This window comes from Dryas octopetala, chromosome 9 (genome assembly GCF_963921425.1).
Source record: "Dryas octopetala chromosome 9, drDryOcto1.1, whole genome shotgun sequence".
Taxonomy (NCBI): Eukaryota; Viridiplantae; Streptophyta; class Magnoliopsida; order Rosales; family Rosaceae; genus Dryas; species Dryas octopetala.
Window position 1 is genome coordinate 1891374 of NC_141374.1, and position 72089 is coordinate 1963462.

The 72089-nt window shown below is 38.1% G+C and overlaps 2 protein-coding genes and 1 pseudogene across 2 annotated transcripts in view; 1 reads left to right on the plus strand and 2 right to left on the minus strand.

Annotated features, from left to right (window-relative positions):
* The window catches only part of LOC147273127 (protein NLP4-like), a 5510-nt gene extending 2775 nt beyond the window's left edge, over positions 1–2735 (minus strand). Inside the window, 2 exon segments of the mRNA XM_086256722.1 lie at positions 1526–1772; positions 1774–2735. Of these exon segments, the coding sequence (XP_086112848.1) occupies positions 1526–1772; positions 1774–2390 (864 nt within the window). The 5' untranslated portion in view covers positions 2391–2735.
* Positions 2736–20745: 18010 nt separating this feature from the next.
* Positions 20746–22230, minus strand: LOC147273128 (uncharacterized; annotated as a pseudogene).
* Positions 22231–26242: 4012 nt separating this feature from the next.
* On the plus strand, positions 26243–27693 carry LOC147273129 (putative F-box protein At4g22030). The gene is made up of 2 exons (XM_086227824.1): positions 26243–27164; positions 27231–27693. Exons 1-2 carry the CDS (start codon positions 26243–26245, stop codon positions 27575–27577), a joined length of 1269 nt encoding a protein of 422 aa, XP_086083950.1. The 3' UTR covers positions 27578–27693.
* Positions 27694–72089: the final 44396 nt, after the last annotated feature.

The window sequence follows — 72089 nt, forward strand, 5'->3', positions numbered from 1 at the left end:
TATCTAAGGAGCATGGATCAAAGAAGAATTTCATATCACAAGTCTATAATGACTTGTAATTGACACTAAATTTGGAATTTTTGTATCTCTGAAGCTATAATCACAGATATTACAGATATTCAGTGTAGGGTGGTTGGGGGAGGACAGGAAAGACATACAGACCAGACCGCAAGTTCAAAAACAGTAAAGGGAAGTTTGTCTGCATAAAACAATAAAAGCCAATAAAGCAAGAAGTTTTACATTGTTAAGATTGGATGGCCACGTATACACTTTAATTGTGCATGAGGATTCTCTTGAAAATAAACAAAAATTGTCGGTTACCACAAATTAAATACAGATAATATGTTTACATCTTGATTATCAGTTATATTTAGGGCAGCCCATCAGTCGGTTCGGATCGGTATTGGGGCTTACCAAACCAAAACCAAAAAATTTAGTATTTTTCAATTTCGGTATTTTTCGATTTGCTAATTTTTGGTAAACTTCAGTTTTCTGTTCGATTTCGGTAACTTTAGTATTAGATCATTTCGGTTCATTTTCGATTTACTTCAATATATCTTCAGTTCATTTTCGGTTTACTTTAGTATATCTTCGGTTCATTTTCGGTTTAATTATAATAATACTAATTATTATATACCAATATAAATTAAAATTTAATCAAATATGATGCATAAAATATAATATTTGATGAATATATATTTGCACGAGTAGTATTGGTAGTTTAGTATAGTACTAATATTAATTGTAATAATATTAATATTAGTAATAATATATACTAGTATAATTACTTTAATAATATGTATTAGTACATATCCTATTAATTTTGTATGTATATATGCCGATAAATACGAATAGATATATATATGCATTATTTACCTAAATATGAGATTCTTATTTTCTTAAAAATAATAACATTTACTTTATTAGAGAATGACTCTATATCTTAAGTCACATTTTTGATAATATTAATATGATAACATTATACAATTATATTTTCTTATAGTTGTTTAAGATATTAGTAGTTTAATATTTATTGTACCACTAATATAATAGTATTATATAACCATATATAACAAAATTTCAGTAATTGTTTTAGTCTTTTTGGGTATATATTTCGATTTTTTTAGTAATAATCGATTCGGTTTCTTTCAGTAATAATTTTCGGTAATTTATCGATTTATTAATTTTTTTTCGGTTTTTACCAAAACCAAACCAACTTTTTTCGATTTCGGATTTTCGATTTTCAAATTGTAAAAATCGGTATACCAAATCAAAAAAATTCGGTCGATTCGATAAAAACCAAATCAAAGGGCAGCCCTAGAACTTATATTACATTCATAGGGACTAATGGGACTTTGATTGATGTCAACTCCTGTAATATAATTTGTCAATGGTCATTAAAAAAAAAAAAGAACAATAAACTCCCCGGGCCTCTTGCAGTCTTTTTACACAACACTCACTGTCCTAATTGATAGGAAGAAAACAAATTGAAGAATGAAATGCTAATTCAGGAAAGAGCACAGACCTCAAGTGCCTTGCAGACACTTTGAAGCTCAGTTTGATACTTTATCTTCTGGGTGGTTGTAACAACCTCAAGGACGCCCAAGCAAGTCCTACTACCTTGTTCAAAGATGGGAAGTGCTAGAGTTCCACGTATATCATACAGTTGAGCATGGTCAACCCGAGGGTACTCATCACTTCTAAAGAATCGAACATCAGGAGTCCACTCAGGAACCTTACCAGAGAAAACCCGGCCAGGCAACCCCTCAACCATCCTCTCCAGTCGAGAACTGATAATTCACAGAGATGCCTCGATATTTGGCAAGCCTGGGACAGCCAGAATCAAGTGAGAAAGGTAGATCATTATTTGTTAAAACACGTCTACCCCCTCTATCTACTGGCAACCATATTTGTACAAGGACATCTTTGTTTCTCATGACATCACCAATGTACACAAGTACCCTCATTAATCTCTCCATCACTGGATTTTCTGTGGGTCTAATCCACCACCTTCTGCTCAATTCATGACCTTCAATTGTAGGATCTGCTAGTTGACCAGAGCAACCTTCAGCATCTATCATATTCTGGCCAGGAGACTGAACATTGACAGCATCTATCATATTCAACAATGGTCTTTGCATCTCTTGTTGATTGCTGTTTTGAGATGGGTTCATGCTCAAATTGCCATTGGTCTCCAACGCAGGCCAAACAATTGAGGGGTCCAAGAGGGCATCTGAACCGGAGGAGATCTGATTAGGAAATTCGGGTCCATCTGTGGTTTCCAAGCAGCATCCCTCTAAGAAGATTTCATCCATGAAGTCTAAATCGATATCGAAATCAGGTTGAGCTCCCAGCATCGTAGCTGATGATAAAAGATCACCATCTTCCATGATGACCCCTTTGCAGAAACCCCACTTTCTAGATTCTATTCCACTGAATTTATTCCAGAACCTTTAGGTCCCTAAACTGATCGAATGCGAGCTAAAATATCAAAATAGAAGATGTCTTAAGACCAAGTCCAGTCTCCACTGTCCTTCCTTGAAATTCTAGTCTGTCCAAATTCCCCAAAATCATAAAAAAGATTCTATGAGTATACAAAATAAAAGAAGAAATTGCAAACTACTTTTCGAGAAGTAGGAAAAGTGTGTTGATTTCTTACTCTGTAATTTTAAGGGAATTGAAAATGAAAGGAAAATGGGATGAACAGAGAAAACAGAAATGTCGTGGGACACCAGTAGTGCCTCTCACGCAGTGTATTTCTTCTGTATATTCAGTTATGACAAAGCTTTTGTAGCTGATACCACCAAAAAGATGTGAGGCTATGACCTCACTACATCCACTCACTTAATACCCTATTAGATATTGACATCTGTCAACTCATTACATTTATAAAACTAACGAACTTAACTCCCTAGCAGCTCATTAACATTTCTAATTATCAGACAAAAGACTTAATTAATCTCAACACTCCCTTCTAAGGCTTTGGCTGATTGAACTCCAAGCATGTTTCTCAAGTAGTTGAACCTGTCCTTTGCCAAGGCCTTGGTGAAGATATCTGCAATCTGATCCTCACCCTTACAGTACAACAAGTCAATCACACCATCTTGTATAGCATTTCGAATAAAATGGAACTTCCTCTTTATGTGCTTGGATCTTTGATGAAAAACAGGGTTCTTGGACATAGCAATGGCTGATGTGTTGTCACACAATAAAGTCGTTGGTTCCACCTGCTCCTCCCCAAAATCTTGTAACACAAATCTAAGCCAAATTGCTTGAGTTGTGGCTTCAGATGCACTCATGTATTCTGCCTCAGCTGTGGAAAGTGCTACACTCTGTTGTTTTACAGAAGCCCAAGAGAATGCTCCACTTCCAAAAGAAAAAGCATACCCTGAAGTAGATTTCATATCATCTTCATCTCCACTCCAGTCGCTATCACAGTAACCAATTAGAATAGCTGAGTCTCCTTTCTTGTATTGAATTCCATAATCAATGGTTCCCTGGATATATCTCAGCACCCTCTTGGCTGTACCAAGGTGTTTGACAGATGGACAATGCATAAACCTTGCAAGAAGGCTTGCAGCAAACATTATATCTGGCCTTGTTGCAGTTAAGTATAGGAGGCTACCAACAATTTTTCTGAATTGTTCCTCATCTGCTGCACTACTTCCATCATCTTTCCTCAGCTTGTCAGTTGTTGCAAGTGGTGTAGACACAGGTTTACAGTCCTTCAGTCCAAATTTCTCAAGTAGACTCAGGGCATATTTCCTTTGATGTATGAAGATACTCCCTTCTTGCTGGATTACCCCCATTCCAAGGAAGTGATGCAATAGACCAAGGTCTGTCATCTCATACTTCTTCATCATCTCACATTTGAAATCTTCAATCATTCTATCACAACTTCCTGTGTATACTATGTCATCCACATAGATAGACACAATGAGTGTCCTTTGGCCTTCCTTGTTCTTCACATATAGAGTGGCTTCACTAGGACTCTTCTCAAAGCCACACTGCAGCAGATATGCATCAATATTCCCATACCAAGCCCTTGGGGCTTGCTTCAGGCCATAGAGAGCCTTTTTCAGTTTATATACTTTGTGCTCTTGGTTTTCAATTACAAATCCATCAGGTTGGTCAACATACACTTCTTCTTCAAGAACTCCATTTAGAAATGCTGACTTAACATCAAGTTGATACATCTTCCAACCTCTTTTAGCTGCCAATGCAATCAGTGTCCTTATTGTATCCAATCTGGCCACAGGAGCAAATGTCTCATTAAAATCTATGCCTGGCTTTTGAGTGTAGCCTTTAGCTACCAGCCTTGCTTTGTGCTTTTGAACCGTGCCATCTAAATTTAGCTTGGTCTTGAAAATCCACTTCACACCCACAATTGGCTTCCCACTTGGTCTATCAACCAATTCCCAGGTTTGATTTTTCTCTATCATGGTGATTTCATCAACCATAGCTTTCTGCCAAGCTTGATCTCTAGCTGCCTCATTGTAATTTTCAGGTTCAACAACACTGAGTTTGCACTGAGCAAATACTTCATTCAGATTTTTCCATTTAGTTGGAGTATGATCATATGTTTCTGACATCTTGATCTTATTTCCAGTTTCAGTGGTTGGAGGAACACCACTTTGAAAACTTGCATCACCATTGAAGATTGCATTTTGTGAACTGGAACCAACTTCTTGAGTATTTGACACTACTCGGGGAGTGTGAACTGACTGCATAGGAGTCTCAGGCTCATTTTCAATCTCAGTAATGCTGACTTCTTCTTCATTGTTCCATGGCACAGAAACATACATTGTTTCTTTGGTTTCCCAATTCCACAGACCAGATTCTTCAAATATAACACTTCTTGAAACAATGACTTTGTTGCTTTTCAAATCAAAAACTCTGTACCCCTTCTCTCTTGTTCCATAACCCACAAATACTCCTTTCTGGCCTGTTTCATCCAGCTTGTGTCTTTGTTGAGATGAGATATGTGTATAACACACAGACCCAAAAATCCTCAAATGCTTCACACCTGGTTTTCTCCCACTGAATTCCTCAAATGGAGTCTTGTTCTTCAAAGCACGAGTAGGACATCTGTTCAATAAATATACTGCAGTATTAACTGCCTCACCCCAAAACTGCAGTGGCATCTTCTTTTCATGTAGCATTGTTCTTGCCATTTCCACAATAGTCCTATTCTTCCTTTCTGCAGTACCATTTTGCTGTGGTGAGTATGCAACAGTGAGTTGCTTCTCAATTCCAACATCTTCACAGAATTTTTCAAACTCAAGTGAAGTGTATTCACCCCCTCTGTCACTCCTAAGCTTCTTCAATTTGAAACCACATTGCAATTCCACCATAGCTTTAAATTTCTTAAACACAGTGAACACATCTGACTTGTACTTCAGAAAATACACCCAACACATCCTGGTTTTATCATCAATGAAGATAAGGAAATATCTGTTACCTCCAAGAGTTTCAGTCATTGGTCCACAAACATCTGTGTGAACTAATTCCAAAGGATCTGTAGCTCTGCTGACTTTGCCTTTGTCGAATGCTTCCCTGTGAGCTTTTCCAGTAGCACACCCTTCACACACATGTTCACCTCCAGTAAGTTTTGGCAGCCCAAGCACCATCTCTTTGTCCTGTAACATCTGCAGGCTTTCAAAATTTAGATGCCCAAACCTTTTGTGCCATTTCCAGGAGGATCCAACAATTGTGACTTTGTTGGCCATCACTGGATTTACACTTTCAAATGAAAATGGAAAACATCTATTTCCTCTCATTTGTACTGTAACAATATGTTCCTGCATGCTCCTATCTCCATATATGCAGGCCATGAAGTCTCCAAACACAAGCCAATATCCATGCTCAATCATTTGGCCTACACTGAGTAAATTTTCATCCAACCCAGGTACTATCATAACTTCTGAGATGTACCTAATGCCTCTTCTTGTCTTAACAGGTAAAGTTCCCTTCCCTGTTGATTCCACAAGATCACCAGTTCCCATTTTCACCTTGCACTTCACACTTCGATCAATATTGATAAGAAGGGATTCATAACTGGTCATGTGGTTGCTGCAGCCACTGTCCAGATACCATACGTCTTGATCCTTTTCAACTGATGCCTTGTGACAGGCATAAAACATGGTGGCAGTCTCTTGAACTTGATTGGCATAGTTCACAACCTGTCCTTTCCTGTTAGATTGATGACAATCCTTCATCATATGCCCAAACTTATCACAGTTATGGCATTTAACTTTCCCTTTGAACCAGCATTCACCATAGTGAGTTTTATCACACACTTTACACTTTGGTTTTCCAACATCATTTCCATTTCCCTGTTTCATATTTGTCTGAGGCTTGTTTTCCCACTTCTTGGGTTTATTTTTCCAATTCTTCTGATTTCGTTTTCCTCCATCATAACCCCAGTTCCTTGTTTGACTGTTTTGAGACTTTGGTGTAACACTCATGCTTGCAAAAGCCTTCTCAGAGTGCTCTACCTCTTCTTCATGTCTATTCACCCTCAGCTCATAGCTCTTCAGAGAACCAACAATCTCATGTACAGACACAGTATTTAAATCTGAAGTTCTCTCAAGAACCACACAAATAGGATCATAGACCTTAGTTAAGCTAATTAGCACTTTCTGTACCATTCTCTGATGACCCAAAATTTCACCATACTTCTCCATCTGATTAGTTAAATCAAAAAATCTAGAGAAGTAATCAGCTAGAGACTCATTCTCTCTCATTCTCATGTACTCAAATTCACGACGCAAGCTTTGTAGCTTTACTGACCTTGCCTGCTCGTCTCCATGATATTCCTCTTGAAGCAGATCCCAGGCACCTTTGGCTGTGTCCTGGTTTACAATTCTAGAGAAGATCTCCTTCGAAACAGCTCCTTGGATAATACCAAGAGCTTTGGCATCTTTCATCAACTGTTCTTCGAGGTAAGCATCTATTTCTTCATCAACATCAGTACTAGCTGATTCACCATCTGTCTTCAATTTCTCCTTCTTCTTCTTTGATTCTGGAATTGAGATCCCTTTGTCAACCAACTTCCAAATTCCATAGGACTTAAAGATGGTGACCATTCGCACCTTCCAGAACTCAAATTCTGTTCCATCGAAGATGGGAGCCCGTAGCTCTCCACTTCCAGATCCTGCCATGGCTGGATTGAGAGCTTTCTCGTTGGATTTCTCTCACACCTCACACTGTAACCAACTCCCAGTTCACGATTCGAGCCTAAAGCTCTGATACCATGTTGATTTCTTACTCTGTAATTTTAAGGGAATTGAAAATGAAAGGAAAATGGGATGAACAGAGAAAACAGAAATGTCGTGGGACACCAGTAGTGCCTCTCACGCAGTGTATTTCTTCTGTATATTCAGTTATGACAAAGCTTTTGTAGCTGATACCACCAAAAAGATGTGAGGCTATGACCTCACTACATCCACTCACTTAATACCCTATTAGATATTGACATCTGTCAACTCATTACATTTATAAAACTAACGAACTTAACTCCCTAGCAGCTCATTAACATTTCTAATTATCAGACAAAAGACTTAATTAATCTCAACAAAGTGAACCAATCAAAATCTTAACCATAAAAGAATATGAAGATTATATTCTTTTTTTACCATACAAATCCTATACGAGTCAAAAGTATCAAAAACTAATCAAATTACCAAGAACTAATAACAGTAATAGTCTAATAGAATAGAATTTCATCAGAGAACTTGGGCCTCCCACTCCCACACCACTTCCATCAAAGTTGCAAATATCTACGATGCAAATCAAAAGGGATGATAGAAAGAAAAAAATAAAAATAAAAAACCCACTTTCCAACTTACCAACTTACATTCAAGAATCTAATTTTAGCCATAGAAAGAGACAGAAACAGTTTCATCAATGAAATAAAAAAGAAATCAACAAGTTTCATCAACTCCAGTTTCTGACCCAAGACAAAAGAAACCAGAAAAAGTAAATAAGAGAGAAAAGAATAACTTACTGTGTGAAAGATTCTTGTAGATACCCAGGATGATGTGGGTATTTTTGTTGTATTTATTTATTCATACACTTCTCCTGAAATACCAATAAAAGTGTCTGCAAGAGGAGGAACATGGAGCAACAAACAATCTCATAAAGGGGGCAATTCCTAGTCCACCTAGTTCCTTGTGTTCCTTGTGATGTCCCCTCCACAAACACAATTCCAAAGTTCCAATCTGGGACTCTCTCTCTCTCTCTCTCTCTCTCTCTCTAATACTGTTTATGATTCCATGCTAATTGGCAATTGTATTTGTGTGAGAAAGATTCTCCCTTTCTGCTTGTACATATGGACCCCACACACACGAACGCAAAAAATCCATCAATTGGCCTTGTACTTCTCGCTGTAAAGGTCAACCAACAGCGTGGTGCAAGAGTAGAGAGAGAAAGACTGAGAGAATCAGAGCGCTGATTCAGTTTGGGTGATGATACAATATATATAATTTGAAGCGGTGGGTGGGAATCCTTTGGGAATCAGAATTTGTTCAACACTGAATGAACAAATGGAGGGGTAGTGCTTTGGGCTTTGCCACTCACTCGCTCACTCTCCCACCTTAGATGCTCTGCCACGCCTCTTTGAGTCACTCTCTTTATTTTATTTAGGCCAAACGATATTTTTAAATCTATATTTTTATAAATTTTTTACTTTGATCATGATCTTTTGATTTTGTCAATTTCAATCATATATTTGTAATACGATAGCAATTTCGGTCGGTTTAAATTGTTAATCTCATTTAAATTGTTAAAGAAAAATCTGATATTATGAGTAGTATTTTGGATATCTTATTCACCTAGATACTTATGTAAACTCATAAGCATAAACTCTATAACCCTAAATCCTAAACTCATACCTATCATTAAATACAATCAATCTGAAAAGATAAGAAGTTTTATCTGTAAATTGAATATGTTCTATAACGGGTAAAGATTTAAATAGACATTTAGGTAAATTAAAATATTTGAAATGCCACTTATGTGTAAAGTAATTGTTTCCATATAAAATGTTTTATAAAAAATTTAAATAAAATTAACTATTTAAACTTAATTGTTATTATATTAGTATCGAATTTGTATATTATATAGTTATATTGGAGTCTGAGTTCTGATCCCTCTGTTTTCAAGTACTCAATAATGTTATATAAAGAAGACGAAAAGGACACTAGACTAATTGTAACAGAGTCAGAGTGCCACCTACAACAATTCTTGTAGATGATAGAAAGGGAAGTGGGCGAATTGTCTCTGTGCTTGAGTTAAACTGTCAATTTTCAGAAGCTTCAGTCTCTCTCTCTCTCTTTCAGCTGTGCCATTGTTGGAAAGTATAAAACCCTTTAATGTTTAATATTTTATGTTTTATTTACCAAAAGCAAGGAGAGAAAATGTACTGAATGGAAAAGAGAAAAAAGAAGTATACAATTTTAAATGAGTAAATTATATTTTAGTATCTTAAATATACATTATTTTTTAATTTAATACCTCAACTTTTAAAAATTACATTATAATTCCTCAATTTTCACTTCGTGTCAATTTCATACCTCCATTATCTTTTCCGTCAAAATGATCGTTAGTTGCTGAGGTGGCACTTATGTGGCATCACTGTTGGCATTAACATGGCCTAAAATTTGTGTTATGTGAATAAAAATAATTAGAGCAAATTATACGTAGGTACCTCAAGTTTATCCTATACTTCAACTTAGTACCTTAAGTTTAAAAAGTTGCAAGTTTGGTACCTCAACTTTCATTTCGTGACAACCACATACCTCCGTTAACTTTTCCGTCTGAGACCCCGTTAACCGCCTACGTGACACGCTGACGTGGCTTTAAAAAATGTCACGTAAATAAAAAAAAATAAATAAATAAACTTTTAAAAATAAAATAAATAATTATGAAAAACAAAAAAATTAAAAACCCTAATAATTAAATTATAAGAAACAAAAAAACATTTATTTCATTTCTCTCCACCTCTCAGCCGTCGCCCCCCCTCCCGGCGAGACCACCCCAACTTCTTCTTCTTCCCCAACAAATCAACCCAAAACCATCAAAAAAATCAACAACAATCATCAAAATAAATCAACACAAATCAACCCAAAATCCATTTGCAGTACACCCAAACCCACAACCCCTCCTTCTTCCCCACCCAGTAACCCCTTCTCCTATCCCAACCAACAGCAAACTCCCCAAAACTTGAGCAACCCTCCTCCCTCTCAGCCACACACCCCCCCGCCAAACCACAACCCAAAACCACCATCTAAGACCCACACAAATCAACCCTCCTCCCTCCATTGTGCTTCTGCAACTCAAAACCAGAGACCCACAACGCACCACCCGAGACCCACTCGAGCAACCCTCCTCCCTCCCAGCCACACACCCTGCCGCCGAACCATAACCCAAAACCACCACCCGAGACCTACACGAATCCACAACCACCACCCGAGCAACCCTCCTCCTCCCAGCCACACAAATCAACCCACCACCCGAAACCCCAAAACCCGAGCAACCCTCCCTCCCAGCCACACAAATCAACCCACCACTCGAAACCCCAAAACCCGAGCAACCCAAGACCCATCAGTCACCGGAGAAAGAGAAAGGAAGAAGATGATGGTGGTCTCGCTGGAGAAAAAGATCGGGAAGAGAGAGAAGTGAGGAGAGAGAAGAGACAGAATCGCGGAGGGGGGGAACCCGAGACCCACCAATCACAGGAGAAAGTCACCGGAGAAAGAGAGAGGAAGAAGATGGGGGGTGGTCTCGCCGGAGATGGGCGCTGGAGAAAGAGTGACAGAAGCGGGGGGGGGGGGGGCGGATGAGAGAAATGAAATAAATGTTTTTTTGTTTTTTATAATTTAATTATTAGGGTTTTTAATTTTTTAATTTTTCATAATTATTTATTTTTTAAAAAAAGTTTATTACTTTTTTTATTATTTTTTTTATTTACGTGACATTTTTTAAAGTCATGTCAGTGTGCCATGTAAGCGGTTAACGGGCTCTCAGACGGAAAAGCTAACTGAGGTATGTGGTTGTCATGAAATAAAAGTTGAGGTACCAACTTCTAACTTTTTAAATTTGAGGTATTAAGTTGAAATATATAATAAATTTGAGATACCTACATGTAATTTGTTAAAATAATTAAATAAGACCAAAAATTTTAAAAATAAATATTACAACATTTATAAATAAAATAAAATAATTGAAAAAAAAAAAAAAAAAGCACAACAACCCCCACAGCTAGCACAAGCGGCGCACTCACCCCTAGGCCATTCCCTTCCAACCCTTCTCTCTCTCTCTCTCTCTCTCTCTCTCTCTCTCTCTCTCTCCCTCCTTCCCTCCCTCCCTTTCCTGCAATCTCTGATCTTCATCAAGGAATCAAGGATCTGATCATCTGAATCGGGTCGCGGGTCTTGATGGCTTCAAGCCAATCGAGGCGGTCCCAGATTTTGCAGAAGGTGAAAGGGAGAGAGGTTTAGCACTCTTTCTGGGCCGCGATCTACAGTGACGGTGGTGGGGAGTTGGAAGAGCTGAGACCTTTCTTTGTTATTGTTTTGTTAAATTATTTTATGTTGTAAGTGGGTTGGGTGAAGAATGGGGAGTTGCAGAACAAGAATAAGAAGAAAGAAGGAAGGAACAATAAGAAGAAAGAAAAAAGGTAGGGTCCGTGGGTGGGTGGGGCTGTTGTATTTTTTGTTTGGTTTCTTTTTTCAATTATTTTATTTTATTTTATTTATCCAGATGGCACAAATTTTAAGTCATGTCAATTCCAATAATAACACCACATCAGTGTTATCTCAGTCATTTTGATAAAAAAAAGCAACGAAAATATGAAATTAATACGAAATGAAAGTTTAAGTATTATATTATAATTTTTAAAAATTGAGATATCAAATTGAAACACGAAGTATAATTAAGGTATAAAAATATAATTTGCTCATTTTTAATCTTTATCTTTGGTTTTGGATGGATTAAAAAAAGAAAATGGTAAGATAGTAAATTAAATATTGATGGTCAACCATTAAATTAGTGATGAGCATTTGAGCGAAAAAAAAAAAAAAAAGTGATGGGGATTGATGTATCGATCTTGTTAAAGTTATTTGTGAACAGACGAAAAACAAGACAAAAAAAAAAAACAAAAACAAAGGAGAGAGATCACCAAAGTTAGAGAAACACTAATTGTGCATTTGTGCTGACGTCCAAATAAGCTCCCATGCAAAACTCAGTCAAGGCAGACAAAAGTTTATGGTAGTTTTTAGCTTAGTAAAAAAGTCTAAAAATAGATTCCTTCGCTTGTAAGCAAGAAAAAATAAAAAAATAAAAAAATAATTCTCCATCACCAATTGTATACACTTCATAAGTTTTGTTTCTTTCGTCTGTGACGTAGCTGAGAGAGACTAATACAATTTTATACACGTGTATTATAGAAATTGAACTTGTAGTATGCCTGGAAGAGACGTTGAACTAAGTAGGTTAATGCAATTTTACATTTGATATATTGGTCAATGCAAAATTGTCCAAATGAGAAATAAATATCTACAAATCGTAAAGTACAATATAATCACTATTATATTAAATAAATTTTGATGGATCCAGCAGATTTAGGAAATTAGTCTAGGACAGCTTCTAAATATATATTTTTTAAAAGATAAAAATAACAAAGATAATAAAAACTAACTATAGGGTTTTTTTTTCTTTTAAAAATTGATTGTTCATTCGGCCCATTCGCTATAGTGAAATACTGTAGCGGCTCACTTTTTAAAAATAGGTGCTACAGTAACGTCGATACAGTGACGCCGTTACTGTAGGGTTGTAGCGCGCTACAGTTCTTTAAAAAATGTTTTTTTTTTTTTTTTTCATTATAGTGCCAATTGGTACATAAACTACCAAAAAATCATAATTTAGGTATTTTTCATTCCATAAACATGTTAAATAATAACCAACATAAAACACAAAAAATCAAGATGAGCCTTCCATAATCTTTTTTATTTTAATAATAAATATAATTGTTACTGTTCGATAGTAACATTTATTGTTATTATCGAATAGCAACAATCACCTATTGCTACTGTCAGGCAGTAACAACACTTAGGCCCCGTTTGGGATTGCGGTGGAGGACCCAAAAGCTGCTGTAGATGACAATTCTCAATCACCTACAGCAGTTTTGGTGTTTGGTAAAAAAATAAAAAACTATTTTTCCCCACAATTCTCAACTCCCCACAACAAAAACAGAAAGCAGGTTTCTAGGTGTTTTTGAAAGCTGCAGTGACTCACAACAACAATGAATATTTTATTTTACTCATAATACCCTCATTGATTTCTATGATTTTTATTTGTTTCTTTAAATTAAAAAATATGTCTATTGTTAGTTATATTTTATATTGTGATAATTCATTATGATATTTTATTTATAGGATTAAAATTATAATATACCTAAAAAAATAATAGGCATATTTATTTAATAATGTTGTTCTTAGAAAAATTCATGCTAATAAAAATTTGTAGTCAAAAATTTCAAAAACAGGTAAAAAAACATATTATTTTTACCAAACAAATAAGTGAAATGCACTTTCAGCATCATGTCCATTTTAGTAATTATACACAGTCACAACATTTTTATATTAACATTTACCAAATACTTTGATATTGTTTTTTGCACTCACAACACTTTTGAAAACATAGTTTACCAAACACTCAACTGCTTTACTTTACAGCTGACTTTACTTCACAGCTGTTTTTTCTCACAGCAATACCAAACTGGCCCTTAATGCTACTGCCCGACAATGACAATCAAGTATTGTTATTGTTTGATAGTAACAATAACAATAAATTAGATAATATAATTTAAACCTAATATAATCCTTGTGAAAGCATAAATAACCAAATGAAATTATAAATCTATGACACAATTAAAACAAACTAAAACAGAATCACAATTCCGTTGAAAAAAGAAAATAACTTGAAACTTCCGGATATAACTTAATGTTGTTGTAGCCCCTTACATCAAACAAAGTCGAGAGATTTCCAATAGATTTCACAAAAACCTACTCTCCTCCTATTTACACAATCAAAACCTATTGCTACTGTCTGACAGTGACAATCACCTATTGAACATTAACAATATGTTATTGTTAATCAAAAAGAAAATGAAACTTCTTAACAACCGTGTGTCAAATTCTTAATCAAGAAGATCGATTAGCGCAACATCAAAGATGTACCAAAAGAACTAACACAAAATCAATGAATAAATGAAAATTATGATAACCATCTACAAATAATAGTATGCAGCAACCATCGCCCCCGTGACACCATAACTTGATTGCCCCCCTAATAAGATGAATATGGACCAGAAAGATACTGCAGAATGATATTGGTAATAAAATGTCAAATTATGTTAGTGTAACATGTAAATCGGGATCAAATAAGCATACAGTACTTGTATTCAAACAAGACCAAAAATCATAAGCAATAAAAGAATAAAAAAGAGTAATTAGATCAGTTTTAGACTTTTAGTCATTTATAACGCATTAAAACAAGGTAAACAGAAAGCAAAGTAGAGATTTAAGTAAAAAATCATATCTAACCACTAAATAGGAACGCTCATCTGAAAGTGGCTCACACCTACATAGATAACAATTGATGAAATATTAATTTAGAAATGAAAAATTAAAAGAAAATAGGCAACATTTGTAGTGGAGGTTACAAATAACATTTTACATATTAGAAAAACTATCGAGGAAAGAAGAAGGATGAAAGACCTACTCAGTAATTTCCACTTCACAAACAAAATCAGCTATGGAACCTGTTGTAGAATCAATGACAGCCTACAAAATTAAAAACAAGCCAAATTAGAAACAGTTGGACTTTTTGTTGACCTTGGTATACCTTAAGAAAGTGAAAAGGGAAAGAAAAGGACCAGTGACAATAATCTACCATTCCCATCCGATGGTTGCCTTCCAATATTCTCCTCACCTATTGTTTAAGTAGCAAATTAATAAAAAAATCTATAAATATTCTATAGAAACTAAAAACACATGGATTTCATATGTCATATAAATGTTCCGAGTACGTATACAAAAGGCTGCCAAATAAGTTTTTCAACGTGGTTCTTTTGCAGCAAATGCATCGCATCTATGGGGAAAGAAAGCCCATGATTAGAGGAGTAGGAAAATACCATAATCGAGTTAAGTCACCGTCGAGTTTGCCGAAAAATTGGCCAGAAAGCCGCTGCTTCTCGGTGTCGATCTATCGTCGTCGCTGGGTGGTTGGACCATCGAAGGCCATGAGAAGGAAGAGGAGAGAGAGACGAGCATGGAGAGGTGGGTCTCGCCGCCATCCATGGTCGGACGGCGATGCATCAAGGAGAAAGAGAGAGGTGAAGAGAGAGAAGAGAAAGAATGGTGCTGAGTTTGAAATAAGAGAAATGAGAGAGGGAGTGGGAGAGAGACGGAGAACGGAAAAAAAGACCGGTTTGGTATAAACTGGTTCTCCTTCAAACACAAAAAAAGTACTTGGGTCTTAAAAGTAGTGAGAGCCCAAAACTGGACTTTATAATCATTTACTTAAAACTATATAGCATTACAATTACCACAAAAATTCAAATATTTTATTTATAATGTTAGAAATCAACCCTACATTCAATCCTTAACTCTGGGAAGACTTTAGATTGAAGCTTACGATTTGCTATTGCCTTATTTAGCTGATTACTTGGGCAAGTGTAACTTTCCTTCTTTATGTAATTACCTTAGACATAGGATCCGATTTTTCTTTCCTTATTGTAATTAGCTAGGCCTTCCCTATTTGTTATATACCTCTGTAAATCATAGTGAAAGAATACACATAGAAATTCATTCCAACATATTTTCTCATATGGTATTAGAGCCAAAATATTGATCCCAATTTTCATGATTTTACATCTTTTTGATTTCAATCCTTTTCACGCCTCTTCATCTCCAATATGAGCATTGACGCAATTCTCGAGCCACCAATGACAGGACAAACTTCTGGTTTGATATCCAACCCATTGCAAAAGAATTTTGGTCTGTTGTCCAACTCGGCACCTGACTATGAAGTCTCTTCACCTTTCTATCTTCACCATTCAGACAACCCTAGCACCATAATTGTCTCCAAGCCTCTCATTGGAGAAAATTATCCAACATGGAGTCGTGTTGTTCGCAGGGCTCTAGAACCAAAAATAAACTGGGTTTTATTGATGGAACCTTTGTCAAACCTGCAGAGACTTCTCCAAACTATGCTCAATGGGTTCGTTGCAATAGTATGGTGAATTTCTGGATTGTCAATTCACTTTCCTCAGAAATCTCCAATATCGTCATTTACACCTAGGGTGCACTCGAAGTTTGGACTGACCTTAAAGAACGTTTTTCTGAAAAAAAATGCTCCACGCATATTTGAGATACATCGAAGTATATCTAATCATCATCAAGGGACGTCATATGTATCAGCCTATTACACCATTCTCAAAGGCTATTGGGATGAACTTTTATCCTATACGACTGTTGCAGCTTGTTCTTGCGGTGCCACTCAATCCCGAAACATATATTAAAAGAACAGAGACTCATGCAATTCCTCACAGGACTCAATGAAGTTTATTCTACTGTTCGAAGCAATATCTTGCTCATTGATCCATTGCCCACCGTTACTAAGGCTCATGCTCTTATCTTACAAGATGAACGTCAACGTTCACTAAGCAACACAGTCATACAGTCTGCGAATCATCCTATGCTAGCTGCTGTTTCTCGTCCTTCTAATAAACCAAAATACCATTGTGATTTTTGTGATAGAGATGGTCACACTGAGTCTCATTGCAGGACCAAGAATCCATCAAAGTATCACTGTGATTTTTGTGATAAAGATGGACACTCGGATTCTCATTGCTGTTACAAGAAGAAGCAAGGCAACAGTCCATCAAATGCCACAGGAAGGAATATTCATAATAACATACTTCCTTGATTGCTGCTGTCCATGCCAATTCGTCAACAAATACAGGCATGACCCTTACTCCACATGAGTATCAAAAATTCCTCTCTATGGCTTTCAATGGTAAAACTAGCCCTTTGGCTAATAGTTTTGCAGGTATTTAAGGTGACCTTAATTCTTCTACTTGGATTATAGATTCGGAAGCGTCTGATCATTTGGTATCAAATTCCAAATTGCTTCACACTAAAACACCTTTCACATGCGCACCAGTTAAATTGCCTACTGGACAAACCGCACCAATCACACATATAGGCAAATCAAATCCATCTACATCATTACCTCTTCAAAATGTTCTTTTTGCACCTTCTTTCCAGTTTAATTTGATGTTCGTTCATAAAATCACCAGTTCATTAAATTGTTCTGTTACTTTCTATCCTGATGGTTGTATTTTTCAGGACCTAATTACGAAGAAGAGGATTGGCAAGAGTAGTGTGCATGGTGGTCTTTACCATTTGGATCCAGACGATGCTTCCATTGTTTCCACCGTGTCATCTCCAGCTTCTAATCTTTGGCATTGGCGACTAGGCCATCCCTCACCTACAGTTCAGTCTCATATTTCCCATATTTCAGATTCCGTTTCTTGTTCAAATAAGGATAATTGCTTTGTTTTTCCATTAGCAAAACATGCTAGAACTCCTTTTCCTTTAAGTACTATTTCAAGTTTAAAATGTTTTGACTTAATACATTGTGACATTTGGGGTCCTTTCACTATCCCTTCTCTTAGTGGTGCTAAATATTTTTTAACAATCGTGGATGATTATTCACGTTGCACATAGACCTATCTTATGCATTTCAAATCTGAAACTTCAAATCTTATACAGCAATTCTTTGCCATGATAAATTGCAATTTGGTTCATCTATTTGTCAAGTTCGCACAGATAATGGCTTAGAATTTCTCACTTCAAATCTTTAACAATTTTTTTCATCTATGGGGGTACAATATCAACGTATCTGCATTAACACACCACAACAGAATGGTGTAGCCGAACGAAAGCATTGGCATCTTCTAAATGTGGCACGTTTAATCTGTTTTCAATCTCATCTTCCCCTTCATTTTTGGGGAGAATGCATCTTAACAGCCACCTATCTCATCAATCGGTTACCTAGTAAAGTTTTAAAGGGAAAACACCATACGCAATTTTATTTGGTACAAAACCCACATACACACGTTTAAAGGTTTTTGGTTGTCTTTGTTTTGCTAACAATGTTTTAAACAAAGTACACAAATTTGACAAACGGGCAACTCCCGGTATTTTTGTTGGTTATCCTCACAACGAAAAAGGTTACAAAATTTATGACTATGCTACTAATAAGATTCTCATTAGTCGAGATGTTCAGTTTTTTGAAAATCATTTTCCTTATGCTTCCACGCCTTCCACCATTGATCAATCAATTCCTTCTCATACACATATATCTACTCTACCAACCGATATCTATGACACAGATGCCACTCCACCCTTTCCTTCCGCTACCCCAAGAGCATCTCCTTCAACAACATAGTTGGATACCACTCCTTCTCTTGCAGAACCTCGTTCTCCCACTTCACCATTACCCACACCTTTTTTCTCCCCAAATATCATCATTCCATCTAATACACAATCGCCCTCCAACCCCTTCTCTTCTGTGGACCAGTCTGCTGTCCAGTCACCTTCTGTGGACCGATCTGCTCCACCACCAGGTTCTGTGGACCAGTCTGCTGCCCCACCAGTCGAGCTTGGCCCCCGAATCCGAGACCCACAAGTTAAACTACTCAACTACCACTGTTACAATACCTAAGTCAGTTCATCTCCTTCTACTACTATGGTTTCTAAAGGTACTCGCTATCTTCTCTCCGATTATCTCACTTATTCTCACATTTCTACTCCTCACAATGCGTTTTTAGCTTCCATATTTTGTGTAGAGGAACCCACTTCTTATTCGCAGGCTTCTCTCATTCCTCATTGGTGTGATGCTATGCGCGAAGAACTTCATGCCCTCGAATCTAATTCCACATGGTCCCTAGTTCCTTTTCCTGCTCACAAGCATCCCATTGGTCGTAAATAGGTGTACGAAGTGAAGAGACATTCCGATGGTACTATTGAGCGCTTCAAAGCGCGTCTAGTTGCTAAAGGTTACACCCAACTTAAAGGAATTGATTACAAAGAAACCTTTTCTCCCATTGCCAAATTAGTCACAGTTCGTGTTCTTCTCACCATTGCATCTTCTAAAGCTTGGCCTCTCCATCAATTAGACGTCAACAATGCATTTTACATGGTGACTTACATGAAGAGGTCTATATGCAACCTCCACCTGGTTATGTCCATAAGGGGAAGAATCTGGTTTGCAAATTACACAAATCACTCTCCGGACTCAAGTAGGCTTCTCGACAATGGTTTGCCAAATTTTCACAAGCCATTCTTACAGCTAGTTACACACAATCTAAAGTCGACTATTCTCTTTTTTATAAACACAAATGTATCTCTTATGTGTTTATATTAGTGTATGTTGATGACGTTATTATTACAGGTTCCAACCCACACGAGATCACCAAGCTTAAGGACTTCTTGCATCAAAATTTCAAGCTAAAAAGACTTAGGCTCTCTTAAATATTTTCTTGGGATTGAGGTACCAAGATCTCGCAAGGGTATTTGTTTGAATCAACGAAAGTATGCGTTGGATATTATAAAATATACTGGTTTAATGGGAGCTAAACTGGAATCTGTTCCCATGGAAAAGAATATGAAACTCAACAACAATAATGACAATTTACTCAATAACCCGGCCTCATATCGCCGTTTGATTGGCAGATTAATCTATCTAACAGTTACAAGGCCAAATATTCCTTTTTCTATTTATATACTCAGCCAATTCATGTACCAGCCACGCCAACCACATATGAAGGCTGCTACACGGTTGGTCCATTACTTAAAGGGATCTCCCAGTCAAGGTATTTTGTTGCCATCTCACAATGAATTGAAATTAAAGACTTATTGCGATTCAGATTTGGCAAGTTGTCCTATGACTAGAAGGTCAATGACAGGTTCTTGTGTTTTCCTCGGAGCAAGTCCTACATCATGGAAGAAAAAAAAAACAGCCTATTGTTTCTTGATCCTCATCAGAAGCCGAGTATAGGGCTATGGCTGTCGCCACTTGCGAGCTCCAGTGGTTACGATATCTTTTACATGATTTTCGAATATCACATTCATTTCCCAGTTTACTCTATTGTGACAACAAAGCTGCCTTATACATTGCAGCCAATCCAGTTTATCACGAACGTACAAAACACATTGAGATTGATTGTCATGTTGTTAGTGAAAAAATTCGAGATGGATCATTACAAACAGTGTTTGTTCCTTCCAAAGAACAGACAGAAGACATTTTTACAAAAGCTTTGGGCAAAGACGCTTTCCTACGATTAGAAGGCAAGTTGAATCTACTCGATATACACGCTCCAACTTGAGGGGGAGTGTTAGAAATCAAACCTTCATTCAAGCCTTAACTCTGGGAAGACTTTAGATTGAAGCTTACAATTTGCTATTGCCTTATTTAGCTGATTACTTGGGCAAGTGTAACTTTCCTTCTTTATGTAATTACCTTAGACATATGATTTGATTTTTCTTTCCTTATTGTAATTAGCTAGGCCTTCCCTGTTTGTTATATAGCTCTGTAAATCATAGTGAAAGAATACACATATAAATTCATTCCAACATATTTCTCATAAATAAAGTTCATACTTCATACGTACATTTATAATTGGCCTCTACGAATTTTCATCTTTTGAAATGTTTTCATGATTGTATCATTATCAATCTCCTCCAAGATATCGTTCTCTATGTATACAACCATGCTATTGCTCAACCACTCATCACCCATCCGATTGAGCAATCGATTCTTAATAATATTCATAACTGAAAATGCTCTCTCAACTGTAGCAGTTGCAACTAGTATGCCAAAGTTAGAAGCAAATAAACTAATGGATATATTTTGTCTCTTATAGTCTCCACCATTTTTTTAGCAAGGTCACCAATTTCATCCAACTTTGAGAATTCACTATTAAAGCACATGTCAGCAATATACGTATCAAGTTGATCACTAAGCAACATGAGCTGAAATTAATGTAGAGAATTCATTCAGATAAAATTCAACAAGGTGAATCAATTTCTTCTTGTCAAAATGAAAGAATGAGTTAAATAGACCCAAACATGCCACACAAAGAAGCAACTCAGTGTTCGACTCAATGAAACGAGCATTCAATTCTTGAAGTTGCATATCTATAATAGAACAAAATATCTCAACTCAATAATGATGCAAGTTTGTTGTTTTCTGTGAGTTACGTTTTTTTCTCCCTCGAACTACAAAGTTATCATCCATATTGGCATGGGAACATCAATTCTATGTTTTTCACAAAAAAGAGAAACTTCATCAAGTAAAGAGGTCCATCCACTCTCCCTCATTTCCTGGAGCCGTACTTTGGACAGTTGAACTAAATTCAAGGCATTCACAATATCTTGATCTTTCCTTTGTAGTGCTTGTGACAACTCATTTGTGATTGCCAATAACACTCTCATCAAATGAAGACTAAATACAAATTCAAAAGATTGTATTGAGTCTAATAAGCTTTGTGCTTCAATTCGTTGATTTGAATTTGAAGAATCCATTCCAATAATTTCAAGCACATCAATCACGTATTGCTTTAAACATACAAGTCAAACTCACCAAAGTATTATAATGTGAGCCCCAACGAGTATCATCAGGACGTTTGAGATTAGTTTCTTGATTTAAGCCTTATCCACTTGAAAACTCTCCAATATCAAATGCCTCCAAAATTTTTGCAGCTTGTTTCTCCCTAAGCATATCTCGACGTTTACATGATCCTCCAACAACATTCAAAATTTTAGCAATATTTAAACTGAAAAGTGAGGCAATCTGATCATGATTCATTGCCACATATACTAGAGCTAATTGCAACTGATGAGCAAAACAATGAACATAATATGGACATGGATTCTCCTTAAGTAGAAGTGTTTTAAGACCATTATACTCACTTTCCATATTACTAGTTCCATCATAACCTTGCCCATACAATCTAGAAAGACTTAACCCATATCTACAAAATAAATCATCCACTGTTGTCTTAAGAGTGAGAGCACTAGTATTAGTGACATGCTCAACACCCAAAAACTGCTTAATTACCTGCCCTTTTATGTTCACATATAGTATTACAATAGCCATTTGTTCCTTGATTGATATGTCATGTGCTTCATCAATCAAAACAGAAAAAAGTGCATCACCAATATCACCAATAATCACCTTGATAATTTCAAATGCAGCTACACTTACAATATCCTTCTGAATATCAGGAGCTATTAACTTTAGGTTTTGAGGGGCATTCTTTAATGCAACTGCTCCGACATCTGGATTATTTGTAGTAAGAAACCTGAGAAGTTTAAGAAAATTTACTGGGTTCTTTGAATCTTCAGATTCATCATGACCAAAAAATGCTAGTCTTGCCTCCAAAAGAAATTGAACACACTCAATTTTTGCATTTAAGCAGGTTCGGTATTCATTTCGAGCTTGATCTGATTGTTTAAACAAAACCGTCTCAATATGCTACTTTTGGGTCATCAAGGTTTGACATTTTCTCCAATTTGAGAATCCTTCACCAACAAAGAAATCACCACCTGCCTGATCTCCAATATTTGGTTTGAAAAGATAGCAACACAGACAATATGCAGTATCTTTGTCTGCATTATACTCTAACCAATTGGGAAAATCATTAAACCAAGCTTGATTAAACCGTCGGTGTTGTTGTCCAAAATTTCTTAGTGGAAAATGATGGTCAAAAGGCTGACAAGGTCCCTTTGTAGATATGCTCTATGAATTTGGTCTTGGTCATTAGGATGTTAATCCATAATCGGAGGACGTAACCCTGGATTTGCAAGAAGATTTGCCAAATTGATTTCTACTCGACTTTGTTTAAAGGAAGAAGAATTATCATCTCTCTTGGAGGAGGTGATTTTCTTTGGAAGAATTTATCCATGATTGTTTAAACAACAAAGGAAAATTGAATAATAATTATTAGTTTGTTTAATTGTATTGTGTATTGTTAAATATAACCAAAGTGCTAAAGCCTAAATGCAATTGTAGTGCAAACAGTGCACATGCCTAAACTTTAATTAGGTAAAGGATAAAGGATCTTGTATCAAATTATGATTGGGCCAATTGGCAATTCATGCTTCTAACTTACTTGAACATCAACTTACAAACTGAAATGGGTATACTCTGAATATTTTTTAGATTTGGAAGTAGAAATACTAACCTTTCAAGTTGCTTCAAAGCCTTCAAGCCTTCTCTGTGGCCAAGCCCTCACTAGTTGCTGCTACCGAAGGTAGTCCTCTGACTCTCTCTCTCTCTCTCTCTCTCTCTCTCTCTCTCTCTCTCTCTCTCTCTTCTTTGTTCTTTCAAATGAACGATCAGTAATGCATGGCGCTTTTGGTCATTAATATATTTATCATAGGGGGCTTTGTTGTCATTTAATAAATATATACAAAAACAAAAAATTGAAAGTGAGTGGGGGCTTGAGCCCCCTAGTCTTGAATTGGATCCGCCCTTGGATGGGTCATTGTGATTAAATTAAATTAGTTATTGGGCCGGACCCGGTTTTTGTCTTGGGTTAGCAAGATTGAGGGGCCTTGAGCCCATAATGTTAACTAATTTGGTAATTAAATGATCAAATTAATATTTAAATCTCAAATAATGCTTAACCCCTTAACTGCTTCGGCAGTTAAGTAGATAAGAGGTTAAATCCCTAATTTCATGAGGTAACTCTCAAAAGAAGGAGTGTATAGCTCGACAGAGACTATGGACTTAGGTAACACATTTTTGAAGTAAAGTTACTGATTAACAAGTTAACAAAAAATAATGTCTAACTTAAGCATCAAATGCCCTTTGAGGAGTAACTTCCTAAGGGGTAGTTACGACTCATTTGTTACTTTTGCAGGGAAGTTAGGAGGTAGTTGGTTGACCTGTGCATCTTTGGAAATTCGAGCCTCATCAGTTGGCGTTGTCTGTGGGAATGAAAATAAATTTTACTGATGGTGAACACTCGAAATACAACCCAAGATGATACACGACACCCGAAACTAAATAATGCACCGACGAATCAACAATTGGAGGCCATGCAAGAAACACTTAAAACCTTAACTGCAGGATCGCAAAATGTGGTTCAGATGTTAGATCATATGAACCACGAGGTGGAGGAACCCTCACGAAACCAGCATGAGGAAGAACAAGGAGAAACTGAAGCAAACTCTAATGGGGTTGTACCTCATCCATTGTAGCGTGATTTGAAAAGTCCGCTAGCGGGAGAAATACAAGCATACCCAATGTCACCCAGATTGAAACTCCCAACAAACGAACTTTATGATGGGCATTCTGACCCAATGGACCACTTGGATACCTTTCAGTCACAAATGAGGCTCTACTTGGTACCAAACCCCATAATATGTTGGGCATTTGTGACAACGCTGAAAGGCTGAGCGAGGGTCTGGTTTGGAAAATTATCTCCAGGAAGTGTGGCATGTTTCGACCAACTTGCTGAAGCTTTTGAAGCACAGTTCATTGGAAACAAGAAAACAAAGCACGGTTCAAGCCACCTTCTGTTTGTTAGACAGGGCGAGACCGAACCACTTTGTAAATATCTCCAAAGTTTTAATGTCAAAGGCTTAGAAGTCAAAGGAATACATGAGGACTCCTTGATCCATTCCTTAGTGAATAGGCTCCAGCCCACACAGTTTAGTTATTCACTAGGCATGGATCAACCCTCGAGCATGAAGGAAATTTTGGAGTGGGCAGAAAAATACATGAATGTTGATGATCTCCATAAAGTACTGAAAGCCAATGCAAAGGTTGCGACCTTGAATGACAAGGCCTCGATCAGCGTCGAATAGCCAAGAAAAAAGAAAGAACAGAGACGAGAAGGTTCGAAGAAGTGAGAAAAGAGGACCATCGACAGTAGGACGAAACTGCCCTCGAGGCTTGGTTAGTCAATATGACTCTTACACCCCACTTCGAGTACCCCGGCTAGGAGCAAATCTTTATGGAGATCTCATATACACAATTGATCCAGAGACCAAAAAAGATGTCTACAGATCCATCAAAGCGACCTCGCAATAAGTACTACAAGTTTTACAGAGATCATGGACACAATACAAAAGATTGTTTCGAGCTTAAGGAGCAGATTGAGGGTCTCATTCAAAGGGGCCATATAAGATATTATGTGGCGCTCGAGGACATTGTAATGAAAGGCATGTAGCATTGTTATTGCCTCCTCCATAGAGGCCAGATGGGAAAGTGATCCAGTTCATTCATGGAGGGATCCATAATGGTGGAGAGTCTGGCAATAGAAGGAAGAACTACATGAAGAAGGCTCAGGTGGAACCATAATAATGGAAAGTGTCGTTTGTACAACAATAAAAACTCGAACTGCTGAATTTTTGGGAACAAGACATTCAAAGGCTGCATTTTCTCCACAATGATGCATACAACTATTGTCAGAATTAATTGTAATAATGCACCCACAACAAAAAAGAGAAATCTTAATAATGCATTCAAAGCATGAAGCACTAAACTATAATATTAGAAGCCACTTCACTATTGGATTCACAAGTGATGAGGAATGGGAGTGGTGTATGTTAGTGGTTTGAGTTGTACCAAAAAAAAAAAAAAAAAACAGAATAAGAAAGACTACGCATTTAGAAAATTAGAATGTAATGCTAATTAATGTTTGAAAAATAGGCAGTTGGAGCACTCGGTCTACCAAACAACCAAGTGAAGACTGAAGATGCGACCTCTTCAATATTGCAAGTTGCAAGTAATAAATTATTACAATTGTATGCAAGCATACGTAGATATCACTATACATCTTGCATTGATGCATAGTGGACGAAAAATTTTAAACAGGAAAATTAAAAATGGGGTGAATGGGTCAGGTTGGTCAGTAAATGGGCTAAGTCTTGCCCGTTCAGCATTTCAGCCAGTCAATGTTTTCTAAATCTGACCCCTTCAATTTTCAGTTGTGCCTTCAATTCCTCACAATAAATAACACCAATTTGGACCCTCTACTATCATTCCAAACTCTCCTCCTCCTACAACAATACAAAGCACAACAACAACAACAGCATCTACACACCCAAAAGAGCCAAAACGACTCACATCCTCTGCTTTCATCTAAGAACACAACCAAATGGCTTCCTTGCAAACTTCACGTCTCATATTCTCTTCTTCTTCTTCTTCTTCTTCTTCTTCTTCTTCTTCATCATGTTGTTCTTCAAAGAGAATCAATGCTGCCATCCATGTCCCCAAGCTTCCAAGAGTCCGCTTCACAGTCCCCAAAACAGCAACAAAGGTAGTGCTTGAGGGACTGCCATTGAGGGATGGAATCACAAACACAATCCCAATAGCACCACCAAAACAACATGATGATGCTTCATATAAGCATCAGTCTACTACTACAACTAGTACTACTTCTACAGCTACTACTGAGCTGTATGCAATCTTAGAGGCAGTAGCAGACAGAGTTGAGATGCATAAGAACATCAGCGAGCAGCGTGACAACTGGAACGCCCTTCTACTCAACTCCATCAACATGATCACTCTCACGGCTTCAGTCATGGCTGGAGTTGCAGGCTCTTTAGCAGCCGGTGCTGGAACCCCCATTTTGGCCTTGAAACTTTCCTCCACTCTCTTATTCACTGCAGCCTCCGGAATGCTACTTGTGATGAACAAGATCCAGCCTTCACAACTAGCTGAGGAGCAACGCAATGCCACAAGATTGTTCAAGCAGCACCAGACCCAAATCCAGACCCTGCTTGCTCTCCGAGATCCAACCCAAAAAGATGTGAATGAAACTATGGACAAGGTCTTGGCACTCGACAAAGCTTACCCACTTCCCCTTTTGGGTGCTATGCTCGAAAAATTCCCCGAAAAATTCGAGCCAGCAGTTTGGTGGCCTTCAAATCAAACTCAAACTCAAACTCAAACTCCAAGCAAACCCAAATCCAAGATGGGAACAAAGATTAATGGGTGGAGTGAGGAACTTGAAGAGGAAATGAGGGAAATTATAGAAGTGGTGAAGATGAAGGACTTAGAGGACTATGAGAGACTTGGTAGCTTGGTGTTGAAGATTAACAAGGTTTTGGCCATCTCAGGCCCTTTGCTTACTGGGGTTGCAGCCATTGGCTCTGCTTTTGTGGGACATGGGTCATGGACCGCCATTGTTGCAGTGGCTGCAGGGTCATTGGGTGGAGCAGTCAATGCATTTCAGCATGGTGGGCAGGTTGGGATGGTGTTTGAGATGTACAGGAACTGCGCTGGCTTCTTCAACAAAATGGAGGATTTCATTGAAGCCACTCTTGAAGAGAAAGACTTGGAGAAAAGAGAAAATGGGGACTTGTTTGAGATGAAGGTGGCTTTGCAATTGGGAAGAAGCTTGCCTCAGCTTAGAGAGATTGCATCAAAATCAGCTTCTTCTCGTTTAAATGGAACAGCCATAGATGAATTTGCTTGCAAGCTTTTCTGATTAGTTCAATTTTGTTTTTTGGGTACAAAAAACTGAGGAAAAGTCCTTTGAGTTTTTAGTTCTTTTTAGATTTATTGATCAGTTCTTTGTACAATCATGTAACATAGAAGAATTAATGTTAACATCCTCACTTTTTTTCACTCCAATCTGTGCAAAAGACAAATGTGTTTAATTTTCTAGTTTCTCCATCATTTGCTGTCATGCGTGACAGCAAATGTAATAGTTATTTATTTTTATTTTTTACTAATTTCAATTATTAAGCCATCTCAACAGCAAGTAACAAGTGGGATATGTGTCTAATTTAAGTTATTGACTTTTTAGATATAAGTTTATGTCCTAATTGAGAGAGGAGGGAGTTTTGAATTAGTATATGTACAAAAATAAGGTTGTTTATGGCATATTTGAATAGTTAATTATCATAGGGTACAAGATTATGGTCTGGATTGGATGGCTGACATTAAACTGGAAATTTTGACTTTTGAGGCAGTGTGCTAAGTTGGATGGTTGGACTTGGCCCATGCCCCATGGAGTTAGGAGTCGATCAAAATTGGGCAAGTCACATCTCAAATTCAGCCTAGACATTGTGGTCAATGTAATTCTCCTATTATAACTTGGTCAATGGCTTGTTGGTTTGTAAAAATTCTACGATTCAGCCACGGCATTGCATGGACATTTTTTAACTCCTAGATGATGATAAATTTATAATAAAAAAGAAAAAGAGGATAGATTCAATTTTTTACTAATAGGATATAAATTTTTCACTATTAGATACGTTTTATGTCATATAAACACAATAATAAAGAAGAACTCATTTTTTATTTTTTATTATATTAGAACAATTCTAATAATTAATTTATTATAATCCTAACTCATTTTTTCAACCTTTCTCACTACTTGGCTAATATCAAATGTGGTAAGAAGCTACTAGGCAGTGGTCAGTCACCTCCATTGTTGTGTTCATGATAAATTTATCATTGTGAATGATTATTAAAACCTATACAATTGGACAAATTAATGATGAAGTCAAGAAGAATATCAGAATATTAATGAGCTATTTCATCAAGAAATTAAGAATGAGTCAAATGACTTAAGCATCGACATCATACAATTAATGAGTTACTCATATAATCATTTTTATTATTTTAGAGTTTTTGAAATGACATATCTACTCGGCTTACCGAGTTGACCTTTGGTAGTATACAATTTTCAGCAGTGACACACTATAATTAATTATATAACTCACCATAATTAGCTAAAACTCACAAGCTATAGCCAAGGTATAAAATTTTAGGTTTCAAAAAAATCTCGAAAGAAATTTCGACGAAAAATTTTGAAGATTTTTAAATTTCGACAAAAATTAGACAGAAACGACGAAAATTGCTATTAAAATACGAAAATTTATTATATATTTATTTAACATATTATCTACTAAATTGATAAAAAATATTGAAACCTTGTGGTCACAACCCTGATTGTAAACAAGACTGTTAAAAGAGTCTTTATCGACCCTAGAAGTTCAGCTAATTTTATTTATTGGAAAACCCTGGAAAAGATGAGGATTCTAATGAAAAGGATGAGACCATCAACAACAACTTTGAGGGGTTTGGTAAAGGATAAAGCCGAATCTTTGGAAACCATTACTCTCCCGATGACTTTGGGAGAAGAACCTCAAACTAGCACAGTAAGGGTGGATTTCATGGTAGTAGGCATACCAACGGCGTACAACGTAATATTGGGACGACCAAGCTTGAATGCATTATGGGCAAGCACCTCGACCTATTGCTTGACTGTAAACTTTCTGACCCCAGCAGGAGTGGGAATGGTTCGAGGGAATCAATTACAGGCTCAGGAGTGTTATGTAATGTGAGACCCCGTATTTTTCAAAAATTTATTTTAAATAGTTTATGAAATTATTTTAAAGATTTTGAGATTTAGTTGGAAAAATAAAAAGTGTTTTGATTTAAATTTTTAATTTTTGTTTTAAATTGAGCTTGACCCAAAGTTGACTTTTAAAATAAATGGGTTTTTGATTTTGACCTTGGTTCCGTTGGATAGGTTTCGAGCCCACGATTTCGTAGACACGTAGTACGCGTTAATCTGAGTTACGGTTTGAGAAATATGGGCGTGTAAAGAGAGGGGCATATTTGTAATTTTTACATAAATGGTTTTTAAAACCCAAATCACATCTCCATCTCATCTGATTTCTCTCTCCCCGACTACACTATCTCTCTCTCTCTCTCGAAGCTTCTCCTCGCGCACACACCCTTCTTCCCAGCCATCACCAGCCACCCCCCACCCCGGCGACCTCGACCTTCGGCGACGCCACCCCCTTAGCCTCCTCTTCTCTCTCTCTCCTCCCTCGATCTCTCTGTCTCTGTTTCTCTCTCATCTCTCTCTCTCCGATCGCTCTCTCTCTCTCTCTCTCTCCTCGATTTCTCGGCCGTCTGACGACAGATGGCGGCAAGACCAGTGGCGTTGGCTAGCTTCGTCTCTCTCATCTTCATCCCGGTGGCAGCATCCAGCACAGAAACTCAGCAACGACGGCGTGCGAACTCGAGCAGACGCAACTGCCACAGGCGACGACTCGACTATTCTGGCGGATTCGGGACCGGCGATCACTTGGGTTTCTTTCCCCAGGCTCCGGCGAGTTCAGCTGTGCCACCCTTTTGCTTTGGTGACTGCTCACAGCGACGAATCGACGACACAAATGCCGGCGGCTTCCGCCGCCGATTCCGACGTTTTCGGCGAGATTTGGCCGTCGGTCCAGTTGTCAAAAATGATCCTCGAGATATAGGTAACCTTTCTCCTAAGGTGGGCATGTTCAATTTTGAGAAATTGGAAATTCGATTTTAGGGTTTATGCCTATTTCGAATTTCTTGAAATTGGATTCGAATTCGAGTTATTTTTGTGCAATTAAAGGTTCCATTGTGCAATTAAGATTAATTAGAGTTGATTTTGAGTAATTCCAGGTTCGTGCCGCCGCTGCCACCATCTGGACCACCACGGACCACCGGGGGTCCCGCCGCGTTTGGCCGTGCCGATGACTTGAATTGTTGGTTTGGCCTCTGGCCAGCCACCCGAAGCCTGTGGGTGAGTTTCTGTGTGATTTGTATGCTGTCTAAGTCGGGCAGCCGCCGTGTGTGGTGGCGACCGCCCGTTTAAGTCGCTTAGCGGCCTTTGTGTTTTCGAATTGTGTTTTAAGTTGGTTGTCTGGTCTTAACAGGTACACGGGCTCGGGAAATCTTATCCCCAATGTCATTATGCTGCCGGATTTGATATCCAAGCTTTGGCGCCGTAAAAGGGCATTTCAGTCTTCTCACACGGTTAAACTGTGAGTGAAACTTATCGGTTTTTTTTTTTTATTGTTGAGTACCATAAATGAATTGTCTGTTTTGTGTGTTTGTTGCTTTATGTTAGAGAATGTTAAGTATAGGATTTAGATCATGAGAATGAATTGATGAGGATTTGAGGCTAAAAAATTAGTTGGGAATTATGGAGTTGCCCTGGGATTAATTACTGATTTGATGAGAAATGCCTATTTTCAAGGATCAAGGAATGATGATAATTGCTGAATTAGAGAAGAAATGTTTATTGTCGAGGTATATGAGTGAGGATTAAGCGATTATTATACAGTAGACTGTGAGTAGGAATGGCAAACAAGTGAGGGGGCGTGAGTAGAAATTGGTTTCGGAAGTTTCGGAAGGGATTCGGTGTAGCTCGGGGTAGACTGTGAGTGGATCTTTGGTTTTCGAAATGTTTTGCACATTTTATAATTCAACTCTTTTCTTGATTTCTTTGAGTATGGACAGTTTCTGGAAAAGGTTTTGGTATTATTTTGGGGAAGTTTTATCAATGAATTTCTGTCCTTTAGAAAATGATTTTTGATTGAGTAGCTTTCATGATTTGAGAATGGTTTTATTTAAGCGAATTTATTGGAAAAATTAAATTTCAGTTTTTATCTGAAAGAATATTTTTGAGATGTGGTTGGTTGAGGTATACAGAAGTGGTTTCAAACCGCCATATTAGTACCCCCTTCAGCAGGTATAAAATTGCTCTGCACTCGCCTAGAGACGACTCAGCGATGTATGACCAGCACAGGTATATAATTGCTCTGCACTCGCCTAGAAATGACTCGACGGTGTATGACCAGCACTCGCTCTGCACTTGCCTAGTTGGCGGTGTACGACCAACATTTGCTCTGCACTTGCCTAGTCGGCGGTGTATGACCAGCATCACAGCAGGTATAAATTTGCTCTGCACTTGCCTAAAGATGACTCGGCAGTGTATGACCAGCAGTTCCCCGGGTACTAGTGTGGCGTGAGTTTTCAGTTGTGGAGTATTTTGAGAAATTTTATTACACCAATAAATGTTTTAAATGACAGTTTCAGTAAGGCATTGCGTATTGTTTCAGATATTTTAACGGTTTTACGGCTTGAGAGTATAAATTGTTTTTTTAGAGTTTGATTTACAGTTTTGAGATGATTTAAAAATGGATTTGAAAGAAGAGATTTTGAAAATAGTTTTAAGGCTGGGGGATTTCAAGGAGCGATGTGAGTGAAATTAGTGGGATTTCAAAGAGCGATGTGAGTGAAATTAGGGGGATTTCAAAGAACGACGTGAATGAAATTAGATAGATGATTTTTTTTGCATTGTATGCTAGGATTTAGTTAAGTAGGCTTAAATTTTGAGGATGTGAATGGTTGATGTTGAGATTATTAGTTGACGTTTAGGCATTTGAATTGTAGATTGATTATTATTATTATTGATGAGATTTTGATTTGGTTACGAGGAATTATGATTTTCTTGATACTTGGAATATTGGTTATTTAATGGTGGATTATTTACTATGGAAATTGAGAAAATTATTGAGGTTAGTTAATTTAAGTCGTTTCACTCATACGAGCTCTAGTGAGCTTACCAGGTTGTTTGTTTGAATGACCCGGTGCACCATGGATATGGTGCAGTGTGGTTGTTGGTGTTTTGCAGGTTAAGCAGGTTGAGGAGGCAGTGAGGAGAAGTCGAGGCAGTGGGACTCAGCGAGATTTATTTAATTGTTTTTACACAATGTTTTTGTTTGAATGTTTTTGGTAAAATTGTTTTTAGTTATATTTATGTGCATGGCTCAAAAAAAAAAAAGAGAAAACAGATTTAAAAGATTGATGTTTTAGTGTTTCATGGGCCCGAGGTTCGGGGCGTTACATGTAAAGTGTTGAGGGTCCAGAAGAAGGGCCGGGGAGAAAGCTCAGGAACAAACTATGAAGGTCAAAGAGGAGAAGTTAGGCACATTGTCGGGAGACAAGAGAGTGGGGGCAAAATAATAGATCAAACTTATTCGATAAGTGTCTACCCAAGTGACCAACACAGACTGTAAAAATCGGAAGAGAAATCCCACTCGAACTACATAAGGAATTATAGGTTTTCCTAAAAGAAAACAAAGATGTGTTCACTTGGAAACATGATGATATGCCGATCGAAAATCGATCCAAAAGTTATCTAACATCATTTGATGTTGATTTGATCGCAAAGTAGCGATAAAGGAAGAAGTAGAGAAGTTAAAGAAGGCACGTTTTCTTCGAGAAGAAAAATATCCAAAGTGGATAGCAAATGTGGTAATGGTCAAAAAATCAAATGGAAAATGGAGAATGTGTGTAGATTTTATAGACCTGAACCAAGCTTGCCCAAATGATAGCTTTCCTTTACCTCGCATTAATCAGTTGGTAGACGCAATTGCGGGGCATGAAGCAATGAGCTTTATGGATGCTTTCTCAAGATACAATTAGATAAAAATGTACCCACCAGATAAAGAAAAGACAACATTCTTTATTGATGATAGGCTATATTGTTACACAGCAATGCCCTTTGGCTTATAAAATGCAAGAACAGCATATCAACGACTGGTCAATGAAATTTTAAGGATCAAATTGCGGATACAATGGAAGTTTATGTGGATGATATGTTAACCAAGTCGCTTAGAGCTTCGAATTATACAAAGAATTTGTCAAAGACGTTCGAGGTACTGCGGAAATACCAGATGAAGTTGAATCCGGACAAGTGCACTTTCGAGGTGACTTCTAGAAAGTTTTTGGGGTATATGGTAATGAAGAGATGAATAGAGGCAAACCTGGATAAGACCAAGGCTATCTTAGATCTTCATTGTTCGAGAGGTGCAAGTTTTGATCGGGAAAGTGGCTACTTTGAATCTTTTTGTTTCGAAGGCAACAAACAAATGTCTCTCATTCTTTAAAGCTATCAAAAAATCTATACAATTCAAATGGACTTAAAAGTGCGAGGAAGCCTTTTAGAAGTTGAAGAATTATTTCCATGGCCTACCAATTCTGACGAAACCAAAGCCACACAAGACCTTATACCTGTACTTCAAGCTCGGCAGTGAGTTCGATGTTTTTTAGGCAAGGTGAGAAGTCCTAACAGCCAATATATACACTTTGTCAGCAGGGCTTTGCAAGGAGCACAACTAAATGATCAACTAAATAAACATCCTCATGATCTTTCTAGGGATGTCAATCTAAATGGGAAATCCTACCGAAAATTTGACAACACCTCCCCGCTAAATTGAACAATCCCACCCTGTTCAAAAGTCAAATAACACTTTTAATTTTAACAGCCAACCTCAACCGCAATCCAAATAAGGGCCTTAGACCCACACTAAGTAATATCTAATCTAGTCAAAGCACAACTAAATAAGGTTTACACTCATATCTTATAACAATTATAAGAGAAACCTTGATCCCAAAATACCAATAAACTGGGGATGAGGAAACTCGAATACCTCGACGTGGTGCAGTCCGACCTCAGCGATCTCTATTATCTGAGTGGAAACGTTAAAACAAAAATGTGAGAATAATTTCAGTGAATGAACAAAAATAAACTTTAAAATATTTCCTTTGAAAATCATTTTATAAAAACTGCTCATTCTCTTTGAGCTCGTTCTCTTTGAAAGCACCCAGTTTTAAAACCATTTCGCAATCCATTTTTGAAAATCATCTCAAATCTGTGAGTCTTCGTAAGATATAATAAATCTCATAAATATAAAATATGTAGAAGTCTCGAAATGATGCAAGGCATTAGAAATAAATAAATCCCCATATGCATTTTGTAAAAAGCATTCAATTGGAAATCCAAACTCGGAAAGATATCATACTCAAACATAAACCAGAAACTGTTAATCATTCTTTAATAAAACAATTAAAATCTGAAACATGAAAATCAATCTCTGAAAATAACAAGGTTCTCAAGATGGAATCAATATTGTCAACTATATATAAATAATTTAGGCTAAAACTTTCATCTCAAATAAACCTCGATATATTGAAAAAGCAATAAAACTGTTCAAGCTGAGAAATATCAAATCTGAATTGAAATCATCTTTATAAATTGATATCTTTAAAAACTTATATTGAAAACTCACAACATACTTGTAACCAAGGAACCTGGCCATACACTTGTGCAGAATCCTACATTGTACAAGCAGGCAAATATCTTGGCCATACACACGTGCAGAGAAATCTTCATACACGTGCGGAGAAATCTTCATACACGTGCAGGCAAATCTGCTCATACGTGCACGTAAAGCAGCTCCCAAAGGGCGAGGCATCTTGACACATGGCCCAAAACCTATATGTGTGCCCAGATAGAACCCAAAGACCTATCTGTATTTGTACCTGTGGGTGAGGGTACTAATATGGCGGTTTGAAACCACTTTTCATTCTAAGTAAAACATAGCTCCAAAATACTCATGCGTATAAAAACTGAATATATAACTCTTTATAAATTCTTTCAATAAATCATTTTCAATAATCATACTTCAAAACTTTCGTGCCATGTCAACTTATAAATATGATGTAAATGTTGCGTAGTTAAAATATATGGTAAAACACTTGGATTAAAATGTTTTAAAGCATAATACCAAAATCAAAATAAAACCATAAAAGGATTTATAACACTTTAAATGCATATACTTTTAAAATCGAAATAAGAGAATGAAATGCTCATCCATGATTTCTTCTCAAAACTTTAAGGCCAAAGTCATGTTCCCAAGTTTATAATTTTTTTTTTTTTCCATAATCATTTCCCATTAAACATTCTCAAGCTCGAAAATCATGAAATTTCCCATGAGGCCCAATATTTGATAATAATGCTAAACCAATCATATAAATAGTTAAACCTTATTCTAAAATAAGAAGTTATATATTTATTAAAATCTATTTATGCATCAAAAGCCCAACCTTTATATAAACCATTAAATCTCAAGAAGCTTCTAATCATAAAATATGAAATAAATCTTTAAAGTCACATAATCATTTTGAAAACAAAGTCTAACTCACATTTATTATTCCTCAATCAAAACCCAAACAACCAATATGAGTTAAATCATAAAATTCATAAATCATATATAAAACAAAGGTCCAATCACAATTACACCAAGCTATGCCCAATCATTTCCGGGATTTGTCCCCATCTCACAATTCCTCACTTGTTCACCACTAGAATCGCTGAGAGACGAGGCTCCGTCGCCCTAATACAAAAATACTGCTCACTTTAATAATCAGGATTTAATTATATAAATTCCATAATTTCCATTGATAATCATAAATAAATCCATTTGTTTTTCTCCAACTCCACCAACACGTCCCATAAAATTACCTAAATCAATATGAGACAGGAAATGAGATATATCTCAATCGGAGATTCGTATGGGGTTAGTTAAATACCACAAAGTGTAATGCCCCGAACCTCGGACCCATAAAAACCATGAACATCAAATGTTTAAACCCCTTTCTCTTTCAATGAGCTATGCACATAACATAAATAAATACATTTCTTTCAAATAAAACATTAATGTAAAACCTCTGCATAAAAACGTTTAAACAAATCAAAGTGGGTCCCACTGCCTCGTCTTCTGTTCACTCCCTCCTCAGCCTGCTTAACCTACAAAACACAAACCCTACACCACATTCATGGTGTACCGGGTTATATAACAAACTCGGTACGCTCGAAAGCTCGTATGAGTGAAATGACTTAAACAACTAACCTCAATAATTCTTCAATTTCCATACTCAATATTAATCCACAATAATATACATAATTACTCAATCACATAATATTTCATTCACCGATAATTCAAGCATCAAGATAAATCAAATTCCTCAATTTCACATAAAAATCCCACCAATAAAAATGTAATAGTCATTCCAACAATTCAAGCTTAATCATCCACCATTAACCTCAAACATAATTTATATGCCTATACCATATATCCAACTAATTCACGATAGTGCAAACCACACATCATATTCCATAATCTCATAGCAAATCATCAACATTCCCATCCTCAAGATTCAAGCCTAGACTTTACCAAGTCATAGTCAAAACTAAATCCTAGCAAACAAATGCATACACGCAAGCAAAGCAACAAATCAAACTATCTAATTTCACTCACTATGTAACCACGGGAAAAAGACCGAAATGCCTTTCATAGCGCCTTTTCTCGGATATTAAATCCGACAGCATAACTGCATCGGGAATGAGATTTTCTGAGCCCGTGTACCTGTTAAGACCAGACAACCAATTAAATACCAATCAGAAACACAAATGGCCACTGAACGACCGAAACGGGCTGCTGCCACCACACATGGTGGCTGCCCCGCCTAAACAACACACAAAACACCACAAAACTCACCATCGGACCAGGAAAAGCTTCTGGAGGTTCCAAAGAGTCACAACAATGAAGAAAACCTTCCAAAACGCCGCTACAGTAGGCGGAGCTACCGTGGCCGCGACTGTAAAAACAGAGAATTTTAAATGGATTCATAATTGGCTCAATCCTCCAATACAGAACTGAAGAGCATGAAGAGAGGAGCCAAATCGATACCTAGGTCGACACCAAATGTGAATCGCTCTAACTCGCCGAAAAAGTCGACGGACTAAAATTCTTCGATCTGCCTCCGTGAGAGGTCGTCGGAGCATGGGGGAGCCATGGTTGAACTCGCCGCGACCAAAGGAAGGGAACCCAATAAGTCCGATGTCACGTCGTCGCCGAAAAATGCAGATTGCCAAAGGGGAGGCTCAGCCCTGTTCTGCGTTGTTTCTTCGTCGAGGGTGGTCGCCGAAGCAAGGGGAGACCAGAGGAAAAGAGGGGGGAGGGAGGCGAGCACTATGGGCCAAACACCCAACCCAGCCGCCTCCGGATGCGCCGTCACGCGCCGGTGGTAGGCGCGGCAAGGATGAGAGGCTAGAGAGAGATAGAGACGCAGGGATAGAGAAAGAGAGAAAGACAGAGACGCGGGGATAGAGAAAGAGAAAGAGAGAGAGAGAGAGAGAGAGAGAGAGAGAGAGAGAGAGAGAGAGAGAGAGAGAGAGAGAGAGAGATAAAAAGTCTGATTTTGGGTTTTAAAACTCCTTTGGTACAAATTACACGATTGCTATTTACTTCAAATGCCCATAACTCTCAAACCGTAACTTTGATATACGCGTGCTTTATGTCTACGAACTCGTGGACTCGAGACCTTCCCAACAAGCCCAAAGTCAAAAATCAAAAGCCCACTAACTTTAAAAGTCAACTGTCGGGTCAAGCCCAATTTAAAACAAAAATTAAAAATAAATCCAAAACCTTTTATTTCTCAAATAAATTTCCAAAATAATCAAAATAAATTCTCAAAATATTTAAAATAAACCTTTGAAAAATACGGGGTCTCACAATCTACCCCCCTTAAAAAAATTTTGTTCTCGAAATTTCCAAGGGAAAGTAAGGTATAACTTCACACAAACAACAATAAATCACACTTCAGAAAGCTCTTTAATTTTGAAGAAAACTAAGAATAACGCAAGCAAGATGGAAAATAAAAATAAAATGATCACCGAATCCTTCACTTGAGAACTGCAAGCAACGAGCTTGTCATGGTCTATCCGTATCTGTTTCCAAGTTCTTTCGAGTGCATCCAACTTAGTCATCAATTCCTTCGAGTAGTTTGCCGCGGTTCTCGATAACTCTAGATTCTCTTTCTTGAAAACTTTCATCTTCTTGTGCGAGTCGCTCAACCACTTTGAGATTGTGAAACTGTAACCGCTGAGTTCTTGCTACCTAGCTACTACCTCGATAACTCTACTTACTCGGTGAACTAACTCTTCAACCAACTAAAAACCCTACTTCACTATTTCCCTTGAACCTTTGTTGTCTAACTAATAAAATTACTCCAACTTCAAACATTTTTAACTTCAAACCTCATACTAAGTCTCAAACTTCAACTTTCTTGAACTTGCTGAGGAGCAAAGAGGCGATGGCAGTGCAGGAGACATTTCTCAAAATTTTCTCAAACATTTTCATGGCTCAAATAAAATACTTTTATGAAATCACTTGAAAATCATTTTTTCTCAAATTCGTTTTCTCAACTGATTTTTGTCAAATTGGTTTTCTCAAACCTTCTGTAACATTATCATTCCTCACCCGGACAGTGTGTGATCATTCACTTCTCCTCACCTAGTAGCTCGCCACTGCCTCGTGCAGTCGCCCACTCATGGTCTTGGCCCTTGGGTCTTGCAATCCATACACTTCCGGCCAGATCTAGCTCTAATACCATTCTGTAACGCCCCGAACCTCGAGCCCATAAAAACCATGAACATCAAACGTTTAAACCTCTTTCTCTTTCAATGAGCCATGCATATAACATAAATAAATACATTTCTTTCAAATAAAACATTTATGTAAAACCTCTGTATAAAAACGTTTAAAGAAATCAAAGTGGGTCCCACTGCCTTGTCTTCTCCTCACTGCCTCCTCAGCCTGCTTAACCTGCAAAACACAAACCCTACACCACATCCATGGTGTACCGGGTTATACAACAAACCCGGTAAGCTCGAAAGCTCGTATGAGTAAAATGACTTAAACAACTAACCTCAATAATTCTTCAATTTCCATACTCAATATTAATCCACAATAATATACATAATTACTCAATCACATAATATTTCATTCACCGATAATTCAAGCATCAAGATAAATCAAATTCCTCAATTTCACATAAAAATCCCACCAATAAAAATGTAATAGTCATTCCAACAATTCAAGCTTAATCATCCACCATTAACCTCAAACATAATTTATATGCCTATACCATATATCCAACTAATTCACGATAGTGCAAACCACACATCATATTCCATAATCTCATAGCAAATCATCAACATTCCCATCCTCAAGATTCAAGCCTAGACTTTACCAAGTCCTAGCCAAAACCAAATCCTAGCAAACAAATGCATACACACAAGCAAAGTAACAAGTCAAACTATCTAATTTCACTCATTGTGCAACCACGTGAAAAAACCAAAATGCCCTTCACAGCGCCTTTGCTCGGATATCAAATCCGGCAGCATAACGGTATCGGGAAAGAGATTTCTCGAGCCCATGTACCTGTTAAGACCAGACAACCAATTAAATACCAATCAGAAACACAAATGGCCACTAAACAACCGAAACGGGCGGCCGCCACCACACACGGTGGTTGCCCCGCCCCAAACAACACACAAAACACCACAAAACTCACCAGCATACCAGGAAAAGCTTCTGGAGGTTCCAAAGAGTCTCAACAACGAAGAAAACCTTCCAAAACGCCGCCACACCAGTCGGAGCTACAGTGGCCGCGGCTGCAAAAACAGAGAATTTGAAATGGATTCATAATTGGCTCAATCCTCCAATACAGAACTAAAGAGCATGAAGAGAGGAGCCAAATCGATACTTGGGTCGATGCCAAATGTTGCCGGAATCGCTCGAACTCGCCTGACTTAAATTCTTCAATCCGCCGCCATGAGAGGTTATCGGAGCATGAGGGAGCCATGGTTGAACTCGCCGCGATGAGAGGAAGAGAACCTAATAGGTCCGGTGTCGCGTCATCGCAGGAAAATGCAGATCACCGGCGGTGAGGCTCGGCCCTGTTTTGCGTCGTTTCTTCATCGAGGGTGGTCATCGGAGCAAGGGGAGACCAGAGGAAGAGAGAGGGGAATGAGGCTAGCACCGTGGGCCAGACGCCCAGTCCAGCCGCCTCCGGACTCGCCAGTGGTAGGTGCGGCGAGGGTGAGAAGCGAGAGAGAGACAGAGACACGGGGAGAGAGAGAAAGAAAGAGAGAGAGAGAGTGTGTGTGAGTGAGAATGAGATCAAAAAGTCTGATTTTGGGTTTTAAAACTGGCTTCCATCTACCAAAAATCAACCAATAGGTTATTAGGAATCTAAAAATAGTCCTAGAAGGTAGGAGAGGGTCGAAACCACTCCAGTCACCCCCACGCGCGATGGTTCAGCGGTGGCTGCCGGCAGTGAGTAGTGGCAATTTTTCGAACTTCTCATATGAGCAAAAAAAAAATATACGAACATGTAGATAAAGACGAAGGGAGCAACTTTTATACTTGGGTCGACCACAAAAGGTGGCCCGAAGTGGCCGGAAAAGGAGAAAAGGTCGCAAGCTTCTTTTCGTCACACCGCCTTGTACAGTGGTCAGATGGAAAAAGTAAGAACACCACTAGATTCAGTTCGTCGAGAGGAAGAAAACCCATGTGGTTTCAGGTCACATTGTTGCCGAAAAAGGGAGATCGCCACCAGTGCAGCCTCGACTTTGGCGGCTTACTACGTCGCTGTGGTCGATCGAATGACTGCTCTGAGACCACTAATGGAAATGTGTCATCGATAGCTTTCTAGTGACACCAAGATCGTCTGAATCGAAGGTCAGATAAGAGAGATATGGCCGATCAAAGTTTGGCCAAAGAGGAGAGGAGGAGAGAGAGAAAGAGAGAGAGAGAGAGAGAGAGAGAGAGAGAGAGAGAGAGAGAGAGAGAATTCCACGGGAAGAAGACCAGCTAGGTTGGTTTTTAAAAATATCTGACCCTCAAAATTACCAAAATGCCCTCCAACTTCAAACGTCCATAATTCTATCTACGTAGCTCCGAATTGTGATCTGTTTTTGCCTACACATTTGTGAGCACGAGCTCTATCCAACCATACCAAAATCATAATTTATAAATATATTATTTCCTCTTAAAACCCAAACTTTATATTAAGGGTCAAATGTGAGACCCCGTATTTTTTTCAAAGATTTATTTTAAATATTTTGAAAATTTATTTTAAGGATTTTGGGGAATTATTTGGAATTTAAAAATGTTTTAATTTAATATTTAATTTTTAATTTTTGTTTTAAAATTGGGCTTGACCCAAAAGTTGACTTTTAAAGTTAGTGGGCTTTCGATTTTGACTTTTGGCTCATTGGATAGAGCTTGATTCCACGAGTTCGTAGACACGAAGCACGTATAAATCAGAGTTACGGTTTGGGTTTTACGGACGTTCAAAGTGAGGGACATTTTTGTAATTTCGCGTGAAAGAGATTTAAAAAATCCAAAATCAGTTTTTTTATCTCTCTCTCTTTCCCTGTGTCTCTCTCTCTCTCTCTCGCCTCTCACCCTCGCCGCCCCTGCCACTGGCGCGTGGCAGCGCGGCCGGCGGCAGCTGGGCTGGGTGTTTGGCCCACGGTGCTCGTCTCCCTCCCCTCTTTCTCCCAGTGGTCTCAGTTTTTCTTGCCGATTACGCACGACGCAGAACAGCCGAGCTTCTCCTCGCCGGCGATCTCGATTTTCCGGCAATGTCGCGACCTCTCTTCACCTAGGTTGTCTTCGTCTCATCGCGGCGAGTTCAACCATGGCTCCCCCATGATCCAATGACCTCTCATGGCGGCGGATGGAAGAATTTCAGTCCGGCGACTTTTCCGACAAGTTCGAGCGATTTCGGCGACATTTGGCGTCGACCTAGGTATTGATTTGGCTCATCTCTTCACGCTCTTCAGTTCTATATTGGAGGATTGAACCAATTACGAATCCATTTCAAATTCTCCGTTTTTGCAGCCACGGCCACTGTAGCTCTGCCTTGTGTGGTGGCGATTTGGTTGGTTTTCTTTGTTGTTGTGACTCTTCGGAACCTCCAGAATCTCATCCTGGTCTGGTGGTGAGTTTTGTGGTCTTTAGTGTGCTGTTTAGGGCGAGGCAGCCACCGTGTGTGGTGGCGACCGCCCGTTTCGGTCGTTTAGCGGCCGTTTGTGTTTATAGTTTGTAATTGTGTTTGGTTGTTGGTCTTAACAGGTACACGAGCTCGGGAAATCTTATTCTCAATGCCGTTATGCTGCCGGATTTTATATCCGAGCAAAGGCGCCAAGAAGGGCATTTCGATCTTTTTACGTGGTTGCACTGTGAGTGAAATTAGATAGTTTAATTGTTTGGTTGCTTGTATGCATTTGTTTGCTAGGATTTTGTTTGGCTAGGACTTGGTAAAGTTTAGGCTTGAATCTTTGAGAATGGAAATGATGGTGATTATGCTTCGAGGTTGTTAAATTAAGACGTGAATGATTTGAGGTTAAGGTTAATAGTTGACGACTAAGCAATTGATTTGCAGAATGATTATTATTATTGGTGAAATTTATGTGAATTGAGGAATTATGACTATCTTGATGCTTGGATGATTGGTGATGAAATTATTATGTGATTGAGTAAATATTGGTTATTATTGTGGATTATATTTGGGTATGGAAATTGAAGAAATTATTGAGGATATTTGTTTACATCATTTCACTCATACGAGCTTTCAAGCTTACCGGGTTTGTTGTATAACCCGGTACACCATGGTTGTGGTGTAGGGTTTATGTTTTGCAGGTTAAACAAGCTGAGGAGACAGTGAGGAGAAGACGAGGCAGCATGACCCATTTTATTTTGATTTAACCGATTTTATACAGTGATTTTACATAAAAGTTTTTGGGCTCGCACTTTGATTTATCAAATGTATTTATTTATTATGTTAAGTGCATGGCTCATTCTTTGAAAATGGGGTTTAAATGACAAAGTTTCAGTATGTTTATGGGCCCAAGGTTCAGGGCGTTACACCAAATTGTCCAAATCTTTACATAACTCACCAACCAACGATTCGAGTCCGAAAATGTTCTGAAAATTCCTATGGGCTCCTCTCTCTTTGTACCATTTTTCTATTGCCTCAACTTTAAATCTCGAGTTCCCATAATTATTCCATAAGTCCAATATATCCTTAATTACTTAAACTTAATCATCAAATAAAAACATTTTAACCTCAAATAATTTCTCTATATATAAACTCCAAAAGTTATTATTGTCTCCAAAATAATTTATAAACATTTTCTTGGGTCCTACAACTCAACTTTTCATGTACTTTTTAAATCCACCACGAATTAAATTTTAAATCCCTAGTGAAATTCAGGTCGGGTCGTTACAACCTTCTCACCTTACAAAAATTCCGTCCTCAAAATTTAGCACAAGTCATGAACAAACATGTAATAGCTTAGCTTGTAACTTCTCCCTAAGTTCCTTAGCCGCTTCCCAAAAGTACAGTTCAAATACGAGTCTTAGCTTGGGGAATTATCCTTATCTGCTGTTCGTCGTCCTTTTCATCCAACATATTTATGTAAATCCTCAAAATATGTCATGTCCATGTTAGAAACTAGATGTGAGGCACAAGCCTTTATCTCAACTTGAGGGATAATATTACACCCTGCAGTTGTCCATTGACCTACTAAGAGTTTCATTGTTATACTTAGGGGTAGGTCTTGCGAATAAGTAGCGAAAGAGCGAACTTCGTGTCAATCCCAAAATTCCATGTAGGTAGTCATCACGGGTCCTTATCGATGTCTAAACACGTACAATACGACTCGTTGTCTATGCCAATGTACTATTAATGTGTAAGCTATTTTACTTTACTAGACACGTGATCCTCAACTTGCACGATTAGTAACTATAATCTATATAACCCTTTGTCTTATCCAAAGGAAACTTGAATTCTTGCTCCAAGCTGTCTCACTACGCTTCCGCTGTGCCACTCTGATTAACCCTCTGAGCTCTAACTGTATCCAATTTACGACTGTCATCGAAATCATAACATAAGTCCACTAGATATGCTGCCCCTGAAGATCCACAAATAAAAATGCCTCTCCATACGGTTCTTGACTAGTACCACTCTCACGGTATAGGCCTCTCGATTCTCCATGACCCTTGGTCTCAAAAAGGTTTCTTTCAATCTTATAATCGCTTGTACTAAAGATGAATTCGACGTATATGAAAGATTGGGTAACATCCTTCAAACCATCACTTACTCGTTATCCATGGATATGAAAATAAGTTTTCATCGTGAACTAAAGAATCACCCTCAAGCTCCTATCATTTCCTTAGAAATGTATGATGTACTACAAACCAATTTCAAATCCACAAACCAAACTTCCATCATAAGATAGTTACATCTTCTTAATGAACTAACTCCTCATTACCATCCATCAAGTCATCCTTGACCCCAACTTTTGAAAGGTTAAAATCACTCAAGTTAAATTCACTTTAAAATTGATCTTCGTTTCACATGCTATTGATGTATGATATTCTCCAATTTCTGTTATCAACGCTTACTTGGATCGCTTTCTATCCATACTTTTTATACTCATGTTAGTTTCTCATTTCTCCAACCATTCCTCATATCAAGTCATGTTACTCTGCTCAAATCTCTTAGCTTTCTTCAATGATCATCCAAAATAGAAGAACACCATAAAGCCCATAATAATTAATATTGTATCCTTATTCCAACCTATGAACATGGTATTAACATTAGTTTTACCCAAAGCATTATTCTTATCATAAACGAAATTTCTATTAGGAAGTTATAAAATCCAATAATAAATTCAACTCTTCATATTATTTCAACCGTAGACGAAACAAAGGATACTCTTAATCCATTAACTTCCCTTCAGTTTAACCACGTAACTTTGCCCATGATAAATAAATTCGCCAAAATAGATATATCATCCAATAAGCATCTCCTTTTAATACAAATCCAATAAGTACATTACTTGCAACTTTTCCTCCACATATCCATTTTCCAATCTGTAAACATATATCCTTGTTTATCTTTAATTTCATCAAATCTCAACTCCAAATTACAAGTACCATTCCATATCAAGACTTGCCATCTATCCAAACATAGCTTACACTTTTATCAATTCTTTGGACATCTTTCCTCATCACAAGACACCAAGCTTTCCTTCCATCCACATATTACTTTCAATAATTTCCTTACTTTTTAGTACACACTTAGTTTGAGATTAATTTTACTTAAACAATCATTCTAACCACAAAGCATTATCAACTAAAAATTTTTAATCACCCATAATAGTTGCAAACTTTCGTATTTCCATCAACTTCCGTTAAGTTTAATTATGCTGCTTCCTTGATATTTTATCTCATGACGACAGAACTATAAATGTCCAACAATATCACTAATCTTAAAAATTCAAACTCGTACTCGAACTTTTAATAATGCACCATCAACACGATTTAAGCATCTGAGTATAAAACACCATCAAAAATTTGAGTATGATCAACACAATTTAAGCATAAATGTTAAAGTAGCTTCTATCGTCACTTTCCCTCACGTACTGATTATAATAAACCTCAAGAGCAAGAGTCAAACTGAATACAAGAATACCACAATCATAACACTTAACATTAATCACATAAACTAACCTCTATAAACTTACCACATACTTTTTTGAGGTCGGCCACGTCGAGTAGGCATATCCATAATTTGTCACTAGAGGAACCGTTTCTATATACTAGAGGATGCACACTAGGTGCGAAGTCTACACTTTGTCAGCAGGGCTTTGCAAGGAGCACAACTAAATGATCTTTCTAAATGATCAACTAAATAAACATTCTCATGATCTTTCTAGGGATGTCAATCTAAATGGGAAATCCTACCGAAAATTTGACAGCACCTCCCTGGTAAATTGAACAATCTCACCTGTTCAAAAGTCAAATAACACTTCTAATTTTAACAGCCAACCTCAATTGCAATCCAAATAAGGGCCTCAGACCCACACTAAGTAATATCTAATCTAGTCAGAGCACAACTAAATAAGATTTACACTCATATCTCATTATAACAATTATTTTAGAAACCTTGATCCCAAAATACCAATAAGCTGGGGATGAGGAAACTCAAATGTCTCGACGTGGTGCGATCCGACCTCAGTGATCTCTAATACGTAGGGGAAATGTTAAAACCAAAATATGAGAATAATCTCAGTGAGTGGACAAAAATAAACTTTAAAACCTTTCCTTTGAAAATCATTTTATAAAAACTGCTCATTCTCTTTAAGCTCATTCTCTTTGAAAGCCCCTAGTTTTAAAACCATTTCGTAATCCATTTTCGAAATCATCTCAAATCTGTGAGTCTTCCTAATGTATAGTAAATCGCATAAATATAAAATATGTAGAGGTCTCGAAAGGATGCAATGCATTAGAAATAAATAAATCCTCATGTGCATTTTGTAAAAAGCATTCAACTGGAAATTCAAACTCTGAAAGATATCATACTCAAACATAAACCAAAACTGTTAATCATTCTTTAATAAAAAAATTAAAATTTGAAACATGAAAATCAATCTCTGAAAATAACAAGGTTCTCAAGATGAAATCGATATTGTCAACTGTATATAAATAATTTAGGCTAAAAACTTTCATCTCAAATAAACATCGATATACTAAAAAGGCAATAAAACTGTTCAAGATGAGAAATATCAAATATGAATTGAAATCATCTTTGTAAACTAATAACTCAAAACACTTATACTAAAAACTCACACTATACTTGTACCCGGGAAACCTGGCCATACACCTGTGCTGAATCCTGCATTACATAGGCATGCAATTATCTTGGCCATACACACATGCAGAGAAATCTCCATACACGTGCATGCAAACCTGGTCATATGTGCACGTAGAGCAGCCCCCAAAGGACGAGGCATCCCGACACACGGCCCAAATCCTATATGTTCACCAACACAATCCATTAGTTGCGATTTACACGATCGTGCAAGCATTCAAACCTCTCGGGCAGGTCCAAATACGAGAGGTACCTTTTTGCATAGCTCTGACTTGAATGCTTTCCATCTGTCGTGAAACTTGGCCACCACGATATTTTTTATATTACTTTGACAAGCCAAAGTGTTGGGATCAGGCCAATCCAATGTGTCTTGCATCATAAGTTTGTGAGCTACCTATTTGAATAGCAAAAATTGAGAAAGAACACCAAGTTTAACTTTACCTTTATAGTATTCCATGTCTTTCCTATATCTAGAATTTCATCAAACTTGTCCCAACTAGGGACATCAATAGTAAAATTAGAAGGATCCCTAGTAGTAATCCCAATGAAGCTTGCAAACCGTGCAACTACGTCCCTCTCACCACCTACGGCTTGTCCAAGCTCGTTGAATTCTACTTTTTTTGGGCCAAAAATAGCAAACTTTTCTTTATTTGCCCCTCTTCCATTCCTAGCTTTTTTAGTTGGCCTAGAACTGTCATTTGCCCCTTCCTTGTCGAATTCGTCATCACTTGGAGCCCCAAAAAAGTCCATCAACATCTCATTACATTGGTCGGATAACAAATCCCCACCAAATGGTAGGCTGATCTCATGGTTTGCCCCTAAGGTCGTGTAAGTTTCCCCTGTTGAAGACAATAAAGATTGATGCATTTTGTGAAATCTCCTACAAATAAAAATGATATTATAAAGTTGTAATAATCACCATATCAAAGAAAGACATTGGAACTATGATCTTCAACAAAGGTTGGATAAAATTCCTATTAGTATTTCACCACTACATAGAAGTCGCTTGCTCTAGATTTAGTTTTCCACAATGGAGGCCACTCTTCCAAAGCAGAAGACAAGGAAACCTAAATTCCCTCAATATCTGTTTGGTTTAAGGATAAAGTGTTATGTGAATATATATATCCTTATCACTTAAGTGACTTGAATTGGAGCCAAATCCCAAAAAATTTGCAAAGAAGCGGGTGTCCCAGATATTCTCCGCCCAAGTCAAAATGTTGTGTTTTGATTCCTATTTTTCTATTCCCCAAGTCCCAAATATATATTATAATATAAACATAAGTTATAATTTTTTTTGGTCAAATATATGTTATAATATAAATAAATGTTATATAAAAGCAATGGGAAAGCTTGACTAAGAGGTTTTGTGTTTGGTGGTCATGGTTCGAATCACAGGAAATGCCAAAACCTTCTGACTTTCCTTTAAACTTTTTTTATTGAACACATAATTATTATATATATATATACATACATAATCGGGGTGTGTTCAGGGTTGGGGAACCCATGTAAAAATTTAGACAAATCGATAATTGATTGGTCATCTAAATTATGCAAACAAATACAGTCCTTCAATTATGTCTGGAATGGTACAAACACATATCAATTAAACGTGAGAAATTGACCAGTGTAAATCCATACTCATCAACTGTTAGTCCAGGACTTCGGGTTGACTTACAATTAACCCAATCACAATCAAACAAAATTACTTTGCGACCATGTGAATAGTCCAACTCAATTATGTCCGTTACTATACCATAATAATAATTGGTCCCTTTCCTCGGGTTAGGATCCCGATGACAGGACCGCCCCCGGATTTCACTCTGAAACCCAGAGAGGTCCTGCGGGAATCCAAAATCAAGGAAAATCCTACCGAAAATTCGGCAGAACCTCACCTGAAAATGGACTAACCCAAAATTTCAAGACCTGTTAAAAACACTTCTAAGACAGCAACCACCTCTACCACAACCAAATAGGGTCTCAGACCCAACAATCTCACAGAAATCCAACTTAAAATTTGCAGGGTGGTTATCAGAGCTGCTATTCTATTACAAGGAATTTTTACAAAAATTAAATGGCGCCTACAAGGTCCAACTAAGGAGATGATTGCAACTGCCTCGACGTGTTTGGCTCGACCTCCACCAAATCTACTACCTGGGGGACAATTTAAGACAAAACAAATGAACCGTGAGACAACTCAGTGAGTGGACAGTTTAACGGGAAACATAAGTAAGATTTCTGTTCCAGAAAATCCTTCAAAAACCACGTTAACTCTAAAACCTCTCGTTACTGTTTGAAATCCCCCAGTTGTAAAACAATTTCACAAGTCTTAAAAATGTTATAAAACCCATGAAACTCAAGGAAAGATAACACATATCTCAATAGCAAATCATTTAAATTAACAAAGTCATAAAAATAATAATAAAATCGAAATCATTATCAAACTCGAAAAATATTTCTCACTTAAAATCCATACTCAAACTCTGAAAATACCAATTTCATTTTCCACCATGCTATATACCCTGAATAATCCTGGCCATACACCTGCGCGGAATTCCTGCATCGCACAGGCAGGCAATATCCTGGCCATACACACGCGTGGAGTGAAATCCAACACGTGCAGGCAATATCCTGGCCATACACACGCGTGGAGTGAAATCCAACACGTGCAGGCAATATTCTGGCCATACACACGCGTGGAGTAAATCCAACACGTGCAGGCAATATCCTGGCCATACACACGTGTGAATAAATCAGCACGTGCAGGCAATCCTGGTCATACGTGCACGCAGAGCAGCCCCCAAAGGGCGAAGCATCCCGACACACGGCCCAAAGCCTATATGTGTGCCGTGATGGGTCCCAAAGACCTATGTATCTGAAAATCTGAAGGGTACTGCAAAGGGTGGTTTGAAAACCATTTTTCCATAATCAAATCATAAAAACATTTTCTCACGGATAGAAAATATCTTTATCGTTCCCAGAAACTTTAAATCCTCAATCCACAATGCATAAGCAAAACTAGTAAAATAGTCCTTAATAAATCTTATTCAAAACACATAAAACCAATCAAATATTTGACCATAGGCTAAAATATGAAATAGTCCATATGTATAAAAATTGTTGAATGTTTTCTTAGAACAAAATAAACATCTATTTCATTCCAAGTATACTCGCAAGTGCACGAATCGCATCAGTAGCAAAGCGTACAAGCACGAGGTCGATCCCACAGGGAATGGTTAATACACAACAAATCAATTCAATTAATCAATAGAATAACTAAATGGGGGGTTTTAAGAGATGAAAACACACGCACACATCACCACACGCACACACCCTTTATTCTATCTTGCAATGTTAAGTTTTCAGTTCAAATCAGATAAGCATGCAATAACCATCCAAGGCTAATGACAGTTAATTTGAACACAACATATTAAAGTTTGACTGCTAAAAAGGTTTGGCTAGTTACTTTCTCGCAATTGTTCTCCTAATGCATAAACTAAGAGCTTCTTGGGCCTTCCTTAGCCAGTTAACCTACATGTTCCCTAGTTCAAGCTAAGGCAGCTGTTACCCATGCAGGAGTCATTAAGTTTTATGAGAACGTCAAACATGCACAACATATAAGCTTTGACTATTTCCTTATAGAGGTCGCCCAACCCCACTGCCAAGAATAATCCCTTATTCCCTTGTTACTTGTGGTTTAGTGTCTTTGACTATTTCACAGCTAAACCTAACAAATAAACTAGATGCAATTACCCTAAGGTGGCCAGTCAAAGGATGCAAACAACTAGTGACGGGTTCTAATAGATAGTGGAAATTTAATACGTGCAAACATCAAACTAACAGACCAAGAGACGGATAAACGATTTGTTAAAGCATGCAAATCCAATAATCAACCTACAACTAACATGCAAGATAGAATAAATAAACCTACATAATTAAAATAGAAAAGAAAATCTGAATAACATAAATAAATTTCCAATCCATGTTGGAAAGCAAACTAATTAAACAAAACAATTAAAAACTAGAATCAAACAAAAGAAATAAGAATTCCAAAACAAAAATAAAAGAACATCCCTAGAGAGTGGCAGCGGCGGCGGCACAAGGTGGCAGCAGCGGCGGCACAAGGTGGCAGAGGCGGCACTAGGTGGCAGCAGCGGCACAAGGTGGCAGCGGCTTGACACCTTCCTCCTCCTTCGGTTCAGCAGAAAAATAAAGAGGGAGAGATGATGGTGGCTACGGCAAGGGAAGAGAAATAATGGGGGCTGCTAGGGTTCCTAGGCTGCGTGAGAAAATAAAGAGAAAGAAAGGAGGCTAGGGTATTGGCGGCTACAAAAGAGAGAGAGAGAACAGCTAGGGTTTCTGAAATTTCAGAGAGGAGCCCCCTCTCTTTGAGCTATAAAGATATATTTATAGAGGAGAGTGGGGCTGAGATTTCTCTTTCTCTTCAATGTGGGATAAGTGCATTCCTTGCACACCAAGACTTATAATTTTCATCCAAGCATGGGCCTTGGGCTGATTTGGGCTCTTTTTGGGCGTAACTCCCTTTTCAGCTCGCGGAACTGCTGCGCTACCTCCACTAAAATGACCATATCTTGAGCTAGAAAACTCGGAATCGAAATCCGTAAAATTCCCTGCGAAGCTAACATCCGTATCTTTCCAACCATATATGGCATGCTACCTGATTCGTTTTGGAGAATTACAGAATTGCTGTCGAAATTGGTGCTCTATTTTCTAGGGTTTTGACTTCTTTTGCAGCTAGGATTCCTTGGGCTTTCTCTTTGTAGGCGTGATGGGCTAGGGTTTCCTTTAAAAGAACATGGGCTGGCTGCAACAAGCAAGTGGCGTGATGGACTTTAGGGATGCATGGCTTGCATGGCTTGGGCTCTACAATTGGCGCATGGCTTGCATGACATGCGCATGCATGCATGGGCTGCCACCTCACCATTCTTGTGGATTTCGACTTCACCTAGGCCCAAAGCCCAATTGACTTCATGACATGATATGGTTGACCCTTGACCATTGACTTTGACTTCCAATTTTACCCCTCTCTCCTTCTTGGATTCGAATTCATTTCTTCCATCTGATTCCATGGATGTCCACCACCTTCTAGAAGCTTCTGGAACCTTGACTTGATTGAGTTGACTTTCACCAACCTTTCCTAGTCCAACTAGGATTTCTTGTAAATGAAGATTCCTTATCCATTTTGACTTCTCGTAATTACCATATTGCCCCTGGAGTCTCCTAGTGTCATTAGGACTCCTTCCCCTAGTAGGGTTAGGTTTCCTAGTTCAACCAGGAATTCCTGTTCCAATCAGGATTTCTCATTTCTGGCTCGACAATGATGGTTCTGGACTTGATGTTTCCTAGTGTGACTAGGAATCCTCATTTGACTAGGATTTCAGTTCTTTTCCTGGTTCGACCAGGAATTGACCCATTTTCCTAGTTTGACCAGGAAATGTCCCAAAACGGCTTCATTTGCTCATATTTCCTATTTATGCTTCATTCGACCTAAAAACATAAAAACAAGACAACAGACACAAAAAGATCGAGTTCTAACACTCTAGGTTAGGGAGTTAGTATCATAAAATAGCGTAAAATGAACACTCATCACACCCCCAAACTTAGACTTTGCTAGTCCTCGAGCAAAGAAAATAAAGAAAAAGACTCAAAGACTCAAAAACAAACTAACTTTCCCAACAACTGACATCATGAGAATGACCAACAATAACATAGTAGAGCAAGACGTATATAACATTTATTCTTCAAATTCTAATACTGCTTCAAATAACATACCTTACTCCTCCATTGTGCATATAGGTCATTCTCTTCATAACCCAAGTGTTGGACAAGCAAGAAATAAATCAACATATACAAAATAGATTCAACTCCAATCCTCACCAAGGCATACCCTCAACAATAAAGCACTCAAGAATTGGGTTGAATTGTGCACTCAAAGGATATGTGAGAGAAGTTATGTAATCAAAGAGAAGTAGCTCACATATTAGCATGAAAGATAGGCACATTTGAAAGGAAATAAGATCTCAAGGAAGGAAAAATCAAAATACTTGAAATAAAATCAATAACCATAAGCTTCCTTCCGTCCTAGACTCCACATTAAGAACTGCACTTCTCTTAAAATCAATTAGGGCTTCATAGGGGTTATAATGAAGGCTTAGGGTAAGGTATGATATTGAAATGAAAGGGATAAACAAAGGGCTATAAACTATGGAATTACAAGAACAATAGAACATTCTGAGGCATACCTTGCTTCTTTGCACATCATAGCTTGAACTTGAACACTTTTGTCCACTTCTTCTTTTGAAACCGTCCCAACGATTTCTTTCTTTCTTTTTTTTTTTTTTTCTTTTTTTTCAGGGCACGGCATATACAATTAAGCACATTTCATTTTCTTCTCCTTCAAGCTAATCATAATCATTTATTTACAACCTCTATCTTAATTAATGCAAAACCATAGTTAAGGGTAAACGGGTAGAAGGGGTATAGCACCCCCAAACTTAGGGTTTGGGTATATAGTATGGGTAAACAAAGAAAAAACTATAAGGCTCAAAAGGGTTAGCTAGGGATAAAACTCATAAGGGTTGGCTTTTTTAGGCTATAGGTAAAACAAACATGGCCTAAAATCATCTTCTAAGATTCATGTAGTTATAAACATGTTTTGCCTAGAATAAGAAAGAAGTTCTAGTTCATTGATAAAAAAATATATATACATTTCAAGCATTTGATCAAAAACAATGAGATCATACAACGACTTAAATAACAAGAAAAAAAATAGAGTCATGTACAACACTCGCGAAATGAAGGACAAGGCTCAAAACTTCACATGGGTCACATAAGTCTACTCTAAGATGCATATGAATCACTAAATCAAGCAAATCACAACTCAAGTTCATGAAAATAAGGTCCAATCACATAGAATCATAAAATAGGTTATGAAACAATATTAGAAAAAGAAGAATACATATCATACACACAATGCTAAACATGCTTCTCAAAAGTCATAAACAATCAATCAACTTGTTGGGGACTCAAAAACTAACCAAAACACACAAAAGACTCAAATCACTTTAAAAACAATGTTGCAACAAGGTTCTAAAGATTCAATTCCATCATTAGGGTGAAATGAATTTTAGAAGATTTCATTTTGATGTGGGATTTGACTCCCTAAGTTTAAAAACAAAAGAAACAAAACTTTTTTTTTTTTTTTGAAAAATGCCCTAGAGGACCGGACCTCTAAAGCCAAAACGAAATATTTTTTTTTTTTTTTCAAAATTTAAAAACTAAAAACCTAATAAACAAGCTACGACACCATTGCTTGCCCCCCAAACTTAAATGATACATTGCCCTCAATGTATACAAATTAAATGCATGAATGCTCAAAATAAGCAATAGGGAAATTGCAACCAAATAAACACACAAATGAAATAAGATGGTCAAATGAAGCAAGAATAGAGGAATTGTTTACTTGTGGATGCAAGTTGGACACTCCAAGTGTAGGCGCGGCCTCCTTGGTCTCTATTGATCTCTTGGATTCTTGAAAAAGCTTGGGTTGCCTCCCAATAAGCGCTTGGTTTACTGTCTTTCAGCCTGACATTGCCATTCCTCTACTTGCGTCTTCTCTTCCTCTTTCTCCCATTGTTGCTTTAGGCATCTACAAAAGCAAACACCAAATCAGTAGAGAATATACTTGTAAAGTCACGACATTTATTTAAACTAAAAACTAACCAAAAACAAATCTAACTAATATATCCTAATTCTAATGATTAATCAAATCAATTCATTGATATTAGACACCATTCCCCGGCAACGGCGCCAAAAACTTGTTGAATGTTTTCTTAGAACAAAATAAACATCTATTTCATTCCAAGTATACTCGCAAGTGCACGAATCGCATCAGTAGCAAAGCGTACAAGCACGAGGTCGATCCCACAGGAAATGGTTAATACACAACAAATCAATTCAATTAATCAATAGAATAACTAAATGGGGGGTTTTAAGAGATGAAAACACACGCACACATCACCACACGCACATACCCTTTATTCTATCTTGCAATGTTAAGTTTTCAGTTCAAATCAGATAAGCATGCAATAACCATCCAAGGCTAATGACAGTTAATTTGAACACAACATATTAAAGTTTGACTGCTAAAAAGGTTTGGCTAGTTACTTTCTCGCAATTGTTCTTCTAATGCATAAACTAAGAGCTTCTTGGGCCTTCCTTAGCCAGTTAACCTACATGTTCCCTAGTTCAAGCTAAGGCAGCTGTTACCCATGCAGGAGTCATTAAGTTTTATGAGAACGTCAAACATGCACAACATATAAGCTTTGACTATTTCCTTATAGAGGTCGCCCAACCCCACTGCCAAGAATAATTCCTTATTCCCTTGTTACTTGTGGTTTAGTGTCTTTGACTATTTCACAGCTAAACCTAACAAATAAACTAGATGCAATTACCCTAAGGTGGCCAGTCAAAGGATGCAAACAACTAGTGACGGGTTCTAATAGATAGTGGAAATTTAATACGTGCAAACATCAAACTAACAGACCAAGAGACGGATAAACGATTTGTTAAAGCATGCAAATCCAATAATCAACCTACAACTAACATGCAAGATAGAATAAATAAACCTACATAATTAAAATAGAAAAGAAAATCTGAATAACATAAATAAATTTCCAATCCATGTTGGAAAGCAAACTAATTAAACAAAACAATTAAAAACTAGAATCAAACAAAAGAAATAAGAATTCCAAAACAAAAATAAAAGAACATCCCTAGAGAGTGGCAGCGGCGGCGGCACAAGGTGGCAGCAGCGGCGGCACAAGGTGGCAGCGGCGGCACTAGGTGGCAGCAGCGGCACAAGGTGGCAGCGGCTTGACACCTTCCTCCTCCTTCGGTTCAGCAGAAAAATAAAGAGGGAGAGATGATGGTGGCTATGGCAAGGGAAGAGAAATAATGGGGGCTGCTAGGGTTCCTAGGCTGCGTGAGAAAAGAAAGAGAAAGAAAGGAGGCTAGGGTATTGGCGGCTACAAAAGAGAGAGAGAGAACAGCTAGGGTTTCTGAAATTTCAGAGAGGAGCCCCCTCTCTTTGAGCTATAAAGATATATTTATAGAGGAGAGTGGGGCTAAGATTTCTCTTTCTCTTCAATGTGGGATAAGTGCATTCCTTGCACACCAAGACTTATAATTTTCATCCAAGCATGGGCCTTGGGCTGATTTGGGCTCTTTTTGGGCGTAACTCCCTTTTCAGCTCGCGGAACTGCTGCGCTACCTCCACTAAAATGACCATATCTTGAGCTAGAAAACTCGGAATCGAAATCCGTAAAATTCCCTGCGAAGCTAACATCCGTATCTTTCCAACCATATATGGCATGCTACCTGATTCGTTTTGGAGAATTACAGAATTGTTGTCGAAATTGGTGCTCTATTTTCTAGGGTTTTGACTTCTTTTGCAGCTAGGATTCCTTGGGCTTTCTCTTTGTAGGCGTGATGGGCTAGGGTTTCCTTTAAAAGAACATGGGCTGGCTGCAACAAGCAAGTGGCGTGATGGACTTTAGGGATGCATGGCTTGCATGGCTTGGGCTCTACAATTGGCGCATGACTTGCATGACATGCGCATGCATGCATGGGCTGCCACCTCACCATTCTTGTGGATTTCGACTTCACCTAGGCCCAAAGCCCAATTGACTTCATGACATGATATGGTTGACCCTTGACCATTGACTTTGACTTCCAATTTTACCCCTCTCTCCTTCTTGGATTCGAATTCATTTCTTCCATCTGATTCCATGGATGTCCACCACCTTCTAGAAGCTTCTGGAACCTTGACTTGATTGAGTTGACTTTCACCAACCTTTCCTAGTCCAACTAGGATTTCTTGTAAATGAAGATTCCTTATCCATTTTGACTTCTCGTAATTACCATATTGCCCCTGGAGTCTCCTAGTGTCATTAGGACTCCTTCCCCTAGTAGGGTTAGGTTTCCTAGTTCAACCAGGAATTCCTGTTCCAATCAGGATTTCTCATTTCTGGCTCGACAATGATGGTTCTGGACTTGATGTTTCCTAGTGTGACTAGGAATCCTCATTTGACTAGGATTTCAGTTCTTTTCCTGGTTCGACCAGGAATTGACCCATTTTCCTAGTTTGACCAGGAAATGTCCCAAAACGGCTCCATTTGCTCATATTTCCTATTTATGCTTCATTCGACCTAAAAACATAAAAACAAGACAACAGACACAAAAAGATCGAGTTCTAACACTCTAGGTTAGGGAGTTAGTATCATAAAATAGCGTAAAATGAACACTCATCAAAAATAAGAAACTAATTTCCTTTCAAACTTCCAACAATAAAACTTATTTGAAATCCAACATTTAATGCCAATGATCAAATCCCAAGATAAAATTCCCAAAGTATTTAGTGTGAAATGATTGATGAAATTTTCATGAATTCTTTAGAAAACCAAAAGCCTATTCAAACTTCTATTTCACAATTAAAATTTATATAAATAGAATAAATCACGAATTTCGTAAATCATTTAAAGAGACAAGAGTCCACTCACAGTGAGAAAATCTAATGTCGATCCTCCGCCGGATCGTCGCGAACTCCGATCGTCGCGAACCCAGAGGCTGGCCAGAGGTGGCCGGTGATGGTGAGTGGGGTGGCTGGGGCTGGTGGGCGCAGGGGAGAGGGTGCGGGAGAGAGGAAAACCGAGAGTGAGAAAGAGAGAGAGTGCGGGGGTGCTAAATAGAAAGGGAGAGAAGGTTCTAGAGAGAGAGAGAAAGTTCAATAAAAAAAATCAGATTTTTAAACCCAATTTGTCATTTTACGAAATTGCCCCTCGCTTCAAACGCCCATATCTTCCAATCTGTAACTCGGATCGAAGCGTGCTACGTGTCTATGAACTCGGGGGATCGAAACCTATCTAACGGACCCAAGGTCAAAGTCGAAAACCCATTTATTTTAAAAGTCAACTTTTGGTCAAGCTTAAATTAAAACAAAAATAAATATTTAAATCAAAACCCTTTTTATTTTCCAAATAAATATCATAATCTTTAAAATGCAATTCCACACCTTAAAAAAATCTCTTAAAAACATAGTTAAATAAAAATTTAAATTTCTAGTGAAAATTTGGGTCGGGTCGTTACAACCTTCCCCCCTTACAAAAATTTCGTCCTCGAAATTTAGTAGAAAACCTTAATTTAAGTGAATTGTTGTTGTAAAATTCTTATCGCCCATCAAGTCAAACCTCCTTTCAACAACCATAAGTTGAAATATGCTTGAATTTGACATTTCCTTCCGTTTGAGGAAACCAAAAACATTTAAACTAAAAAGATCACTCCACAACGAACCTAAATAAATTAAGTACGCCTCAAAAATAATAACTTAAAAATGTGATAGAACACCAAACCCTAGATAAAGTTTTAAGGGATAAAACCATTACGAAATAAATCCATTTTAAAACCTTAAAATCATTTGAAAACCACTCTAACCCACCAATCGAGAAAGTTTATCTCTTATCGACATTCAAAACGATAATACGTTATACGCAAAAGTGTGTGTGTGTCCAAAGTCTATAAAAATATTGCATTATGCCCAAAGATGGAAAACGTACCCATGATGACATCCGGTGAAGCCAAAGGGTCCTGCTGCGTCATGGCGAAAACTCTGCCCTGGGCTCTAGGGCGTCCTGGCTGGCCCCTCTGTTGTCCTCCACCTCTACTGCCATGGCTGGACTGGGCACCACTACTAGACGTAGCACCCGCAATCTCCACTGCTCTCTGTCCTTGACTTTGGGCCCTTGAAGTCTGTCCCTGATGGGGGGCCGATCCCGATGATCCTCCATCACCCGATTGTAGCATCGGGCACTCCCTCATAAAATGGCCTGTCTGTCCACAATGATAACACCCAGGGCTGCCCGCATGACACATCCCATCGTGATATCTGCCACAAGAACTACACAGAGGACGACCTGTCCCACGAATCCGACTACCCTGAGATCCACTCAATCGTGCTGTGCTACGAGCTGAGCTACCCGCTGACTGATAACCGGAACTATGACTGTGTCCAGAACCTCGGCTTCCTCCTGAGTCATGTCTAACACCTCTAAAACCACCACTACCTGAAGAACTTGAACTGAAACTGCCTCTCTTGGATGGTCCTTGACTAGGGCCACTCATCGAGGTACTCTGAAAATGACGACGCCTCGCCTCGCCTTTACTCCGATCAGATAAAGACCTTTCGACCCTTATAGCAGCATCCCTCAAAGAACTAAAAGTAGAGTGGTTAGCTGCTGTAACCACCGTGCTCACTTAAAATCCATACTCAAACTCTGAAAATACCAATTTCATTTTCCACCATGCTATATACCCTGAATAATCCTGGCCATACACCTGCGCGGAATTCCTGCATCGCACAGGCAGGCAATATCCTGGCCATACACACGCGTGGAGTAAATCCAACACGTGCAGGCAATATCCTGGCCATACACACGCGTGGAGTGAATCCAACACGTGCAGGCAATATCCTGGCCATACACACGTGTGAATAAATCAGCACGTGCAGGCAATCCTGGTCATACGTGCACGCAGAGCAGCCCCCAAAGGGCGAAGCATCCCGACACACGGCCCAAAGCCTATATGTGTGCCGTGATGGGTCCCAAAGACCTATGTATCTGAAAATCTGAAGGGTACTGCAAAGGGTGGTTTGAAAACCATTTTTCCATAATCAAATCATGTTTTTCTCACGGATAGAAAATATCTTTATCGTTCCCAAAAACTTTAAATCCTCAATCCACAATGCATAAGCAAAACTAGTAAAATAGTCCTTAATAAATCTTATTCAAAACACATAAAACCAATCAAATATTTGACCATAGGCTAAAATATGAAATAGTCCATATGTATAAAAATAAGAAACTAATTTCCTTTCAAACTTCCAACAATAAAACTTATTTGAAATCCAACATTTAATGCCAATGATCAAATCCCAAGATAAAATTCCCAAAATATTTAGTGTGAAATGATTGATGAAATTTTCATGAATTCTTTAGAAAACCAAAAGCCTATTCAAACTTCTATTTCACAATTAAAATTTATATAAATAGAATAAATCACGAATTTCGTAAATCATTTAAAGAGACAAGAGTCCACTCACAGTGAGAAAATCTAATGTCGATCCTCCGCCGGATCGTCGCGAACCCCGATCGTGTCGCCAAGAATCTCGAAGACTTGAGGTGAAATTGACTGAAAATGGAGGGAAAAGTCGACGGCCCTGTGTGGCCTTTTCGAGCAGCACCGACGCGCAAGGGGGGGCTGGGCTAACTGGAGGAGGAGCTGGCGAGCTGGCCGGCGTTGGGGGAGGCTCGCCGGTGGCCTGGACTGGTCGGGAAATGGCCGGAATTGACCGGGCTGGGCTGGGCTAGGCTGAGCTGGTCGCGCACAGAGAAAAGGGGGAGAGAGAGAACTCGGGGAGAGAGGAGGCAGGAGGGGTGGTCGGCGCCTGGGGGAAGCTCGCCGGAGCCAAAGGCTGGCCAGAGGTGGCCGGTGATGGTGAGTGGGGTGGCTGGGGCTGGTGGGCGCAGGGGAGAGGGTGCGGGAGAGAGGAAAACCGAGAGTGAGAGAGAGAGAGAGTGCGGGGGTGATAAATAGAAAGGGAGAGAAGGTTCTAGAGAGAGAGAGAGAAAGTTCAATAAAAAAAATCAGATTTTTAAACCCAATTTGTCATTTTACGAAATTGCCCCTCGCTTCAAACGCCCATATCTTCCAATCTGTAACTCGGATCGAAGCGTGCTACGTGTCTATGAACTCGGGGGATCGAAACCTATCTAACGGACCCAAGGTCAAAGTCGAAAACCCATTTATTTTAAAAGTCAACTTTTGGTCAAGCTTAAATTAAAACAAAAATAAATATTTAAATCAAAACCCTTTTTATTTTCCAAATAAATCTCATAATCTTTAAAATGCAATTCCACACCTTAAAAAAATCTCTTAAAAACATAGTTAAATAAAAATTTAAATTTCTAGTGAAAATTTGGGTCGGGTCGTTACACCCGAGCACTAGCATAATTGTCTATCTTACCTTGTACATGCATAAATACCACAATTTTGTGTTTTTTCGTCTTCGTCAACTGATTTGACATGGAACTGAAATGCATTCATGATGTACCCTTTCCACCGCCCCACCCTGGGGCATGGACCACTTGCTAGTGTTCACATATCCTCGTGAATGCCGCCACCATCATTATGTAATTGCTCAGCAATCTACACATAAGTGGCATAGAAAAAGTTGTCAAGATAATTTTTTTTAAAAAAAATATTATGCATTAATAATTTAATATTATAAGCATTAGTACTCACATGTTTGCGAAACCACTCTGGAAATGACATGTGAGCCCATCGTTGAGATTCCATTACACGTCCACGTCGCTCTCCCTTAGGCATAGAATTGTCTTCATGTATGTTGAAAAGGCAAATATGTGAAATTTATCCCCAAATGTTAAGAATTAATAAAATTGTTAGTATTATTACCTTATGTACGGTTTGACTTGATTACAAATTGAACAAGACACATCGATGGGCTCTCTCTAATTCTTCATGACCAATTTGAACTTTATTTATCGTCCCAAGTGAATGTTCTGTTTTTTAAAATATTTCAAATCCTATACGCGTCCCTGCAACTTCATCTATATTTCGACCAGGTATGTTTCGACGAGTAATGGTATCATCCCCGAAGTACAATTCACAAAATGATAGGCAATCTTCCACAATATATCCTTCAACAATAGAAGCTTCTGGATGTGATTTATTCCTCACGTACTTTTGAAGAGTTTGCAAATACCTGAATGAACAACAATAAAGTGACATTCGGGAAATATATATATATGAATTAACATATAGACTAACCTCTCAATTGAATACATCCACCTATAATGCACAGGACCGGCGAGCGCCGCCTCGTCGGCTAGATGAATTGATAAGTGAACTATTATGTCAAAAAAGACATAGGGCATTAACTTTTCCAATTGGCATAATACTAGTGCAATGTGACTGGACAATGATTGAAAGAGATCATTTGTACCTACTTTGGTACATAAGTTTTGAAAAAGGAGCTCAACTCTAACAAAACTCGCACAATATTTTGTGGTAGGCCTATACGTCTAATAGCAATAGGGAGCAAATATTTCATAATTATGTGGCAATCATGACTCTTAAGTCCCACGAGTTTCCTCTCACTAACACGAACACACCTTGCGACATTTGACGAAAAGCCATCTGGTAAATGAACAGAAGCGAGTATATTACAAATGAGTGTCTTTTCTTGATTTGATAGTGTGAAAGCCAATGGGGAGAGTACAGTACAATTCCCAACTACTTGAGGATGCAAATTGGACTTTATATTTAATTCCATCAAGTTCATTCGGGCCGCTAAGGAATCTTTGTTCTTGCCATCAATAGCCAATAATGTCTCCACCATACTATCAGTGACATTCTTCTCAATATGCATAACATCGAGATTTTGTCGCAAACGTAGATCTTTCCAATAAGGTAAATCATAAAAAATACTTTTTTTTCTTCCAATTGGCATTATAATTAGGCTGACCTGGTCGGTTTTGTTTCTCCTTCCTTTTATTACCCTTTTTCCGAATTGAAATGTAAGCCCACGCAAAGATGCCAAACACTCTTCCCCTGTCATAGGAATTGGTCGCAGTCGTATTTCAACTTTTCCATCAAATAATCGAGTGAAGCGACGAAACTTATGTTCAATTGGAAGCCATCGACGATGACCAAGATAACATTCCTTCTTATCATGAGTAAGCCTTACCCTATCTGTGTCATATGCGCATGTTGGGCATGCTTTCTTGCCTTTAGTGCTCCACCTAGATATCATGGCATAAGCTACAAAGTCATTTATGGTCCATAAAACTGCTGCACGCATCAAGAGTGTTTCTTTTCTGAATGCACCATATGTGGGTATCCCTTCATCTCATAAAGTTTTCAACTCATCGACTAATGGCTGAAGAAAGACGTCTATATCGTTCCTTGGTGATGTAGGGCTTGGTATTACCAAAGACAACATCGTATATGGTTGTTTCATACAAAGTCATGGAGGAAGATTGTAAACAGCTAAAACAATTAGCCAGGTACTATGGGACATACTCATTATTTCAAAATGATTGAAGCCATCACTAGCCAAACCGAGACGAACATTTCTAAATTCACCATAAAAATCAGGGAAGTCGTTATCAAGTGTTCTCCATGAAGTGGAATTTGTTGGGTGTCTAAGAACCCCATCTTGTGGTTAGCTGTCGGCTGTCGGCATGTCATGTCATTAACTTAGCAGTATGTCGGGACATGTAAAGGCGTTGAAGTCTTGGACTTAACAGAAAGTACCGCAACACTTTGTTTGGAATTCTCTTTTTCAAATCACTAGACTCTGAAGCATCATTAGCACTTTTCTTGAATCGACTATTGCCACACACAATACATAATGTAGCGGTCTTATGCTCTTTCCAATATAACATATAGCCATTTTCACATGCATCAATTTTTTCATAAGTTAACCCTAAGTCAGTAATAAGTTTTTTGGTGTTTTAAAAACTCGAAGGCAAGTTTACACCTTTAGGAAACCAACATTTTAGTAAATCCAAGAGCTTGGTAAAAAAGATATCGGTCCATTTATACATACACTTAATTTGATACAACCTTATTAAGAATGAAAGTTTTGTCCCCCCACAACCAGGGTACAATTCTACTTCAGCATTAGCCACTAAACGCATAAATTGTTCAACAGAAGGGGCCGGTCCTCGTGGATACTCATGGTCATCTTCGATATAATCAGTATTACCGAACTCATGCATGGCAAAAGCATCTTCTAATAGTGCTGTCATATTAGACAAATCATTAAATACAGGATTGACTATGCGGGGGGGGGGGGGGGGGGTTATGCAATTCTTCCCCATGAAATTTCCACGGTGCTTTAGCATACTTTGTATCCATGCCTTTGAATATTAGGTGGTCTTCAATAATAGCTGGTGGCTTCCAAAACCGATTCCCATATAGTTTACATGGACATTTAATATTTTCCTAAAACCTAGATACTTCCATAGCATGACTAATAAAGGATCAAAGACCCTTGTTGAATTTTGCACTCATATTGTGAGACCCCAGAATTTACCGTATTTTAATTTTTTCGATTTGTTTCATTAGAATTTGGTTTTATTCTTTGAGTTGACAAATTTTTCTGAAGTCCAAGTGACTAAGGTTAGACCTTGGTGGCGTAGAGCTCGTTTTCCTAAGATTAACGACGTTTGGTTCGTCGAAATCAGAGTTCGGACGAAGGAGTTATGAATTTTCAAAGTTGGATAATTGATTTAGATTATTATTTGATTTTTCAAAATTTTATTTGGAAAAGTTGGATTTTTCACAAAAATTTTGAACGTCAAAATAATTTTTTGAGGCCATAGATAATTAGTACTTCACCTCACGAGTCCGTAGGAATTTTCAGGAGATTTTTCAAAGCTTGGATGTATTTGTGGTGAATTTTTGAAGAGAAAATAGAAAAAAATTGGAAAAGAAAAAATGGCACACGTGGACGCTAACTGGGACTGCTAGCACCACGTGGCACGCGCTGGTTGGCTGGATGCACGGAAGCAGCGTGGCCTGCGTCACACTGAATCCCTCGCGCTTGTTTTAATCGTGACTGTCCACCTTCATTAAACCCAATCAATCCTGGCCGTCCATCCATAAACCGGAAAAAAAATAAATAAATAAAAATATAAAAAGGTGCGATTCGCCAGATCAGCCTGCCCGTTTTCTCTTTGAAAACGGATCTGTTCATGGGTTTTTTTGATCCGGTTCGCCTCCAACTCTCTATTTCTCTTGTTTTGGCTTATTTGTAAATGGGAACTTGTCCCATATTGAAGAAATAGAAGAACTTCCCACTCCCTCAAGCCTATAAATAGAAGACCACTCCCTCCATTTCTCTTCACATCTAAAGCCTTGTGACATTTCCAAAGCTTTCTGAAGACAAACCACTTATTGGGAGTCTCTCAAGTTTAAATTATTTGTTTGGGTTGTTTTCTTAGGTGCCCTTAAGGATTTTGCACTTGGGAATATCTCAAGCAAATAATTTTGGCAATTTGTGGTGAAACTCTGCCAAATTTTCTATTCGCCTTGGTAAGCTCTTTGAGTACGACTCTTGAGCTCAGTTAAATTATTTTATTTTGAGATTAATTACTTACTAGGCTTTAATTTTTGTTTTAGTAATTCTATTTGTGGAGAATAAGCGAAGGATGTCTACAATCAGGTATTTAATCTCTGCTTTCTCTTTAAGGTTTTATTCATGATTAATTAGTTAAGTTGGATTTATTAGATTAATTAATCACGTCTAAAGTTAGATTTACTTACATAATTAGTTGATTAAAGTTGGATTAATTATAATCAATTAATTATGTAAATCAAATTAGATTATAGAATTGCTATTATGACAGGACCGCCCCTGAAATTCAACCTTGAAACCCAGAGTGGTCCTGCAAGATCCAAAGCCAAGGGAAATCCTACCGAAAATTCGGCAGAACCTCCCCTGAAATTGGACTAACCCAAATTTAATGGACCTGTAGAAAAAACACTTCGAATATTCAGCCACTTCTACCACAACTGCAACAAGGGTCTCTGACCCGTCCAAGGATAAAATAAATAACATACAACCAATTTATACAGGTTATCAGAGCCAATCTAGATTTTATACAAATAAAGATATAAGGGAACTCTAGCCTACAAGGTCCTCAAACGTTTTCAAAATGGCTCGACGCTCCTCTTGGCTCGACCGCTCCTACCTAGGGGGAAATTTAAAACAAAACAGACAAGACGTGAGAGAAAAATCTTAGTGAGTGGACATAAAAGGTTGTAATAGCGTGAAGTTTTTCGTAAACTCTAAACCTTATTTTTCTTTTAAAATCCCCCAGTTTTAAAACCAATTTTCAAACCTTTCCGAAAACATCATGAAGTCTTCAAATGCATAGATTTTAAATAACTCAAGTATACAGAAGACTTCAAAACTTCTCACAAAATAAGTTAGATAGTAATACCATTTAAATCCTCAAATAAAAACACTAATAGTCAAATTATTAAATCTCACAACTTAAAACTTAATCAAAGTAAGATCTCAAGGACCGTATAAAGTCACATTGTACAAGTACTCGGAGAACTGCTGGTCATACGTGCATGTAGAGCTTATAATGCTGGTCATATTTTCTGAGTTATCTCGAGGCGAGTGCAGAACAATATATTATACTGGTCATACACCGCCGAGTCATCTCTAGGGGAGTGTAGAGCAATATACTATGCTGGTCATACACTGCCGACTAGACAAGTGCAGAGCGAATATGTAATGCCGGTCATACACCGCCAAGTCATCTCTAGGCAAGTACAGAGCAATTTATACCTGTTAAGAGAGGGTACTAATAGGACGGTTTAAAAATCAGCATCATTTTAATATCCAGCAAAGCATGCCCAAAACGTGATTTTCTGACCGTTCAAAGGTTACCTCATTTCAAACACGTCTCAAGAATTAAAATACCTTATAAATCCTTATATCCATTGTTAATTAAAAACCAATCCACAAAACACATTAATCTGGGCCTTTTCTTGAAAATTTCATTTGGAAACAATTTGACATAAATATATATATATATACATACACAAACACCATTTTCCATTTATGTTGAGGATCTCATACTTAAAGTCAAGCCCATAACAAGAAATGTAATTTATTTATTGAAATTTTGCAAAAAAATGTTTATAAAAACAAGGTCTATTCACAAACCTTTTTAACTAAATCCATACTCAATTACATCAAGAAAAAAATTAAATTATAAAATGTTCAAAACATTTAGGAAACCAAAAGTCCATTCACCTCGAGAATTCTAACTTCGATCCTTCGTCGGATCGTCTTGTGTCACAGTAGTCTCGCCTATAAAATAAACAAATAAAAATACTATTAGTCCCACCACAAAGGCATCAAAGTGGGTGCTAAACCTAACGTCTCACTCGACTTTCGTTCAATGACCACAAATTTTTAACATGCCCAAATTAAAATCTGTAAACGCCTCCTCATACCTCAAAAGCTTTGCGGCTCAACCCAACGTCACATACACTTCTAAAACCAGATCCTAAATTTAAAAGAAACCTGCACAAGGCTTGTTTTGGTTTTGGTCGAAAAGCTCGTCTTAGAGTAAATTTCGGTATAGGCAAGGTCTCACATTTTCACCCCAACACAACTTCAGCTTCTCCAGCCACACTCAACGTAGCCAAGATCAAAAACTCACTCAACCTTTGCCATAAAACAAACTTACATTCCCAAAAAAAACCAATGAGGGTTCAAAATCCCAGTGGGTGCCGCCTAGAGTGGCTGCCCCAATCCAAATTTTAGCCAAAAAAATACAATTTTCACAAATCCAATTAAACTTTCAATTCTAACAACAATTGAAGTTCCTAGGGATCAAATTTGTTAAAACCATCACCAATTAACAACCCCCAAATCAGAAACCCAAGGAAATTTGAAATGGCCCTATCAGGATGATTTGCGCTGAAAATTTGGCCGAAATTTGGAAGCAACACAAGGGGCGATAGCTGGGTTTTCTGGGTTGTTCCTGTGCGCGTGGGGCTGAGCTGGCTGGAGGAGATGGCCGAAAGAGGTGGCCGGCGTCGGGGAAGCTCGTCGAAGTTCTGGGTTGGTCGGAACCGGAGAAGATGGTGGTGGTGGTGGTGGTGGTTGGGACTTCCGGCACTGTCTGCTCCTTTGCAGGTGGCTGGGCGGAGTCTTGAGGGAAAGGAAGGGATGGCCGGTCGGTGGGGAGGTCGCCGACGGGTCTGGTGGTCAGGAAACTGGCTGGATGTTGGCTGGTGGTGGCAGGTCTTGGCGGCTGGGTGTGTGTGCAGGGGGTTTTGCAAGGGAAAAGAGAAATAGAGAAAGTGAGTGAGAGTGAGTGCACAGGGAGAGAAAGAGAGAAATGAAGAGAGAGAGATCTAAAAGTTTTTAAATAAAAGAAAAACACATGGGTTTGGGTCTTTCTAGAAAGACTCTAGAATGTAAAAGTCTAAAATGCCCCTAAGCTTGTTCGTTTGCAAGTTTCAAGCCGTAACTCCGATCTAAAAAATCGTTTTCATCTACGCGTTCGAGAACCCAAACTCTAATTAACCATCTAAAAATATCAACTAAGGTTTCATTTTTAATCGCCCCTCTGAAACATTAGAATCTCCTTCCAAAAACTTAAATGAAATCTGACAATTAAAATTAAAATTGCTTCCAAAAATTAGTCTTTGGGTTGAGTCATTACATATTACTAAAAGAAAATAAGTTTTACTAAGAAGCATGCAAATAAAGTTAAAGTTGGACTAATTTACTTTGCTTGCATGACTAGTTACTCGTTAGTTAATCAATCTAATAATGGATTGAGGCCACCCTATTAAAGTAACCGAATATGTGATGTCGAGGTCAGTATCGGCTGCTGTTACTCTGCCTACTTAAGGATACTAGGACTGATCCTCCAGTCTCCCCCGTACTGACCTGATCATGTTGTTGGACTTTAATTGGTTAACTTCTAGACTTATAAATAAAACTGGACTTTAAGTAGAAACCCTAAGTCCCAAAAATACAGAGACTTAGTCTTAGTAGACTAGTTTCTAGGATTTCCTGGGTAGATCGACATGACCAAAAGAAAAGGTCATGCCGAAACTCTGTCGATATTACCATTTGACTAAAGTCAGTATTCTGTCGGATTTGGATTTCCAATTTCCCAAAGAAGGATTCAAGGACATAGGCGCTGTGGAAGTACATAGAGGTTAAACTTGGACACCAGGTAGGGGGATTCTCACACCCTGACTTTTGGGACTATTTTGTGCATGTATGTATGATAATAAATATGTTGCTTGTGAACTCTGCATTGTTTTTTTATGCAAAGATGTGTGGCTTTGTTGTTATTAATGATGATTTGAGAGTAAAGGATCACGAAAAACGATGCCATTGAATTTCGATCCCCCAAACTTCTGGAAGGGGTACGTACGGATGAGCTAATTGATTTGTCCTTCTAGGAAGGCTAGCTTAAAGGGTACTACCATGGTAAAGGATACTCTCGCTACATTACCGAGTGTGGATGCAGTAAGTGTAGTTGGCCATTAGTGATCGATCATCAGGTAATGATATTTTAGGATCTCATAAATGTTTTAAAGAAGTTGCATGCTCATCATCAAAAATTTCATGGATTTCAACGATTAAACTTTGATATTAGTTTGTTGGTGAATCTTTTTTTATTTGCAAACTGTTTTATCACTGGCTATATTTATTAAGTATTTTACTTACTATTTTCAAACCTAGCTAGGGTCCTTTGAGGGGAAGCTATGATCATATGTGATGCTTACCCCCTACGTTATCTGTTTTGTCCTTTCTTGTGATTGCAGATCACGTTCCGGTCGACGATCTTGACTAATTGGTTGGGCGAGGCACTCGTATATCTTGCTGGGCAAGTCATGCACTTAACATAATAAATAAATACATTTAATAAATCAGAGTGTGCCCAAAAACATCTATGTAAAATCACTGTATAAAAACAATTACACAAATCAAAATGGGTCCCACTGCCTCGTCTTCTCCCTACTGTCTCCTCAGCCTGCTTAACCTGCAAAACATCAACCACACTGAACCATATCCATGGTACACCAAGTCATTCAAACAAACAACCCGGTAAGCTCACTAGAGCTCGTATGTGAAACGCCTCAAACCTCGAGCCATGAAAATACTGAACATCAAACTGTTAAATCTGCTTTCTCTTACTTTTGAGCCATACACAACAACATAAGTAAATATAATTTTGTCAAAAACCTTTTAAACAAACCACTAAGTAAAAAAAATTAAATAATTTTCTCTGGGTCCCACTGCCTCGTCTTCTCCCCACTACTTCCTCAGCCTGCTTTACCTGCAAAACAACTACAACCACACTGCACCATATCCATGGTGCACCGAGTCAATCAAACAAATAACCCGGTAAGCTCACTAGAGCTCGTATAAGTGAAATGATGAAATAATTATCCTCAAATTTCATATTTGATAATGATCCACAATATAATAATAATAATCACTCCACCATTCTGGCCAATCAATTGTCAAATCATCAACTATTAACCTTAACCTCAATCATTCACATCCTCATTAATAACTTCAAAACACAACTATATGCCTATACCATATCTCTAACTGATTCACGATAATCAAATCCACTGATCATATTCCAAAATCTTTCGACAAATTATCAACATTCTCATCCTCAAGATTCAAGCCTAAACTTAACCAAATCCTAGCAAACACTGCAGACAAGCAACCAAACAAACAAGCAGACTATCTAGTTTCACTCACATCGCTCTTTGAGATCCTCCCAGCTTTAAAACTTCTTTCAAAAATCTCCTTTCAAAAACCATTTTTAAATCCCCTTAACCGTAGATCAAGCTCTGAACTGAATTTATCCTTGGAAACTGATATCTCGAAACACTTATTCTTAAAATTCACATCATTCTCGTACCTGTACTATAGACAATGTCCTGGCCACAATCCCGCGCTCGGGCAGGCTCAAATCCTAGCCATAATCTCGCACATAGAGGTCATTCTGTAAGAGCAGAACCGTATCCTGGCCACAATCTCGTACGGAGGGGTCTCTCCGCACAAGCAGGCTCGTATCCTGGCCACAATCTCGTACGGAGGGGTCGCTCCATACGAGCAGGCTCACATCCTGGCCACAATCCCGTGCATCTTACACAGGCAGGCTCGACCGGTCAACACGTGCATTTACACAGCAGTCTTTAAATATTCTTTTCTAAATTCTCCTTATCAAACCCACTCACTGTTTACTCCGAACTACACCGAAACCTTTCCGAGATTGATTCCTACTCACGACCCTTCGCTTGTTTGTCACTCAAATCATACCAATACTTTTTCAATACTCAATTCGATCAAATTGGTATAATAATCGTCTAATCGTCATTTATTTACTTCGACAATAAACATTTCTTTCCTAATTCAACAATTATCCTCAGGACAAACTCTAAAATTCCAAATTTATTTCCTTAACCTCAGATCCTCATCAATTCATTCTCATGATCCAAATCCTACCCTTAGCCTTCCTAACATAAAGCAACAAACACACAGAACAGACCATTCACAATTCAACTACGTAAAAGACCGAAATACCCTTCACAGTGCCTTTGCTCGGATACCAAATCCGGCAGCATAACGGCATCAGGAATGAGATTCTCGAGCCCGTGTACCTGTTAAGACCAGACAGCCAATAATATACAACAGATTCTTTAACTAGCTGTTAAACAACCGAAACGAACGGCCAACCACCACACTCGGTGGCTGCCCGGCCATAACCAACACACAAAAGTAACTCCAGATAGTCACCGAACCTAGAATTAAGCTACTAGAACCCTAAGGAAGTGGAAAAGTACAAGAACCATCCAACCCGCCGCCACGAGAGGCGAGGACAACGGTGGCAGCGGCGGCACAATCCTAGGAATACCCGAATTCAACTCCAAATAATCCTAATTGCATAATAAAACCTTCAATTGCACAAAAACAATTCAAATTCAAGTCCAATTTGAAGAAATTCGAAATATAACAAACACCCTAAAAATCAAATTTTTAATTTCTCAAAATTGGGAAAACACACCTTAGGGGAAAGATAGCCCGTACCTCGAAGATCATTTTTGACAACTGGACCGACGGCCAAATCTCG

What these genes read in the sequence shown, in the direction of transcription:
- LOC147273129 (XM_086227824.1), top strand. Translation starts at nt 26,243, where the DNA reads ATGGCTTCCTTGCAAACTTCACGTCTCATATTCTCTTCTTCTTCTTCT. An exon ending in AGAGGACTATGAGAGACTTG is followed by an intron (nt 27,165 to 27,230) that starts GTAGCTTGGTGT and finishes CTGGGGTTGCAG; the next exon opens with CCATTGGCTCTGCTTTTGTG.